Below are 71,294 nucleotides of genomic sequence, written 5' to 3'. Positions count from 1 at the left end.
TAAACACAAAATACACAATCATAACAGAATTACGATGGTGTGGACGCAACAAAACAGAAAGAAAAAGATAAATTCATTGGGTTGCCTCCCAACAAGAGCTATTGTTTAACGCCCTTAGCTAGGCATTGATAATTCAATGATGCTCACATAAAAGATAGCAATCGGACACGAAGAGAGCATCATGAAACATGTGACAAACATATCTAAGTCTAACATACTTCCTATGCATAGGCATTTTATAGGAAAACAGATTGTCAAGACAACCAATAGCTACCATATGCAAGGAAGAAGAAAGAGATAATATCAATCTCAACAAAACGAGAGGTAATTTGGTAACATGAAAGTTTCTACCAAGATATTTTCCTCTCTCATAAAAATTACATGTGGGATCATATTCAAATTCAACAATATAGCTATCACATAGGATATTATTTTCATGATCCACATGCATGCAAAGTTGACGCTCTTAAAAAATAGTGGGATTATCATCAACTAAAGTCATGACTTCTCCAATCCCACTTTCAATATTATTGCAAAAATCATAATCAACATGAGGCTTAAACAAATTTTCAAGATCATAAGAAAAATCATTACCCCAATCATGATCATTGCAACAAGTAGTGGACATAGAAAAACTAGCATCCCCAAGCTTAGGGTTTTGCATATTTTTAGCATGATTGTCATTAATAGAATTTATAATGAAACCATTGCAATCATGTTTTTCATCCAAGGAGCCCTTGTGAATCACTTCATAAATTTCTTCATCACGATTTTCAGATTCACGCATCTCAAACAAAACTCCATAGAGAAAGTCAAGTGCACTCAACTCACTAGCAAATGGTTCAACATAATTGGATCTCTTAAAGAGATTAGCAAGTGGATGAGGATCCATATCAATAGATTTTCAGCAAGCGAAGATGCAAGCATATTGAAGGCACATGGCAACACAAGCAAAGGAAAGGCAAATGAAAAGGGCAAATATTTTTGTATTTTTTTTTCAGAAGTGGGGGAGAGGAAAACGAGAGGCAAAAAAGTAAATGCAAGACATGAGTTTGCGACACTTACTTGGATGAGATCTTGACTTGATCCTCCCCGGCAATGGCGCCAGAAATCCTTCTGCTGCCTCTTGAGATTGCGTTGGTTTTTCCCTTGAAGAGGAAAGGGTGATGCAACACAGGAGCAGTAAGTATTTCCCTCAGTTTGAGAACCAAGGTATCAATCCAGTAGGAGAATCAAGGTCAAGTCCAGAGTACATGCGCAAACACAAAAGAGCTTGCACCCAACGCTATAAAGGGGTTGTCAATCCCTTCAAGTTTGATTGCAAAGTGAGATCTGAAGGCAGAAAGTGCAACGAAGTAAAAGTGTAGGCTGAAAATATGGTGTGAAGTAGACCCGGGGGCCATAGTGTTCACTAGAGGCTTCTCTCAAAATAGCAAATAATACGGTGGGTGAAAAAATTAGTGTTGAGCAATTGATAGAACCGCGCAAAGTCATGACGATATCTAAGGAAATGATCATACATATAGGCATCACGTCCGAGACAAGTAGACCTATACTTTCTGCATCTACTACTATCACTCCACACATCGAACGCTATCCAGCACGCATCTAATGTAATGAGTTCATGACGAACAGAGTAACGCCTTAAGCAAGATGACATGATGTAGAGGGATAAACTCAAACCAATGATGTAAATCCCATCCTTTTACCCTTGATGGCAACAACATGATGCGTGCCTGATACGTCCATTTTGCATCATGCTTTCATGTTGATGTTTATTGCTTTTTGGGCTGTTATATTACTTGTGGTACCATATTTATGCCTTTTCTCTCTTATTTTTCAAGGTTTATTTGAAGAGGGAGAATTCAGGCAGCTGGAATTATGGGCTGGAAAAGGAGCAAATCCCAGTCCACTATTCTGCACATCTCCAAATGCCGTGAAAAGTTACGTGGATTTTTTCTGGATTATATAAAAAAATACTAGGCGAAAGAACTACCAGAGGGGCCCACCAGGGCTCCACAAGCCCCCACTCCGCCACCACCCCCCTGGTGGTGCAGGGCAAGCTTGTGGGCTGCCTAACGGCCCACTAGCCCCCTCTTTTGCTATATGAACGGTTTTGGTGTGGAAAAAAAATCAATCGGGAGCTTTTTTGTGGTTTCGCCGCAGCCACGAGGTGGAACTTGAGCAGATCCAATCTAAGTGGGATGCTTGTCCAAGTAAGGGCAGTACCCAAGCGCCGGTCCACCCACATATCAAACTATCAAAGTAACAAGCGCGAATCATATGAACATGATGAAACTAGCATAACAAAAATTCCCGTGTGTCCTCGGGAGCGTTTTTCCTCCTATAAGACTTTGTTCAGGCTTGTCCCTTGCTACAAAAGGGATTGGGCCACTTGCTGCACCGTTTCTACTACTTGTTACTTGTTACTCTTTGCTTGCTACGTTTCACCTCGCTACACAATCACTTGTTACCGCTACTTTCAGTGCTTGCAGTTATTACCTTGCTGAAATCCGTTTATCAAAGCCTTCTGCTCCTCGTTGGGTTCAACACTCTTACTTATCGAAAGGACTATGATTGATCCCCTATACTTTTGGGTCATCAAGACTCTTTTCTGGCGCCGTTGCCGGGGAGTGAAGCGCCTTTGGTAAGTGGAGATTGGTAAGGAAACATTTATATACTGTGCTGAAATTTATTGTCACTTGTCACTATGGAAACTGTTACTTTGAGGAGTTTGTTCAGGGTATCTTCACCCCGAATGGAAGAACGAGGAGTTGCTCCTCAACATGAGGTACCTACTGAAAATATCTTTTATGAAATTCCTTCGGGTATGCTTGAGAAACTTCTGGCTAATCCTTTCACAGGAGATGGATCTTCACATCCAGACTTGCATCTGATCTTTGTAGATGAAGTTTGTGGTTTATTTAAGTTGCAGGTTTGCCCGAGGATGAGGTAAAGAAGAAAGACTTTCCTTTATCTTTGAAGGATAAGGCGTTGACATGGTATAGGCTATGTGATGATGCTGGATCATGGGGCTACAATCGGTTGAAATTGGAATTTCATCAAAAGTTCTATCCTATGCACTTAGTACATCGTGATCGGAACTTTATTTATAACTTTTGGCCTCGTGACAGGGAAAGCATAGCTCAAGCTTGGGGGAAGCTTAAATCAATGCTATATTCATGCCCCAATCATGAGCTCTCGAGAGAAATCATCACTCAAAACTTTTATGCTCAGCTTTCTCATGAAGATCGTACCATGCTTGACACTTCTTGTGCCGGTTCTTTTATGAAGAAGGATATTGATCATAAGTGGAATTTATTGGAGAGAATCAAACGCAACTCTGAAGATTGGGAGCTGGAGGAAGGTAAGGAGTCAGGTATGAATTTCCAGTTTGATTGCGTTAAATCTTTTGTTGAGACAAACACTTCTAGAGATTTCAGCGCTAAGTATGGACTTGACTCTGAGATAGTAGCTTCTCTATGTGAATCTTTTGCTGCTCATGTTAATCTTCCCAAAGAGAAGTGGTTTAAATATCATCCTCCTATAGAAAGCAACATAGCCAAAACCAATCTAGTTGAGGAGAAAGTCATTGTTGTTAGTGATCATGTTGTTCCTTGTGCTTACACTGAGAAACCACCATACCCTGCTAGGATAAAGGATTATTCTAAAGCTCCAACTATGATACGTAGGGGTTACATTAGACCACTTGCACCCCCTAAGGAGATTAGAGTTGAACCTAGTGTTGCTATTATCAAAGACCTCTTAGCCGAAGACATAGATGGGCATGTTATCAAATTCTGTGAGGACTCCGCTAGAATTGCTAAACCTCACGCAAAAGACAAACACGGACCTATAGTTGGTCTTCCCGTTGTTTCTCTTAAGATAGGAGATCAGTGTTACCATAGTTTATGGGATATGGGAGCTAGTGTTACTGCAATACCCCATTCTCTATATGATGAAATCAAAGATGAGATTGCACCTGCTGAGCTAGAACCCATTGATGTCACTATTACGCTAGCTAATAGAGACACTATCTGCCCCGTGGGAATTGTGAGAGACGTAGAAGTCCTGTGTGGTAAAACGAAGTATCCTACTGATTTACTCGTCCTTGGTACTGCACAAGATAGCTTTTGTCCCATCATATTTGGTAGACCCTTTCTCAACACTGTCAATGCTCACATTGATTGCATTAAGCAGACTGTCACGGTAAGTTTCGAGGGTGTGTCTCATGAATTTAACTTCTCCAAGTTTGGAAGACAACCCCATGAAAGAGAGTCCTCTGGTAGGGATGAAATCATTGCTCTTGCCTCTATTGTCGTACCTCCTACGGATCCTTTAGAGCAATATCTGCTTGAGCATGAAAATGATATGCATATGGAGGAGAGAGGTGAGATAGATAAAATTGTCTTAGAACAATATCCTATTGTCAGGAATGATCTGCCTGTTGAACTGCTTGGGGTTCCCCCCCACACCAAAGGGTGATCCTGTGTTCGAGCTTAAACAGTTGCCGGATACTCTTAAGTATGCCTATCTTGATGAGAAGGAGGTATATCATGTCATTATTAGTGCTCTCCTCTTAGAGCGTGAAGAGAAGAAGTTACTAAAAACTCTGAGGAAGCACCGCGCTGCTATTGGATATACTCTTGATGATCTTAAGGGTATTAGTCCTACTCTATGTCAGCACAAGATTAAAACCGATCCTGACTTTAAACCAGTTGCTGATCATCAAAGGAGATTAAATCCTAAGATGAAAGAGGTCATTAGAAAAGAAATATTAAAGCTTCTGGAAGCAGGAATCATTTATCCTGTTGCTCATAGTGATTGGGTAAGTCCAGTACATTGCGTACCTAAGAAGGGAGGTATCACCGTCGTTCCTAATGATAAGGATGAACTAATCCCACAAAGGATTATTACCAGCTATAGAATGGTCATAGACTTCCGAAAACTGAACAAGGCAACGAGGAAAGATCATTATCCTTTGTCGTTCATCGACCAAATGCTAGAAAGGCTATCAAAACACACACACTTCTGCTTTCTAGACGGTTATTCAGGTTTCTCGCAAATACCTGTTGCACAATCTGATCAATAGAAAACCACTTTCACCTGCCCTTTCGGTACCTTTGCCTATAGACGTATGCATTTTGGCTTATGTAATGCACCTGCCACCTTCCAAAGATGTATGATGGCTATATTCTCTGACTTTTGTGAAAAGATCGTCGAGGTTTTCATGGATGACTTCTCCATTTATGGGTCTTCCTTTGATGATTTCCTCAGCAACCTTGATCGAGTCTTACAGAGATGCGAAGAAACCAACCTCGTCTTGAATTGGGAGAAGTGCCATTTTATGGTTAATGAAGGTATCGTCTTAGGACACAAAATCTCTGAAAGAGGCATTGAAGTTGATAAGGCTAAGGTTGATGCAATTGAGAAAATGCCTTGCCCCACAGATATCAGAGGTATACGAAGTTTCCTAGGTCATGTTGGTTTCTATAGAAGGTTTATTAAAGACTTCTCTAAGATTTCTAGGCCTCTTACCAACCTCTTGCAGAAGGATGTTACTTTTTCTTTTGATGAGGATTGTGAGGAAGCTTTCAAAATATTTAAGAAGGCTTTGATAATCGTACCTATTGTTCAACCACGTGACTGGAACTTGCCCTTTGAAATCTTGTGTGACGCTAGTGATTATGCTGTTGGTGTTGTTCTAGGACAAAGAGTTGACAAGAAGTTGAATGCCATTCACTATGCTAGTAAAACTCTAGACAGTGCCCAAAGAAACTATGCCACTACGGAGAAGGAATTTTTAGCAGTCGTGTTTGCATGTGAAAAGTTCAGATCTTACATAGTTGACTCCAAAGTCACTATTCACTCTGATCATGCTGCTATTAAGTACCTTATGGAGAAGAAGGACGCTAAGCCTAGGCTGATCAGATGGGTTCTCCTGCTACAGGAATTTGATTTGCACGTCGTTGACCGAAAGGGTGCTAACAACCCTGCAGCAGATAACTTGTCTAGGCTAGAGAATGTCCTTGGTGACCCACTACCTATTGATGATAGCTTTCCTGATGAGCAACTAAATGTCATCTGCACTTCACATAGTGCACCGTGGTATGCCGATTATGCAAACTATATCGTAGCCAAATACATACCACCCAGTTTCACCTATCAACAAAATAAGAAATTATTCTTTGATTTGAGACACTACTTTTGGGATGATCCTCACCTTTATAAGGAAGGAGTAGATGGTGTTATTAGACGTTGTGTGCCTGAACATAAACAGGGACAGATCCTGCAGAAGTGTCATTCCGAAGCCTACGGAGGACACCATGCTGGAGATAGAACTGCCCATAAGGTATTGCAATCAGGTTTCTATTGGCCCACTCTCTTCAAGGATGCCCGTAAGTTTGTCTTGTCTTGTGACGAATGCCAAAGGATAGGGAACACCAGTAAGCGTCAGGAGATGCCTATGAACTATTCACTTGTCATTGAACCATTTGATGTCTGGGGCTTTGATTATACGGGACCCTTCCCGAGTTCCAATGGGTACACTCACATCTTAGTTGCTGTGGATTACGTTACTAAGTGGGTAGAAGCTATCCCCACTAAAAATGCTGATCACCACACCTCTATTAAGATGCTTAAAGAAGTCATATTCCCAAGATTTGGAGTCCCCAGATACTTGATGACTGATGGCGGTTCACACTTCATTCATGGTGTTTTCCGCAAGATGCTAGCTAAGTATGATGTCAACCATAGAGTTGCATCTCCTTATCATCCTCAGTCTAGTGGTCAAGTGGAGTTGAGTAATAGGGAGATCAAGTTGATCCTACAAAAGACAGTCAATAGATCTCGAAATAACTGGTATAGCAAACTTGACGATGCACTATGGGCTTATAGGACTACTTACAAGAATCCCATGGGCATGTCACCGTATAAAATGGTTTACGGTAAGGCATGTCATTTACCTCTTGAGCTAGAACATAAAGCTTATTGGGCAATCAAAGAGCTCAACTTTGATTTGAAACTTGCCGGTGAGAAGCGGTTGTTTGATATCAGCTCGTTAGATGAATGGAGAGCCCACACATATGAGAATGCCAAGTTGTTCAAGGAAAAGGTTAAGAGATGGCACGACAAACGAATACGGAAATGAGAGTTCAATGTAGGTGATTATGTCTTGCTATACAATTCTCGTCTGAGATTCTTTGCAGGCAAGCTTCTCTCTAAATGGGAAGGTCCCTATGTTGTCGAGGAAGTATATCGTTTCGGTGCCATCAAAATCAATAACACAGAAGGAAATTTCCCTAGAGTGGTAAATGGGCAAAGAATCAAGCATTACATCTCTGGTACTCCCATAAATGTTGAGACCAATATCATCAATGTCATAACTCCAGAGGAGTACATAAGGGATGTTTATCAACCTGTTTCAGACCTTGAAAACGAAGATGTATCTGTTTCGGCAAGAAATTGGACTCCGATACTTTTCCAATAGGAAATTTCTTCCGTTTTGGAATTTTTGGAAAAATCAAAAAATAAAAAGCAGTCCGGAGAGCGAACGAGGCGGCCACAAGCCCTGCCACCGCCCCTACCCCCTGGTGACGGAGGGCAAGCTTGTGGGCACCTCGTGTGCCTCCCGGACTCCGTTTTCTTGCGGAGGACTCCTTGTGGCCCAGAAAAAATCAATATATACTCGCCCGAAGGTTTTCATCTCCGTATTGCTTAGTTTTCCTGTGTTTTCGTTTCGAGCCTGATTCTGTGATAGATCTAGATCATCATGACATCCCCAAACGCTCCAAGGACAAGATCTTCGAGAAGGTCATTAATCCCTACCTCACGGAAGTGCTGAAACACCCTCAATATATCAAGATGAGCGAGGGGATGTTGCACATCCGTGATGTTGAGGGGCCTAAGAAGACCGGAAGCATGGAGACGAGGCTCGAAGCAATGGAGCAACAAGTCTTCAAGTGGCAAGGGATGGTGGAGCGTGGACTCAACGCCAACCACACGATGATCACGGAGTTCACTAGCAATCACAAGATGGATGCCATTGATATTGGGAAACACCTCTCCAGGCTCTACGATAGGGTTGACCAACTTCAGGGCCAGATCTATGACCTGCAGAATCAAAACTGTGAGTATGAGTACATATTTAAATCAATAAGGTTGGTTGCAGATTTGAGGATTCCGGCGACTCGTTCATCCTGCCATGATGGAGCACCTATGCCTTGGAAGACGGAGGATCAGACTACTCCGACAACAACACCACCATCACCACCAAAGGAAGACAACTAAGCATTGGTATGGGCAATCCCCTTGGCTTCTGCCAAGCTTGGGGGAGTTGCCCTGGTATCGTATCACCTTTATATCTTTTGCTTTTACCTTTGTTTTAGTTCTTTCCTTTTCAGTTTTTATTTCTTCTCTTAGAGGAATAAGTCTTTAGTTTTTAGTTTGAGTCTTTTGCTTTTGTCTCTCCCCCGATGTATTCGAGCTTACGAGCTATATAATAAAGAGTATCTTAGTCAAGGGCTTTGCTTTGTGCCATGATCAGAAGTATGAAAAGAACGATAGCATGAAAGATCATGAGACGATCTTATGGAAAGTGATAACTTCACTTATGGCACGTATGATGATTGAAACTTGTTGAGAATAAATCAACATAGACCTCAGTCATTGTTGCAATTAATAAAAAGTAATAAGGAAAGAGAGGTTCACATATAAATATATCATCTTAGACACTTTTTACAATTGTGAGAACTCACCAAACTATTACATGCCTAGGAGTAGATGTTGGACAAGGAAGACAACATAATGAATTGTGTTTGCTTGGTTCCAAACAATGTTATATGATTAGAGATCCCTTAGCATGTGACGATTGCTTCCACCTCATATTAGCCAAAACTCCCGCACCAAGTAGAGATACTACTTGTGCATCCATAAACCTCCAACCCAGTTTTGCCATGAGAGTGCACCATACCTACCTATGGATTGAATAAGATCCTTCAAGTAAGTTGTCTTCGGTGCAAGCAATAAAAAATTGCTCTCTAATATGTATGATCTACTAGTGTGTGGAAAATAAGCTTTGTACGAACCTGTGATGAGGAAGACATAAAAGCGACAGACTGCATAATAAAGTTCTTTATCACAGGAGGCAATATAAAGTGACGTTCCTCCGCACTAAGAGGACATGCATTCAAACCAGCGCATGACAACCTCTGCTTCCCTCTGCGAAGGTCCTATCTTGTACCTTTACTTTTTACCCTTGTAAGAGTCATGGTGATCATCACCAATTCCCTATTTTTGCCTTTGTCTTGGCTACCGTCACATGTTTGGGAAAGATCTATATTCATATATCAACTTGGAGTTGAGTACTTATGCTTTATTGTTGTTGACTTTACCCTTGAGGTAAATGGTTGGGAGGCAAAACTATAAGCCCCTATCTTCCTTTGTGTCGAGCTGAAACTTTGACACCATGAGTACCATGTGAGTTGTAACAATTGTGGAAAACAAAAGAGATGATTGAGTATGAGGGTTTGCCTTACAAGCTCTTATTTGACTCTTTCTGATGTTGTGATAAATTGCAATTGGTTCAATGACTATGGACTATTGTTGGTTACTTCTCGATAAGGTTTTTGCTTCATGCTTTGCTTTGTGAAGGAATTGTTACTTTCCCATAAGAATCTTTATGATGTATTGCTGTTCTATGTGTGATCATGATGCCCTCATGTCCGTATTATGTTTTATCGACACCTTCGTCCCTAAACATGTGGACATGTTTATGGAACTTGGTTTTCGCTTGAGGACAAGCGAGGTCTAAGCTTGGGGAAGTTGATACGTCCATTTTGCATCATGCTTTCATGTTGATGTTCATTTCTTTCTGGGCTATTATATTACTTGTGGTAGCATATTTATGCCTTTTCTCTCTTATTTTGCAAGGTTTATTTGAAGAGGGAGAATTCAGGCAGCTGGAATTCTGGGCTGAAAAAAGGAGCAAATCCTAGTCCACTATTCTGCACATCTCAAAATGCCCTGAAAAGTTACGTGAATTTTTTATGGATTATATAAAAAATACTGGGCGAAAAAACTACCGGAGGGGGGCCACCAGGGCTCCACAAGCCCCCACTCCGCCACCACCCCCCTGGTGGTGCACGGCAAGCTTGTGGGCTGCCTGACGGCCCACTATCCCCCCTCTTTTGCTATATGAAGGGTTTTGGTCTGGAAAAAATCAATCTGGAGCTTTTTCGTGGTTTCGTCGCCGCCACGAGGCGGAACTTGAGCAGATCCAATCTAGAGCTCCGACAGGACGATCCTGCCGAGGAAACTTCCCTCCCAGAGGGGGAAATCGTCCCCATCGTCATCACCAACACTCCTCTCTTCGGAGGGGAGGCATCTTCATCAGCACCATCTCCTCTCCAATCCCTAGTTCATCTCTTGTAACCAATCTTCGTCTCGCGACTCCGATTGGTACTTGTAAGGTTGCTAGTAGTGTTGATTACTCTTTGTAGTTGATGCTAGTTGGATTACTTGGTGGAAGAGTTTATGTTCAGATCATTGATGCTATTCATTACACCTCTGATCATGATTATGATTATGCCTTGTGAGTAGTTACTTTTGTTCCTGAGGACATGGGATAAGTCATGTTAATAATAGTCATGTGAATTTGATATTCGTTCGGTATTTTGATATGTTGTATGTTGTCCTTTCCTCTAGTGGTGTTATGTGAACGTCGACTACATAACACTTCACCATATTTGGGCCTAGAGGAAGGCATTGGGAAGTAGTAAGTAGATGATGGGATGCTGGAGTGACACAAGCTTAAACCCCAGTCTATGCGTTGCTTCGTGAGGGGCTGATTTGGATCCACTAGTTTAATGCTACGGTTAGACTTTGTCTTAATTCTTCTTTTGTAGTTGCGGATGCTTGCGAGAGAGGATAATCATAAGTGGGATGCTTGTCCAAGTAAGGGCAGTACCCAAGCGCCGGTCCACCCACATATCAAACTATCAAAGTAACGAACGCGAATCATATGAACATGATGAAACTAGCATGACAGAAATTCCCGTGTGTCCTCGGGAGCGTTTTTCCTCCTATAAGACTTTGTTCAGGCTTTTCCCTTGCTACAAAAGGGATTGGTCCACTTGCTGCACCGCTGCTACTACTTGTTACTTGTCACTCTTTTCTTGCTACATTTCACCTCGCTACATAATCACTTGTTACTGCTACTTTCAGTGCTTGCAGTTATTACCTTGCTGAAATCCGTTTATCAGAGCCTTCTGCTCCTCGTTGGGTTCGACACTCTTACTTATCGAAACGACTACGATTGATCCCCGATACTTGTGGGTCATCAGTGCCTCGCTACCCCTTCTATCACTGCGTGAGATCACCGCACCTTATGAACCCAAAACCAAGCACTTCTCCCATTGCAAGAATCATAGATCAAGTTGGCTAAACAAAACCCACAACTCGAAGAGAATTACAAGGATACGAAATCATGATATAAGAGATCAGAAGAAACTCAAATAAGATTCATAGATAATCTGATCATAAATCCACAATTCATCGGATCTCGACAAACACACCGTAAAGAAGATTACATCGGATAGATCTCCATGAAGATCATGGAGAACTTTGTATTGAAGATCCAAGAGAGAAAAGAAGCCATCTAGATACTAGCTATGGACCCGAAGGTCTATGGTGAACTACTCACACATCATCGGAGAGGTCATGGTGTTGATGAACAAGCCCTCCGTATCCAAATCCCCCCTCCGACAGGGAACCAGAATGTGCCTCAGATGGGATCTTGCGGAGACAGAAGCTTGCGGCGGCGGAAAGGTATTTTCGTGGATCTCTCGTGTAGTTTTGGAATTTTCCTGAATCTATAGGCGAAAGTGGTAGGGCAGATGAGCCACAAGGGGCAAACAAGCCTGCTAGGCGCGGCCCCCCTGGCCGCGCCTAGGGGGCTTGTGGGGTCCCCTGGTGGCCCTTGCCTTGGTTTTCAAGTCTCGTGCGTATCTTCTGTTCCGGAAAAAATCTTTTCAGAAGTTTTACTCCGTTTGGACACCGTTTAAAATCCTCCTCTGAAAAGGGTCAAAAACATGAAAAAACAAGAACTGACACTTGGCACTGAGTTAATAAGTTAGTCCCAAAAAAAGATATAAAAGGCATACAAACATCCAAAGTTTGACAAGATAATAGCATGGAACCATCAAAAATTATAGATACATTGGAGACATATCGGTGCTCTAAACGCATCTTCGAAGGTGTACATTGAGTTAGCATGGATCAAGACTGGGATTTGTCACTCCGTGTGACGGAGAGGTGTCTCGGGGACCACTCGGTAATACAACATCACATACAAGCCTTACAAGCAATGTGACTAAAGTGTTAGTCAAGGGATCTTGTATTACGGAACGAGTAAAGAGAATTGCCGATAACGAGATTGAAATAGGTATGGAGATACCGATGATCGAATCTCGGGCAAGTAATATACCAAGGACAAAGGGAATAGTATACGGGATTGTATGAATCCTTGACATAGAGGTTCAACCGATAAAGATCTTCGTAGAATATGTAGGATCCAATATGGACATCCAGGTCCCGCTATTGGATGTTGACCAGAGAGTGTCTCAGGTCATGTCTACATAGTTCTCGAACCCGCATGGTGCACACTTAAGGTTCGGTGACGTTTTGGTATAGTTGAGTTGTAGGTACTGGTGACCAAAGTTTTGTTCAGAGTCCCCGATGAGATCCCGAACGTCACAAGGAGTTTCGGAATGGTCCGGAAATGAAGATTGATATATAGGAAGTTGGTATTTGGATTCCAGAAGGATTTCGGGCATTACCGGGAGTGTACCGGGAGTGACGAATGGGTACCGGGAGTCCACCAGGTGGGCCACCACTCCCTAAGAGGGCAACGTGGACTTGATGGTGGCGCAACGGCCCTTGATGGCCTGACTAGTGATACGTCCATTTTGCATCATGCTTTCATGTTGATATTTATTGCTTCTTGGGCTGTTATATTACTTCTGGTACCATATTTACGCCTTTTCTCTCTTATTTTGCAAGGATTATTTGAAGAGGGAGAATTCAGGCAGCTGGAATTCTGGACTGGAAAAGGAGCAAATCCTAGTCCACTATTTTGCACATCTCCAAATGCCCTGAAAATTTACGTGGATTTTTTCTGGAATATATTAAAAATACTGGGCGAAAGAACTACCGGAGGGGGGCCACCAGGGCCCCACAAACCCCCACTCCGCCACCACCCCTGGTGGCGGTGGGCAAGCTTGTGGGCTGCCTGAAGGCCCACTAGCCCCCTCTTTTGCTATATGAAGCGTCCTGACCTGGAAAAAATCATACGGGAGCTTTTTCGTGGTTTCGCCGCCGCCACGAGGTGGAACTTGAGCAGATCCAATCTAGAGCTCCGGCAGGACGATCCTGCCGGGGAAATTTCCCTCTCGGATGGGGGAATTGTCGCCATCGTCATCACCAACACTCCTCTCGTCGGAGGGGAGGCATCTTCGTCAACATCTTCATCAGCACCATCTCCTCTCCAATCCCTAGTTCATCTCTTGTAATCAATCTTCGTCTCGCGACTCCGATTGGTACTTGTAAGGTTGCTAGTAGTGTTGATTACTCTTTGTAGTTGATGCTTGTTGGATTACTTGGTGGAAGAGTTTATGTTCAGATCCTTGATGCTATTCATTACACCTCTGGTCATGATTATGATTATGTCTTATGAGTAGTTACTTTTGTTCCTGAAGACATGGGATAAGTCATGTTGGTAATAGTCATGTGAATTTGATATCCGTTCGGTATTTTGATATGATGTATGTTGTTTTTCCTCTAGTGGTGTTATGTGAACGTCGACTACATAACACTTCACCATGTTTGGGCCTAGAGGAAGGCATTGGGAAGTAGTAAGTAGATGATGGGTTGCTGGAGTGACATAAGCTTAAACCCCAGTCTATGCGTTGCTTCGTGAGGGGCTAATTTGGATCCACTAGTTTAATGCTATGGTTAGACTTTGTCTTAATTTTTCTTTTGTAGTTGCGTATGCTTGCGAGAGAGGTTAATCATAAGTGGGATGCTTGTCCAAGTAAGGGTAGTACCCAAGCGCCGGTCCACCCACATATCAAACTATCAAAGTAACGAACGCGAATCATATGAACATGATGAAACTAGCATGACAGAAATTCCCGTGTGTCCTCGGGAGCGTTTTTTCTCCTATAAGACTTCGTTCAGGCTTGTCCCTTGCTACAAAAGGGATTGGGCCACTTGCTGCACCGTTGCTACTACTTGTTACTTGTTACTCTTTGCTTGCTATGTTTCACCTCGCTACACAATCACCTGTTACCGCTACTTTAAGTGCTTGCAGTTATTACCTTGCTGAAATCCGTTTATCAGAGCCTTCTGCTCCTCGTTGGGTTTGACACTCTTACTTATCGAAAGGACTACGATTGATCCCCTATACTTGTGGGTCATCAACTTGTCATCCAAAGAAAGCCCTTGAGGTAAAAAGTGGAAAAACCAAAAGAGGTGGACAACTTGGGGAGGAGTCCTGATCCAAGTAGGATTGGAGGAGGACTCCTCCTCTCCTATTCGGCCGAGCCCAAGGAAGGTTCCCTTGGTGCTCAAGTCTATCCCCTCCTTTCTCCTATATATACTAGAGGTTTGAGGGTTTTTGAGACACAATTTCAGCCACGTGCTACCCTCTCCTCAAATTTGTAGTTCTTCCTCTAGATCGGATTTCTTCGGTGCTTAGGCGAAGCCTTGCAGGAATAGATCACCACCATCACCGGAGCACCGTCACGCTGTCGTAGAACTCATCTACTTCCCCGTCTCTCTTGTTGGATCAAGAAGGCGGAGATCATCATCGAGCTGTATGTGTGCTGAACGCGGAGGTGACGTCCGTTCGGTGCTAGATAGGGACGGATCGTGGGACGGCGGCGATTTGGATCGCGTAGACGTTCCACTACATCAACCGTGTTTCTTAACACTTCCCACTTAGCGATCTACAAGGGTATGTAGATCCGATCTCCCTCTCATAAATGATCATCACCATGATAGGTCTCCAACATCTACATCAACCTCGTTGCCTCCGTGATGACGTGTGAGTAGTTCATCACAGACCTACGGGTCCATAATTGTTGGAAATCTCCCCTAGAGGCAATAATAAATTGGTTATTATTATATTTCCTTGTTCATGATAATCGTTTTTTATCCATGCTAGAATTGTATTGATTGGAAACTCAAATACATGTGTGGATACATAGACAACACACTGTCCCTAGTGAGCCTCTAGTTGACTAGCTCGCTGATCAAAGATGGTGAAGGTTTCCTAGCCATAGACAAGCGTTGTCGATTGATAACGGGATCACATCATTAGGAGAATGATGTGATGGACAAGACACAAACTATAAACGTAGCATATGATCGTGTCAGTTTATTGCTACTGTTTTCTGCATGTCAATGTATCTGTTCCTATGACCATGCGATCATGCAACTCCTGGACACCGTAGGAATACCTTGTGTATATCATATGTCGCAGCGTTACTGGGTGACTATAAAGGTGCTCTACAGGTATCTCCGAAGGTGTTTGTTAGGCTGGCATGGATTATGATTGGGGTTTATCACTCCGTGTGACAGAGAGGTATCTCGGGGCCCACTCGGTAATACAACATCACAACAAGCCTTGCAAGCAATGTGACTAAGGAGTTAGTCATGGGATCTTGTATTATAGAACGAGTAAATAGACTTGTCGGTAAGGAGATTGAACTAGGTATGGAGATACTGACGATTGAATCTCGGGCAAGTAACATACCGAAGGACAAAGGGAACAACATACGGGATTAACTGAATCCTTCACATAGAGGTTCAACCGATAGACATCTTCATAGAATATGTAGGAGCCAATATGGACATCCAGGTCCCGCTATTGGTTATTGTCCACAGAGTGTGTCAGGTCATGTCTGCATAGTTCTCGAACCCGCATGGTCTGCACACTTAAGGTTCGGTGACGTTTCCGTATAGTTGAGTTATATGTGTTGGTAACCGAAAGTTGTTCGGAGTCCCAGTTGATATCCCACACATCACAAGGAGCTACGGAATGGTCCAGAGGTAAAGATTGATATATAGGAAGTCCTGGTTTGGTCACCGAAAAAGTTTCGGGTACTTCAGTAGTGTACCGGGAGTGCCGGGAGGGTACCGGGGACCATCGGGAGGGGTGTCACGGCCCGAGGGACCTCATGGGATGTGGAAGGATACAAACCAGCCCCTGGTGGGCTGTCCTAAGCCCCCACTAAGGCCCATGAGGTTTGAGAAGGAAAAAACCCAAATGTGGAAGAGGAGGAAAGGGTTTCCAAGTGGAATGGAGGAATCCTACTCCTAGTAGGAATGTAGGATTGGAGTAGGACTCCTCCACCTCCAATCTCGGCCAAAACTTGAGGGTTTGAGGCTGCCTCCTCCCCTCCCTCCCTCCTGTATATACTATAGGAATTAGTGGCAGCCCTAACCCTAATTGCCACTTGCTCCCTCTACTTCTCTCTAGATCTGTTTCTCCTCTAGTCTAGTTCGGCGGTGCTTAGGCGAAGCCCTGCTGGATTAGTTCACCACCACCACCATCATGCCACCGCGATGGAGAACTCATCTACCTCTCCGCCCCTCTTGCTGGATCAAGAAGGCGGGGATCGTCATTGAGCTGTATATGTGTTGAACGCGGAGGTGTCGTCCGTTTGACACTAGATCGGGATGGATCGTGATGGGATCGCGGGACGGATCGTGATGAGATCGCGAGACGGGCTGTGATTTGGATCGCGAAGATGTTCCACACTTCCACTACATCAACCATGTTATATACGCTTTCGCTTAGCGATCTAGAAGGGTATGTAGATTCACTCTCCCCTATCGTAGATGATCATCACCATGGATAGGTATTGGGTGTGCGTAGGTGAAGGTGCATGCTATGCCCCTAATCGTCTTTTGGTGTTAATGACAACACATACATAGGAAACTAATCCTATTTGTTGAGTGTATCTCAGGATGGCAAGTACTTTAGTAGATTGAGAATTATGTGCCAAAGGTTGTCTTAAAAGATTGGGAATTTATATTTCGAGAAGGCTCGGGATTAAGAAAAGATGATGTAGACTAGTCTTTTGAGTTCACTGATATTGAGTATAGGGATCCCGCACTATTAAGAGGGGATCACAGGTTTTGCGATGAACTTGCTCATACCACATCTTTACTATCATACCCAATACCACATACTCTCCACTCTGTTCTCAATTCAAAACGGGTCTATTGCCTCGGACATCCGGCTCCCTCCGGACGTCCGAGGGCCGGACGACCGGCACGCTTCGGAAATCCGCAGCCCTTCACCAGAAGTTTGTGAGGCATATAACTTAGAAATCCGGCTCCCTCCGGACATCCGAGGGTCGGACGTCCGGCCAAGCCCCGGAAATCCGGAAGCCTGCGCGAGTAGAAGTTGAGTTCTATAACTCGGAAATCCGGCTCCCTCCGGACGTCCGAGCGCCGGACGTCCGACCCCCGTCGGAAATCCGGAACCTACCACCAGAAGAAGTTGAGTTGTATAACTCGGATTTCCGGTCCTCTCCGGACGTCCGGTCGTTGTTTAATTCAAAATAGTTGCAGTCGTGTCTACATGCCTCGTACGACTGACCCCTGTCAGACGTCCGACCCCTCGCGGACGCGCGGACTTCCGGCAACTGTCGGATGTCCGGACCCTGTGTGGCTTAAAGCACCTCCGACGGCTGGATTTCACTCCCCACTATATATACTCTTCTCCCACCTCGTGAAAGGGTGTTCAACACAGCTAGAATACACCCAAGAACACCTTTCCTCTCACTCATTCTTGTCTACACCAAATCCTAGATCCCAAGAGCATTTGTGAGTCCCTTTGAGTGTTGTTCCAATCAAAAGATAGATCGTCTCCCTCTCCTCCTTCGCAACAAAGTGATTTGTGATTTGAGCAAGTTTTGAGCAATCCCCGTGATCTTGTTACTCTTGGAGGTTAGAGACTCCTAGGCGGTAGGAGTCTTCGGAGAGGAATCAAACCAATGTGATATCCCCCGGAAGTTTGTGAAGGTTTGGAAGCCACCTCAAGGCTTACCACTAGTGGTTGAGAAACGCCTTCGTGGATTTATCTCAAAGGGAGAATAGGGTGAGCCTTCGTGGCGTTGGTGTGCCTTCGTGGTAACATCCGCCCCTCTAACGGCGACGTAGCTTCCCTCCAAGGAAGTGAACATCGGGATACATCCTTGTCTCTCTTGGAGTTTCGGTTATTCCTAACCCTAACTCTCTACTTGTGTTAATCCTTATTACATACTTGTATTTGATTATTGTTTACCGCTTGTCTTACTTCACTCTAAATAGCTTACTCTTTGTCATAGCAATTATTAGGCTTACACTCATATTCCGCACTTTTGCCTAAAATTGCTAAGTAATTATTAAAATTTGGATTTGTACCTATTCACCCCCCCTCTAGGTCCATCTCGATCCTTTTCAACCTCTTGAACATCAACTTGTTCTTGAGTGTCATCAGGGTGAGAGACATGTTCTCCCACTTCATCCTCAACAACTGGCATGATGTGTGTGCTTATATCTTGTGGAGGTACGGGCAGTGAACTGTCTTGTGGAGGTGCTTGTATACTGCCCGTACCTCCACAAGAGATAAGCACACACATCATGCCAGTTGTTGAGGATCAAGTGGGAGAACATGTCTCCCACCCTGATGACACTCAAGAACAAGTTGATCTTCAAGAGGTTGAAAACGATCGAGATGGACCTAGAGGGGGGGTGAATAGGTACAAATCCAAATTTTAATAATTACTTAGCAATTTTAGGCTAAAGTGCGGAATATGAGTGTAAGCCTAATAATTGCTATGACAAAGAGTAAGCTATTTGGAGTGAAGTAAGACAAGCGGTAAACAATAATCAAATACAAGTATGTAATAAGGATTAACACAAGTAGAGAGTTAGGGTTAGGAATAACCGAAACTCCGAGAGATACAAGGATGTATCCCGATGTTCACTTCCTTTGAGGGAAGCTACGTCACCGTTAGAGGCGCGGATGTTACCACGAAGGCACACCAACGCCACGAAGGCTCACCCTATTCTCCCTTTGAGATAACTCCACGAAGGCGTTTCTCAACCACTAGTGGTAAGCCTTGAGGTGGCTTCCAAACCTTCACAAACTTTTCGGGGGATATCACAATGGTTTGATTCCTCTCCGAAGACTCCTACCGCCTAGGAGTCTCCAACCTCCAAGAGTAACAAGATCACGGGGGTTGCTCAAAACTTGCTCAAATCACAAATCACTTTGGTGGGAAGGAGGAGAGGGAGACGATCTATCTTTTGATTGGAACAACACTCAAAAGGACTCACAAATGCTCTTGGGATCTAGGATTTGGTGTAGACAAGAGTAAGTGAGAGGAAAGGTGTTCTTGGGTGTATTCTAGTTGTGTTTAACACCCTTTCACGAGGTGGGAGAAGAGTATATATAGTGTGGAGTGAAATCCAGCCGTTGGAGGTGCTTAAGTCACACAGGGTCCGGACGTCCGACAGTTGCCGGATGTCCGGGAGTCCGCGAGGGGCCGGACGTCCGACAGGGGTCGGTCGTCCGAGGCATGTGGGCACGACTGGAACTCTTTTGAATTTATCAGTGACCGGACATCCGACACGGGTCGGTCGTCCGAGGCCTGTAGATACGACTGGACCTATTTTGAATTTATCAGCGTCCGGACGTCCGGAGTAGACCGGAAATCCGTGTTATACAGCTCAATTTCTACTGGTGGTAGTTTCCAAATTTCCGACGGGGGTCGGACGTCCGGCACTCGGACGTCCGGAGGGAGCCGGATTTCCGAGTTATAGAACACAAATTCTACTGGTGCAGGCTTCCGGATTTCCGGGGCTTGGCCGGACGTCCGACCCTCTGATGTCCGGAGGGAGCCGGATTTCCGAGTTATATGCCTCACAAACTTCTGGTGATTGGCTGCGGATTTCCGAAGCCTGCCGGTCGTCCGGCCCTCGGACGTCCGCACGGAGCCGGATGTCCGAGGCAATAGACCTGTTTTGAATTGAGAACAGAGTGGAGATTGTGTGGTGTTTGGTATGATAGTAAAGATGTGGTATGAGCAAGTTCATTGCAAAACCTGTGATCCCCTCTTAATAGTGCGGGATCCCGATACTCAATATCAGTAAACTCAAAAGACTAATCTACATCATCTCTTCTTAATCCCGGGCCTTCTCGAAATATAACTCCCCAATCTTTTTAGACAACCTTTGGCACATAATTCTCAATCTACTAAAGTACTTGCCATCCTGAGATACACTCAACAAATAGGATTAGTTTCCTATGTATGTGTTGTCATTAACACCAAAAGACGATTAGGGGCATAGCATGCACTTTCAATCTCCCCCTTTTTGGTAGTTGATGACAACATATACATAGGTCTCAAAAAGATTTAACATACATTATAGTCTAGGAGATATTTAGTACGGAGCTCCCCCCTTAAGATATGCATGATAAAAAAAATCAAGCTCCAATGGATCAACATGTAGAGATAATAGATCATCATAGGAATAGTGAATCAAGACATAATAGTCTATGATGATATCATAGCAATCCATAGCAAGTCACAACCATTCATAAGTAGCCATACATGAGTTTATCCATTACATTAAATCTCCAAAGACTAAAAACTACGATACATTACTCCCCCTTTGGCACCAAGTACCAAAAAGGGAGCCACCAACAGTACCAATCACGCTCAGAGCTCATCACCATCATCATCAGCATCATCAGCCAAACCACTGCCACCAGCCTCGTTAAGGAAATCAGACCACTCAGGACCAGAAGGGAAGCCAAAATCAGTAGGAGGAGGAGCAGGAGGGGCCTCATCATCACTCACATCAAGAGCGCCCGAGGCTCTCAGACGAGCCTTGAGGGCATTCTTGGAGGAGACTAAGCGGGAAACCACGTCATGGGTTTGACCACACTGGAAGGAGACGACCTTCATCAAAGCAGAATGTGCCTTGCCAAGGAATTTGGCAATGCGACCGAGAGGAGCGGAGCTAGATGAGGGGGTGGCGGCCCGTGCAGCAGTGCGGCGAGTGGATGTGGAGGAAGAAGGGGCTTTCTTGGGAGCATGGTCATCTGCCATGTGAGTGGGAATGACCCACGTGCGATTTATGTGAGTGACAGCCACAGAGAAATCAGCAACATGGTTAATAAGAGCCTGGATGAAAGGAGCGTGAGGAAAGGCTCGCTTGTACTGAAAGCTAGCAAGCCGAATCTCATGCCATAGGAAATGGGGCACATTGATTTTACCCTTGGGGTGCTCGAACAAGTGATACATGATATCGATACAATAGCCACTGCAAGAACCCTTATCACCCATCTTGGGATAGATGGTGCGGATGAGACACTGAAAAATAATGAAGTAAGGTGAGCGCCAGATGGATACCTGGTTAAGGTCCTTCATGCGCTCATCCGCATCAAGCTCACGTAGTGGCTTGGGAAGATTCCCACACACGTCAATAGACTTAGGCGCATGGTTAGGATCATCCCTATGTATTTTGAAACCGGAATTGGGGAAACCCAGTGCGGCAACAAATGTAGCATAAGAAGCTTTGAAGCGAACGTCAGAGGTGATCCAGCTGACAGTGTTGTCTGAGCCAAAATGGCATGTGGCATAGAACTGGTGAATGGCAGCAGCATTAAAGTCGCAATGAAAGGCAAACAGGGCGGCAAGCCCCGAATCCTCAATAAGCTCAATGGCACCCGGATATTTCGCCGGGTGCATGCGAATATGCTCAACATCAATAGAGTGATGAATAGATAACCCCTTAGGAACTATGACTGTGGTAAAGATGTCCGCCTGGACGTTTGTGCGGAAACGTGAGTCTGTAGAGTCACGTGCGACCTTGTATTGATCAATGTCGCGGCAGAAAGTGAGATATGAAGCTGCACCAAGTGTGGTGAAATTTGTGATAGCACGACCTAACGTGGCAGGAGGTTCTAGTGAGATGCGGCGAGCTTCACCTGCGGGCTGGGCAGGAGGAGGTTGTGGCATGTAGGACGCCCTGCGAGTCCCGGGCTTTGGCTTGGACCTTCGAGCGACGTGCTCGACAGGCAGGTCCTCGGCGGCAAGCTCCTCCTCGAAGTCGGGGTCAACACCATCAAACGACGAGGGAGACAGAGAACGCCGGGAAGTCCGTTTGAAGGGACGAAGTGGCTCATCCGAGTCCGACCCCGTGTTCATAGGGGCACGAGAGGATGAGCCGGCCATGGTCTTCCGAGCGGTGTGCTTGGTCTTGCCCATGGAGCTCCAACACCTACGCGGATGAAAAATCCCCAAATGAGGAACGAACATGGACATACATGGGAGAGAGAGAGAAAATCAAATCCAACGCGAAAGGAGACGGAGGAGTGACCTGAGGATGGATCCTGCGAAGAATACAGAGGAAGAAGTGGGGGATCCGCGGAGGAGATCGGCCCGATCTCGAGGTTGGAAGCGCAGGGCAGGAGCTCCTCGAGCTGGCGGCGGCGGCTGGGGGAAAAGGGGCGCTGAGGGTTAGGGCAAGAGCCCAGCCCCGCGCCCAGCTATATATATAGGCCCCGAGGCGTCGGACGTCCGGAGGTTATTTTGGCGTCGGACGACCGACACTGGTCGGACGACCGGAAGGGATTTTGCCGCCGGACGTCCGAGACCTATCGGACGTCCGAGAAGGAGGAGGAGAGAGAGACTAATTCTGGATTTTTTTGTCTTGATGATGAGATGATGACTTGCATGGTTTCGCACACAAAAAATACGAACATAGTTTCCTACAAGCATTACATGTATGAATTGATTTATGCGTACTTTGTAAGCTTAAAAACAGAAAATTAAGACTCACTCCCCCTAAATACATGCCCACATCAAGACACAAACATAATTTGAGTGTGTGTGTGTGTGCAAGGTTTCAAGAGATGTTGTCAAGCTCCAAGATACCAAGTTCACGCCTAAGTTGACAGAACCTAGCTACACTAAGTGACTAGGTGAAAATGTCCGCTAACTCCATGTCGGTACCCACATGGGTAATATCAATGTCACCCTTTTGCACATGGTCTCTCAAGAAATGATACCTAATATCAATATGTTTTGTGCGAGGGTGATCAATGGGGTTCTCGGAGATCTTGCTGGCACTTTCATTATCACAGAGAAGAGGAACGTGTCGATACGTGATACCATAATCCTTTAGTGTTTGCCTCATCCATAGCAGTTGGGTTACACAGCTTGCGGCTGCAATATATTCGGCCTCGGCTGTGGAGAGAGAAACACAGTTCTGCTTCTTCGAGGACCAACTTACCAAGGAGCATCCAAGAAACTGACATGCACCGGAAGTGGATTTCCGTCCCACTTTATCACCGTCCCAATCCACATCGGAATACCCAATAAGATCAAACTTTGCATCCTTAGGGTACCATAAGCCTAACTTTGGGGTGTGAACAAGGTATCTAAGAATATGCTTAACTGCCGTGTGATGGCTTTCCGTAGGGGAAGCTTGAAATCTAGCACATATTCCTACACTTAACATGATGTCCGGTCTAGATGCGCAAAGATAAAGCAGCGAACCAATCATGGAGCGGTAAGTAGATGGGTCAAAAGGAATACCGTTTGAGTCTTTATTTAGAACTACATCGGTGGCCATAGGTGTCTTCATTGGTTTAGCATTTGTCATATCAAATTTATCAAGAATGTCCTTGAGGTACTTAGTTTGAGACAAGAAAATCCCTTCTTGAAATTGTTGTATTTGAAAACCAAGAAAGAACTTCAAGTCCGTGTTGAGTGACATCTCAAAGGTCTTGGTCATGGAGGCCGCAAACTTCTTGCACAAATGGATGTTAGGAGAACCAAAAATGATGTCATCTACATAGATTTGGCATAAGATCAAATCACCATTTTCCCTCTTAGTAAAAAGACTGGGATCGATCACCCCCACCACAAAGCCATCATCGAGTAGGAACTTCTTAAGATGATCGTACCAAGCACGGGGTGCTTGTTTAAGACCATACAGAGCCTTGTGAAGTTTATATACATGGTCTTTGTGATGAGGGTCAACAAACCCAGGTGGTTGTGATACATATACCTCTTCTTGTAGAGGACCGTTAAGAAAAGCACTTTTCACATCCATTTTATGCAAAGTAAAACCATTGAAAGCAGCATAGGCCAATAAAATGCGAATGGACGTAAGACGAGCAACAGAGGCGAAAGTTTCACCAAAGTCCAAACCTTCAACTTGGGAGTACCCCTGTGCTACTAACCTTGCCTTGTTGCGTAGGGCAGTCCCGTTCTCATCTTCCTTGTTCTTGAAAATCCATTTAGTTCCAATGACATTATGTTCCTCAGTTGGTCGTTCTACCAATGACCATACTTCGTTGCGTGTAAAACTGTTTAGCTCCTCTTGCATAGCAAGTAGCCAGTAATTGTCACACAATGCATCCTGAACCATGTGTGGCACGGTACTAGAGACAAACAAAAAGTGAGCACAAAAATTTGTTAATTGTTTACGAGTCACTCTACCTTCTGGCACGCCTGTGAGGATTTGATCAATATCAACACGACCGGCCACACGTGGCATGATGGAGGTCAAGGTTTCACGAGGTTCGACTTCGTTTCCATCATCAACGTCCTCAACATATGGATCATTTAGGTGCGGAGGAAGATATTCCTCTTCGCGTTGCACCTGTTGAGGTTCATCATCAAGCATACCTATACTTTGGTCTACCTCTTGAAGATCAACTTGTTCTTGAGTGTCATCGGGGTGAGAGACATGTTCTCCCACTCGATCCTCAACAACTGGCATGATGTGTGTGCGAGTATCTTGTGGAGGTACGGGCAGTGAATTGTCTTGAGGATGAGAGATACTCTCATCATATTCATCATCATCATGGGGTCTTTGTTCCATGGGAAGAAGTGCACCTACACCCATATTTAAGGTATCTTGTGGGGAGTCTTCTTCACCTGCATCATCTAGATCAACTTGCTCCCCATGGGAGCGGTTAAATTCATCAAACGTCACGTCACAGGTTTCTATAACACATCCAGTGGATTTGTTGTAGACTCTGTAGGCGTGAGAGTTTGACCCATAGCCAAGAAAAATCCCTTCAGTTGGTTTGGATTGAAATTTTCCTAACCGTTCCCGTTTGTTGAGGATGAAACATTTGCATCCAAACACACGAAAGTACTTAACATTGGGCTTGTTCCCAGTTAGGAGCTCATATGGAGTCTTTTCCAATATTTATCGGAGGAAGAGCCGGTTTGATGCATGACATGTTGTGTTGACGGCCTGAGCCCAAAAACTATGTGGTGACTTTTATTCATCTAACATGGACCTTGCCATTTCCACAAGTGTCCGGTTCTTCCTCTCTGCCACACCATTTTGTTGAGGGGTGTAAGGTGCGGAGTACTGATGTTCAATTCCCTCATCACTAAGAAATTCTTCTAGGGTGTAGTTCTTGAACTCACAGCCATTATCACTTCTTACTGCCTTGATGTCCTTGTCAAACTTCCGCTGGGCTTGTTTGGCAAAGTCAATGAAAGTGATCTTCGTCTCGTCCTTGGACTTGAGAAAGAACACCCATGTATATCTTGAGTAATCATCAACAATGACTAGGCCATAATTTTTCCCTCCAAGACTTGCCCATGAAGGAGGCCCAAACAGATCCACATGAAGGAGCTCTAACGGCCTCGAAGTGGATACAATGTTCTTGGGTGGATGTCTTGTTTGATGTTGTTTCCCAGCTATGCATGCACTGCACACACGATCTTTCTTAAAAGATACATTTGTTAGTCCAAGGATGTGATTGCCGTTTAAGAGATTTTGAAGATTTTCATGACAACATGGGCGAGCCGGCGATGCCACAGCCATCCCATGTTGGCCTTGGCCATTAGACAAGTTGTATGGAAAGTGCTCTCTTTCGAGAAATCAACCGTGTAAAGGTTGCCATCCAACTCTCCAACAAAGGCCACTTCAAGAGTGTCTCTCTTAAAGACTTTCACATCCGTTAGTCCAAATAATGTGTCATAACCGAGGGAAGCCAATTGGCGAACTGAAAGTAAATGATATTGAAGAGATTGGACAAGCATGACATTTGCAATAGACATGTCATTAGTGATTGCCACCTTGCCCAACCCAATTACCTGCCCTTTCGACCCTCCACCAAATACAATGCTCATGTATGGTCGAATGGCTTGCATGAAGTCATAGAGCAAGTTACTATCTCCGGTCATATGATTGGTGCATCCACTGTCGATCACCCATTTGGCTCCTCCGGAGAAAATAGCCTGTAACGAATTAAGACTTGGTTTGAGGTACCCATTTTGTCATGGGGCCTTTCACATTAGTTATAAGAGTCTTAGGGACCCAAATAGCATAGAATCGAAATGCATTACGGGGACCAACGAATTTAGCATAGACCTCTCCTTCCTTTGATTTGCGGAGTACATAGGATGGAGGCATGAATTCGGTTGTCTTGTTGTGAGTAGACGAACCCCTAGTGGCCGATCCACTCACAACCTTACCTTTCTCCGTGTGTCCCTCTCGTACAAATATTTCTTTAAGCGGAGTGGTACACTTGAGAGGAGATGCACTGTTCTTGGCAGTGCTTGGGTTGAACCCAAGCCCTTCCTTGGCGAAACCTCCATTGTGTCGACTTAAGATCTCATTGAGAGTCTTTTGTCCTTGTGCACATGTCATGAGACCTCTGTCTAGCTGTGCCTTTAATGAACAGTTTTCCTCAAGTATAGATGTCAGTTCACTACTAGAGTTAGTAGTGCAGGTATCAACATTGATAATAGGTGAGGAGTAGGCCTTAGCTAGAGTGTCAAGATAAGTGACCTTAAGTGCCTCAAAGCTCTTTGTAAGAACAGAGAGTTTCTCTTCCTTGTCTTTGAGAGACAAGGATAGACGCTCACAGTCCTTAGAAAGGGAAGCATGAGAGTTCACAAGTCGGTCTTTATCATTTAGTAATTCTTTGCACACATATTCAGCCTTTTTCAAGGAGGCAGGATCATTAGCATGTTTATCAAGGTTTTCGCCTACTTTTGAACATAGTGCATCATTTTGTGCTTCCTCATAGAGGACTTTCTGCTCAAGGAGTTCATTTCTCTCCTTCTCCTCAGTGACGAGGGTTTCGAGTTCCTTGATGGTATTGGTGTGCTTACTCACCATTTCCATAAGTATGTGAAACATAGTGAGCTTCTTTCCTTTAAGAGAGCACATAAATTTGTTTATTTTAGCAAACATGGGATGATCTAAATCATTATCCTCATAGTGATCTTCCGCATCAAGATACTCATCAGAGGGAGTAGAAACTAGACTGAAGGAGTTTAACCGTGGAGTTACCTTAACCTTATCATGGGAGCTTTGGTCTTCCTCATCTCCCATGGCAGTCTTTGCCATCAAACACTTGTGAGCGTTGCCCTTGTAGTCCTTCATATAGTTGTAGTGAACAACATCACCACTTTTGTTGACTAGCCTCAAGGTGCTTTGTGTATCTTGAGCTACTCCGGCAACTCCCCCAACATCTTCTGGATCTGATTCTTCTTGTGCAACCATTGCTCTTCCATCTGTTCTCTTGAACTTGGAGTTCATAGGGTTTGGCAACTTCTTCTTTGCAAAGGTCTTTGGAAACCTAGGTTTGTCTTCTCTCTTCTCATAAGGGCAGTCATTGGATAAGTGGTTGGTTTCCGCACAGTTATAGCATTTCCTTACCTTCTTCTTTGGGAATCTTCCCTTGAACTTCCCTGCACTGAACTTCTTTACAAAGAGAGCAATGTCCTCATAAGATGGGCTTTCATCAGAGTCAACATCATCACCATCTTCGCAGTCATCATCACCCTCTTCTTCTTCACTTTCTTCTTCGTCACACTCATGCTTGGCTTTCAAGGCAAGATTGATCTTTGATGTTGAAGTGCCATGCATGGCTAGGTGCTTTGTTGCATTTGCCTTTGACTCTTCAAATAATTGGAAGGTGGATATGATGTCATCCGGAGTCATTTCTTTGAAACCATGATGCTGCCTCATGTCCCATACCATTTGATGGTGATACGGAGCAAGAGCGTGAAGTAACTTGTCCACAAGAAATCTCTTGGTCAGATTGAAGCCATCTTGCGTCTTGTCACAGTCACATGACTCAATGTCTGCGGCGAGAGTCATGAGCCGTTCTAGTAGTTGCTTGGGAGATTCACCCTTTTCCATACAGAAATTCTGTAATTGCCCCTTCGAATTTCATATTGAGCAAGCCGAAGAGTGGAGGTACCGGTCTTGGTCCTTATGATGTTGTCCCACAATTCCTTGGCACTTGTGATGTGAATGTATGGTCTTCGTAGCTTGTCATTCATTCCTTTTCGGATGGTCTTCGTTGCTTGTCATTCATTCCTTGTCTTCAATGCACATGATCGCAGTGTCATTGAGATGCTTGTCATAAGTTTCTCTAGGCGTGAGGCATCTTGGATCTACAGGATTGTACCCATGCTCAAGGATGTCCAGCATCTCACCATTGGTGTACCTAAGATGATCCTCCATACCAACTCTCCACAAAGCAAAATCGGAATTGTCATCAAGCAAGGGAGGTTTTCCTCCAGGATTGTACTTAGGTTTCTCAATTTGAGATCTAGCATAAAGCCATGGAACACTAGTTTGGTTCCTCTCCGGAGGTGGTTGGCCAAATGAAGTACCATGCACGTGGGGCCCTGAGGCCCTCGGGGACGTGGTTGTCCTCGTGGTTAGTGATGCTAGTCTCATTTGAATCATGGCCTCAAGAGAAGCATCATGCTCCTCTTTTTGCTTGGCAAGGGCCCATTCCAGGTCCTCAAAGGTGAAAGACTTGACTTCCGAGGAAGTCCCGTCCCTTTGCACTGGAGCTACCGTAGCTAGATCCACGTCCATCTCGCTCTAGGGCAGTTAAGCCACACAAATAGAGCACGAGGCTCTGATACCAATTGAAAAGGATCGAGATGGACCTAGAGGGGGGGTGAATAGGTACAAATCCAAATTTTAATAATTACTTAGCAATTTTAGGCTAAAGTGCGGAATATGAGTGCAAGCCTAATAATTGCTATGACAAAGAGTAAGCTATTTGGAGTGAAGTAAGACAAGCGGTAAACAATAATCAAATACAAGTATGTAATAAGGATTAACACAAGTAGAGAGTTAGGGTTAGGAATAACCGGAACTCTGAGAGAGACAAGGATGTATCCCAATGTTCACTTCCTTGGCGGGAAGCTACGTCACTGTTAGAGGGGCGGATGTTACCACGAAGGCACACCAACGCCACGAAGGCTCACCCTATTCTCCCTTTGAGATAACTCCACGAAGGCGTTTCTCAACCACTAGTGGTAAGCCTTGAGGTGGCTTCCAAACCTTCACAAACTTTTCGGGGGATATCACAATGGTTTGATTCCTCTCCGAAGACTCCTACCGCCTAGGAGTCTCCAACCTCCAAGAGTAACAAGATCACGGGGATTGCTCAAAACTTGCTCAAATCACAAATCACTTTGGTGGGAAGGAGGAGAGGGCGACGATCTATCTTTTGATTGGAACAACACTCAAAAGGACTCACAAATGCTCTTGGGATCTAGGATTTGGTGTAGACAAGAGTGAGTAAGAGGAAAGGTTTTCTTGGGTGTATTCTAGCTGTGTTCAACACCCTTTCACGAGGTGGGAGAAGAGTATATATAGTGTGGAGTGAAATCCAGCCGTTGGAGGTGCTTAAGTCACACAGGGTCCGGACGTCCGACAGTTGCCGGATGTCCGGGCGTCCGCGAGGGGCCGGACGTCCGACACGGGTCGGTCGTCCGAGGCCTGTGGGCACGACTGGAACTCTTTTGAATTTATCAGCGACCGGACGTCCGACAGGGGTCGGTCGTCCGAGGCCTGTAGATACGACTGAACCTATTTTGAATTTATCAGCGTCCGGACGTCCGGAGTAGACCGGAAATCCGTGTTATACAACTCAACTTCTACTGGTGGTAGTTTCCGGATTTCCGACGGGGGTCGGACGTCCGGTGCTCGGACGTCCGGAGGGAGCCGGATTTCCGAGTTATAGAACACAAATTCTACTGGTGCATGCTTCCGGATTTCCGGGGCTTGGCCGGACGTCCGGCCCTCGGATGTCCGGAGGGAGCCAGATTTCCGAGTTATATGCCTCACAAACTTCTGGTGATGGGGTGCGGATTTCCGAAGCCTGCCGGTCGTCCGGCCCTCGGACGTCCGGAGGGAGCCGGATGTCCGAGGCAATAGACCTGTTTTGAATTGAGAACAGAGTGGAGATTGTGTCGTGTTTGGTATGATAGTAAAGATGTGGTATGAGCAAGTTCATCGCAAAACCTGTGATCCCCTCTTAATAGTGCGAGATCCCTATACTCAATATCAGTAAACTCAAAAGACTAATCTACATCATCTCTTCTTAATCCCGAGCCTTCTCGAAATATAACTCCCCAATCTTTTTAGACAACCTTTGGCACATAATTCTCAATTTACTAAAGTACTTGCCATCCTGAGATACACTCAACAAATTGGATTTGTTTCCTATGTATGTGTTGTCATTAACACCAAAAGACGATTAGGGGCATAGCATGCACTTTCAGAGGTAGACCAAAGTATGGGTATGTTTGATGATGAACCTCAACAGGTGCAACGCAAAGAGGAATATCTTCCGCCGCACATAAATGATCCATATGTTGAGGACGTTGATGATGGAAACAAAGTCGAACCTCGTGAAACCTTGACCTTCATCATGCCACGTGTGGCCGGTCGTGTTGATATTGATCAAATCCTCACAGGCGTGTCGGAAGGTAGAGTGACTCGTAAACAATTAACAAACTTTTGTGCTCACTTTTCGTTTGTCTCTAGTACCGTGCCACACAGGGTTCAGGATGCATTGTGTGACAATGACTGGCTACTTGCTATGCAAGAGGAGCTAAACAGTTTTACACGCAACGAAGTATGGTCATTGGTAGAACGACCAACTGAGGAACATAATGTCATTGGAACTAAATGGATTTTCAAGAACAAGGAAGATGAGAACGGGACTGTCCTACGCAACAAGGCAAGGTTAGTAGCACAGGGGTACTCCCAAGTTGAAGGTTTGGACTTTGGTGAAACTTTCGCCCCTGTTGCTCGTCTTGAGTCCATTCACATTTTATTGGCCTATGCTGCTTTCAATGGTTTTACTTTGCATCAAATGGATGTGAAAAGTGCTTTTCTTAACGGTCCTCTACAAGAAGAGGTATATGTATCACAACCACCTGGGTTTGTTGACCCTCATCACAAAGACCATGTATATAAACTTCACAAGGCTCTGTATGGTCTTAAACAAGCACCCCGTGCTTGGTACGATCATCTTAAGAAGTTCCTACTCGATGATGGCTTTGTGGTGGGGGTGATCGATCCCAGTCTTTTTACTAAGAGGGAAAATGGTGATTTGATCTTATGCCAAATCTATGTAGATGACATCATTTTTGGTTCTCCTAACATCCATTTGTGCAAGAAGTTTGCGGCCTCCATGACCAAGACCTTTGAGATGTCACTCAACACGGACTTGAAGTTCTTTCTTGGTTTTCAAATACAACAATTTCAAGAAGGGATTTTCTTGTCTCAAACTAAGTACCTCAAGGACATTCTTGAAAAATTTGATATGACAAATGCTAAACTAATGAAGACACCCATGGCCACCGATGTAGTTCTAAATGAAGACACAAACGGTATTCCTTTTGACCCATCTACTTACCGCTCCATGATTGGTTCGTTGCTTTATCTTTGCGCATCTAGACCGGACATCATGTTAAGTGTAGGTATATGTGCTAGATTTCAAGCTTCCCCTAGGGAAAGCCATCACACGACGGTTAAGCATATTCTTAGATACCTTGTTCACACCCCAAAGTTAGGCTTATGGTACCCTAAGGATGCAAAGTTTGATCTTATTGGGTATTCCAATGCGGATTGGGCCGGTGATAAAGTGGGACGGAAATCCACTTCCGGTGCATGTCAGTTTCTTGGACGCTCCTTGGTAAGTTGGTCCTCGAAGAAGCAGAACTGTGTTTCTCTCTCCACGGCCGAGGCTGAATATATTGCAGCCGCAAGCTGTGCAACCCAACTGCTATGGATGAGGCAAACACTAACGGATTATGGTATCACGTATCGGCACGTTCCTCTTCTCTGTGATAATGAAAGTGCCATAAAGATCTCCGAGAACCCCATTGATCACCCTCGCACAAAACATATTGATATTAGGTATCATTTCTTGAGAGACCATGTGCAAAAGGGTGACATTGATATTACCCATGTGGGTACCGACATGGAGTTAGCGGACATTTTCACCTAGTCACTTAGTGTAGCTAGGTTCTGTCAACTTAGGCGTGAACTTGGTATCTTGGAGCTTGACAACATCTCTTGAAACCTTGCACACACACACACACTCAAATTATGTTTGTGTCTTGATGTGGGCATGTATTTAGCGGGAGTGAGTCTTAATTTTCTGTTTTTAAGCTTACAAAGTACGCATAAATCAATTCATACATGTAATGCTTGTAGGAAACTATGTTCGTATTTTTTGTGTGCGAAACCATGCAAGTCATCATCTCATCATCAAGACAAAAAAATCCAGAATTAGTCTCTCCCTCCTCCTCCTTCTCGGACGTCCGATAGGTCTCGGACGTCCGGCGGCAAAATCCCTTCCGGTCGTCCGACCAGTGTCGGTCGTCCGACGCCACAATCACCTTCGGACGTCCGACGCCTCGGGCCTATATATAGTTGGGCGCGGGGGCTGGGCTCTTGCCCTAACCCTCAGCGCCCCCTTTTCCTACCACAGCCGCCGCCGCCAGCTCGAGGAGCTCCTGCCTGCGCCGCCAAACTCGAGATCAGGGCGATCTCCTCCGCGGATCCTCCACTCCTTCCTCCGTATTCTTCGCGGGATCCGTCCTCAGGTCGCTCCTCCGCCTCCTTTCGCATTTGTTTTGATTCTCTCACTCTCTCCCATGTATCTCCATGTTCATTCCTCATTTGGGGATTTTTCATCCGCGTAGGTGTTTGTGCTCCATGGCAAGACCAAGCACACCGCTCGGAAGACCGTGGCCGGCTCATCCTCTCACGCCCCTATGAACACGGGGTCGGACTCGGATGAGCCACTTCGTCCCTTCAAATGGACTGCCCGGCGTTCTCCGTCTCCACAACTGCCCTCGTCGTCTGATGGTGATGACCCCGACTTCGAGGAGGAGCTTGCCGCCGAGGACCTTCCTGTCCAGCACGTCGATCGAAGGTCCAAGCCAAAGCCCGGGACTCGCAAGGCGTCCTACATGCCACAACCTCCTCCTGCCCAGCCTGCAGGTGAAGCTCGCCGCATCTCACTAGAACCTCCTACCACGTTAGGTCATGCTATCACGAACTTCACCACACTTGGCGCAACTTCATATCTTACTTTCCGCCGCGACATTGATCAATACGCTGTCGTACGTGACTCTACTGACTCACGTTTCCGCACAAACGTCCAGGCGAACATTTTTACCACAGTCATAGTTCCTAAGGGGTTATCTATTCATCACTCTATTGATGTTGAGCATATTCGCATGCACCCGGCGAAATATCCGGGTGCCAATGAGCTTATTCAGGCATCGGGGCTTGCCGCCCCGTTTGCCTTTCATTGTGACTTTAATGCTGCTACCATTCACCAGTTCTATGCCACATGCCATTTTGGCCCAGACCACACTGTCAGCTGGATCACCTCTGACGTTCGCTTCACAGCTTCTTATGATACATTTGTTGCCGCACTGGGTTTCCCCAATTCCGGTTTCAAAATACATAGGGATGATCCTAACCATGCGCCTAAGTCTATTGACGCGTGTGGGAATCTTCTCAAGCCACTACGTGAGCTTGATGCGGATGAACGCATGAAGGACCTTAACCAGGTATCCATCTGGCGGTCACCTTATTTCATCATTTTTCAGTGTCTCATCCGCACCATCTATCCCAAGATGGGTGATAAGGGTTCTTGCAGTGGCTATTGTATCGACATCATGTCTCACTTGTTCGAGCACCCCAAGGGCAAAATCAATGTGCCTCATTTTCTATGGCATGAGATTCAGCTTGCTAGATTTCAGTACAAGCGAGCCTTTCCTCACGCCTCTTTCATCCAGGCTCTTATTAACCATGTTGCTGATTTCTCTGTGGCTGTCACTCACACACATCGCAAGTGGGTCATTCCCGCTCACATGGCGGATGACTATGCTCCCAAGAAATCCCCCTCATCGTCCACATCCACTCGCCGCACTGCTGCACAGGCCGCCAACCCCTCATCTAGCTCCGCTCCTCTCGGTCGCATTGCCAAATTCCTTGGCAAGGCACATTCTGCTTTGATGAAGGCCGTTTCTTTCCAGTGTGGTCAAACCCATGATGTGGTTTCTTGCTTACTCTCCTCCAAGAATGCCCTCAAGGCTCGTCTGAAAGCCTCCAGCGCTCTTGATGTGAGTGATGATGAGGCCCCTCCTGCTGCTCCTCCTACTGATTTTGGCTTCCCTTCTGGTCCTGAGTGGTATGATTTCCTTGATGAGGCTGGTGGCAGTGGCTTGGCTGATGATGCTGATGATGAGCTCTGAGCGTGATTGGTACTGTTGATGGCTCCCTTTTTGGTACTTGGTGCCAAAGGGGGAGTAATGTATCGTAGTTTTTAGTCTTTGGAGATTTAATGTAATGGAAACTCATGTATGGCTACTTATGAATGGTTGTGACTTGCTATGGATTGCTATGATATCATCATAGACTATTATGTCTTGATTCACTATTCCTATGATGATCTATTATCTCTACATGTTGATCCATTGGAGCTTCGATTTTTTATTATCATGCATATACAAAGGGGGAGCTCCGTACTAAATATCTCCTAGACTATAATGTATGTTAAATCTTTTTGAGACCTATGTATATGTTGTCATCAACTACCAAAAAGGGGGAGATTGAAAGTGCATGTTATGCCCCTAATCGTCTTTTGGTGTTAATGACAACACATACATAGGAAACTAATCCTATTTGTTGAGTGTATCTCAGGATGGCAAGTACTTTAGTAGATTGAGAATTATGTGCCAAAGGTTGCATGAAAAGATTGGGGATTTATATTTCGAGAAGGCTCGGGATTAAGAAAAGATGATGTAGACTAGTCTTTTGAGTTTACTGATATTGAGTATAGGGATCCCGCACTATTAAGAGGGGATCACAGGTTTTGCGATGAACTTGCTCATACCACATCTTTACTATCATACCCAATACCACATACTCTCCACTCTGTTCTCAATTCAAAACAGGTCTATTGCCTCGGACATCCGGCTCCCTCCGGACGTCCGAGGGCCGGACGACCGGCAGGCTTCGAAAATCCGCAGCCCTTCACGAGAAGTTTGTGAGGCATATAACTCGGAAATCCGGCTCCCTCCGGACATCCGAGGGCCGGACATCCGGCCAAGCCCCGGTAATCCGGAAGCCTGCACGAGTAGAAGTTGAGTTCTATAACTCGGAAATCCGGCTCCCTCCGGACGTCCGATCGCCGGACGTCCGACCCCCGTCGGAAATCCGGAACCTACCACCAGAAGAAGTTGAGTTGTATAACTAGGATTTCCGGTCCTCTCCGGACGTCCGGTCGCTGTTTAATTCAAAATAGTTCCAGTCGTGTCTACAGGCCTCGGACGACCGACCCCTCGCGGACGTCCGACCCCTCGCGGACGCCCGGACTTCCGGCAACTGTCGGATGTCCGGACCCTGTGTGACTTAAAGCACCTGCAACGGCTGGATTTCACTCCCCACTATATATAATCTTCTCCCACCTCGTGAAAGGGTGTTGAACACAGCTAGAATACACCCATGAACACCTTTCCTCTCACTCACTCTTGTCTACACCAAATCCTAGATCCCAAGAGCATTTGTGAGTCCCTTTGAGTGTTGTTCCAATCAAAAGATAGATCGCCTCCCTCTCCTCCTTCCCACCAAAGTGATTTGTGATTTGAGCAAGTTTTGAGCAATCCCCGTGATCTTGTTACTCTTGGAGGTTGGAGACTCCTAGGCGGTAGGAGTCTTCGGAGAGGAATCAAACCATTGTGATATCCCCCGGAAAGTTTGTGAAGGTTTGGAAGCCACCTCAAGGCTTACCACTAGTGGTCGAGAAACGCCTTCGTGGAGTTATCTAAAAGGGAGAATAGGGTGAGCCTTCGTGGCGTTGGTGTGCCTTCGTGGTAACATCTGCCCCTCTAACGGTGACGTAGCTTCCCTCCAAGGAAGTGAACATCGGGATACATCCTTGTCTCTCTTGGTGTTTCGGTTATTCCTAACCCTAACTCTCTACTTGTGTTAATCCTTATTACATGCTTGTATTTGATTATTGTTTACCGCTTGTCTTACTTCACTCTAAATAGCTTACTCTTTGTCATAGCAATTATTAGGCTTACACTCATATTCCGCACTTTTTCCTAAAATTGCTAAGTAATTATTAAAATTTGGATTTGTACCTATTCACCCCCCCTCTAGGTCCATCTCGATCCTTTTCAGTAGGAATTTTTTGTTTCCCATGCAACGTCCCCCAACAATATCTGGTAGCTAGATTGCTTCTTCTTTATCTTTGATCTTCAATACCATGTTCTCTATGATTCTCGCAGTTATCTATCCGATGTAATCTTTTTATATAGTGTGTTTGTTTGGATCCAATGAATTGTGAGTTTATGATCAGATCATTCACTGGAAGTAATTGAGTCTTCTATGAATTATATTATGCATGATTGTTATAGCTTCGTATTTCTCTCCGGTCTTTCCACTTGGTTTGGCCAACTAGATGGATTTATGTTTAGTCGGAGTGGTGCGTTGTAGTGGGCTCAACCTTGCGGTGCTCTATATCCTAGGGACAGAAGGGGACAAGATACATATTTGTATTCTTGCTACTAAGGATAAAACGATGATGTTTATTCATATTTATTGGGTTTAGTTTGTCTACGTCATGTCACCTTGCTCCGAGCATTACTCTGTTTTCATGAACTTAATACCTAGAGGTAGGCATAGAAACACTCTGGGAGTGGAGTAATAGAAGTAGATGCAGGTAGGAGTCGTTCAGCTTGTTTATGGACATGATGCCTATATACATGATCATTGACGTGAATAACATCATAACTATGTGCTTTTATATCAATTTCCCAACAGTAATTTGTCTACCCATCGTATGCTTTGCTTTCGAGAGAGAAGACTCTTGTGAAAACTATGCCACTCGTGTCTACTTAATCAATTTGCTAAAAACCTAAATACCTTGCTGTCTTTTATTACTTTTTATTTACTTTTACTTCTACGTATCTATCACTATCAAAATTAATCCTTGCAAGTAACGAGTCCAAGGGGATTGACAACCCTCTTGCCCGCGTTGGGTGCAAGCGTTTGGTATTGTGTGTGTAGGTTCTGACGACGAGAATTTGCATTAATTCTCCTATTGGTTCGATAAACCTTGGTTCTCAACTGAGGGAAATACTTACATCTACTATATTGCTTCACCCTTCCTCTTTTGAGAAAACCCCAACTCGACTCACAAATAGCACCTATGTCTACTTAATCATATTGCTAAAAAGCTAAACACCTTGTTGCAATTTTATTACTTTGTTTTTTACTTTTCCTTTTATACATCTATCACTATCAGAATTAATCCTTGCAAGTAACGAGTTCAAGGGGATTGACAACCCTCTTGCCCGCGTTGGGTGCAAGTGTTTGCTTTTGTGTGTGTAGTTGCCGAAGACGGGAATTTGCGGGGTTCTTCCATTGATTCGATAACCTTGGTTCTCATTGAGGTTAATACTTATCGACTATTATATTGCTTCGCTCTTCCTATTCCAGGAAAACCCATGCGCAACTCACAAGTAGCAGGCGCCTTCATATCTGCCACATATTTGGGTTGGATATGAGGGTTACCAGCCAGCCCACGCGTTTGAGGCCTGATTAAGCCGCCCGTCTGAGTCATTTTTTGTGACCGATTATTGACCAGACGGCCTGCTCGGGTGTTTTAGAGGCCCGTTCGTAGATGCTTCAAGCCATCCACGTAGGGGCTTGCGATAATCATGCGACCTCAAGAACGCTGATTGGGAAGGCCTTTCTCCATGGATTGTATTGGCCCCATGCCTCACAGGACGCCGAGGACATCATACAGAGGTCCGCTCTCCGAGCGGTTTGCGCAAAAAATCCCAAATGCTAGCCACACCCCTCAAGATGATCCCTTGGACACGGCCTTTCACTGTATGGGGTCTGGCATGGAAGGGCCACTCCTCGCGACACCCGACGCCTTCAAGTTCCCAGTTGTGGCAATCAACATGTTCACAAAGTGGGTCTAACCAAAGCCCATCAGCAATGCTGAGGTCGACACATCGGTCAAATTTATATTAGGCATGATCCATTGATTTGGCGTGCCACACAACATAATCACCGAGAACGGCTTAAACTTCACTAGTAGCCAAACAAAAGACGATGATCATTTTTTAAGGGTAAGATGGTGACCATGATTGGGGCGGAGGTGCGTGCCAGACATCAAGTGACATGACCCACCCAACTCTAGAGCAATTTCCTTACGTTATAGCTCACCCATGGGTTGTTGATTGCTGGCTAGAGCAATTCCTTTGAGTGTGACCCACTCAACTTTTTGGTGTAAGCTCCGCCAACGGTGATGATTAACGCATGGACATATTCTAAACAATTCCAATATATGGAAAGGATACCACATATTACTTCCTTCGTCTAGATATGTATATAAAGTTGGTGGGCCAATTTGTCGTAATCAATAAGTGTGTGTGCATCATTAGTTTGTCGTAATCTATAAGTGCGTGCATGACTAATTTGTCGTGACCAAAAAGTGTTTACGTGATTTAAACCCTCGTTGTCATGCCAACTGAATGTCCAATTAACACGTGAATACCCCCCCTCCCCTCACGCACTGGATCCTAGCTACTATCCTCGATCATGAAAAGTATCACGGAAGACAAGAGGCACCGTGTGAGGCCACGCCCGAGAGAGAAACAAACACAAAGGGGGGGGGGAGTTGAGACACATGCGTTACAAACCCTTAATTACTTGGATGAACCATGTTTTGGGTAACATCTACTTCCTCTGTCCTAAATAAGTGTTTGAAACTTAATACAATTTTATACTAGAGCTAGTACAAAGTTGATACACTTATTTTAAAACGAAGGGAGTATAAATTAAGTGGACTTTTGAGCGGCCATATATATACCCAAACGGAGGGAGCAGCACTAAACACTGATATCTTCAAATCTAAACTTCATCGTGTCGACCGAAACAAAACATCTTTTGTTGAGATGACCGAACAAAACATTGATTCAAAGACCTGCTCAAATCTGGCCCTCTTTCCCCCACAAAACGCAAACCCATTTTATTGCTCCACCCCTCCCAAATCAGGTGCGCACCATCAAATCAAAGGCGTCTCGAGGCAAATGAAGCGCAGCAGAACCACAAGCGATGGCGGGGGACGAAAATTTCGGCTCTCGCAAAAAGATTTACCGCGAGCGCCGAGCCGCGGCGGTAAAACACTAGTATGAAAAGCGCAGAACCGAGCGGGCGGGAACCATGTCCTGTAAACAATGTCCACGAGCCGCAGGCTCACTGACGCCCCGGCCCACGGCGCGCGAGCGCGACCATGGCTCACCTGGACCCGCCCCCGCCGCGCGACTCAAATTTTCACCGCACGCGATTCACCCCCCCACGACCGGGATACCCCCTTCCCAAAATCCGCAGAGGCCCCCCACCCCCGCGCCGAACCACGCAGACTCACTGACGCGCGGGCCCGCGAGAGTCCAAGGACCCACCTGCAGCCACACGCGGGGCGGTTCCTCCGGCGGCGAGCGTCACGGCGTTGGTTCGGCTTCAAATACCCGACCCCACCCCCTTCCCCGGTTCCTTCCCCTGCACTCATCACAACACCGCTTCCGAAATCCTCCAAGCTCTGGTTCGAAGCACCGGCGTGGGGCAGGGTTCCTCTCGAGGTGCTAGGGTTTTTCCGACAGCGGCGATGGCGGAGGGGGTCGCGGAGGAGGGCCGCCGGGGCGAGGAGCCGGTGCCGGTGACCCCGGCGGCGGCGGCGGCGGAGGAGGAGGAGGAGGGGTCCCAGGGGCTCGGGGACCGCCGGCTGCTGCGGTCGCGGTACCTCGCCGTCAAGAGCCAGATCAACGGTAAGGGTGGCCACCAGCGCGCCCGCGCCGGTGGTGGCGTTGGTTCCGCGTTGCTGTTTCTGGGTGCCGTTGTGGAGTTCGGTTTGGGGGTCTACTAACGTGCCGTGTTCCGTGCAGACGACAAGGATGAGATTGCGGGCGCGGATTCCGTCAGGTTCCAGTCCGTCATCTCGCAGGTGGAGACCCTGCACCAGCATGGTGAGGCAGGCTCGCTCGCCATTTTTTTTGAATTTCGCTTCACTAGTTTCGACGATGCGTAATGCGTGCTTTGATGAATTTTCATGCCTTTTTAGTTTTTAAGCCGTGCGCGGGCTCTCCTAATCACAAAACTGTGCTGCATCTGTGCTACTCTGTGTTTGCCCCACTCATAAACATGGACAGATTTTTGCCTTAGGAAACGCACATTTGGCATGTAAATTCAATAAATCGACAACGCAGAAGAAAATAATGCAAGTTATATTTTCTTGTCAGCTGTATGCTCTGTTACTACTCTGTTTCACTTCTGCTCTCGGCTAATGCTATTTACTAAAATCTGATCGATTGTGCCTTCCTGCTGCAGTTATAAACCCCAGGGAGCAGATAGCTGATGCAGAGGCGTTGCTGGACATTGCCAGCAGTTTGGCAGCATCTGTAAGGTCCCAGTCAGCACTAGGAATCACGCCTTCCTATTTAGTTGCTGCACTCCTCAACAAGTTTGGGACGCAAGGGGATGCCGATGGTGAGGGTGCCTCGTTGAGATGGGGTCATGTTGGGCTTGCCGCGTCTCATGTCTTCATGGCTGTGCCTGGATGCTGCACCATGTAATGCATATGATTATTGATGTTTTTTTCCATTGATGCCTGCCTTATACACAAATTTCAATTGGCTAACAATGTATGGCTACTATTCTGACAGGTTTGGTCCCATGACAACAGAAGTGATGCCACGGAGGAAACATATCACCAGAAAGAGGACTGCAAAACCGTGTAGAAATGATCGCCCTGAGCAGGTGGGTATATCATCTAGATGCTTTAATGAACAAAGTCATGTATGTCTTTTACTGTTTGGTGCTTGAAACATGGAAGTTAACAGTCTAGCAGTTTGTGGAGATTAAATTGCTGCACTTCCATGTTTACTGCAGAAGTATACTCTGTTTGGAGTGCTTAAGATGGGGTTTACTATCGTAAACTCCTATATATCCACATTGATGTATAAGTGAATTGAAGAATTGAGAATTGTTTGGACATGTTTTCTTCAACTTATTTGTTTTGTTCTCCTTTCCATTGCAATATGCAATTGTAGTGTAATTGCATCGCAAAAGTTAGTGGACTTGTACTATTTTTTATTTTGCGAAGACAAGTGCCAGGTTCATACTTCATTGGCTATTTATCCTAATTAATTTTTACTGTGAATATATAAAAACCTAGTAACCAGTTTTGTAATTAAATCTGATTCGTTTACTTCGTTTAGCTCATCTAATTAAATCTGTTTGCTGGTCTAATTATCAATTTCATTTAGCTCATCATTTGTAAATGGATGTTTACCTCATTGTTTTGTAAAATGGATGTTTGCCAATCTCCATTTTGTATTCTGTTATCCGAAGATCAGTTTTGGCAAGATCAACTTCTAATAACATGTTGATTTAACCTGCCTCATTATGCAGCTCGCTGATCCAGAGACAACAACGACTGATACAGACAAGAACATGGCTGCTCTGTTTAATGTTCTGAGGAGGAAGAAAAAAGTAAGGCTTGAAAACCTTGTTTTGAACAGAATTTCCTTTGCCCAAACGGTGGAGAACATATTTGCCTTGTCATTCCTGGTTAAAGATGGCAGAGTGGAAATTGATGTGAATGATGATGGACATCATATCGTGTGTAAGGGCTTTATCACTTTATTGCTCTTTTGTTGATGTCGTCTTGTATATCCTGTTTTGTATCTGATACTATTTCATCAACTGCAACAGGCCCAAGAAATGCACCTGCTGCTAGTGCAGTTGGCTCAGGAGAAGTGGTATACAACCATTTTGTCTTCAGATACGATTTTAAAGACTGGCAGGTACCATCTCCATCATTGAATTGCCATTTTCACAATTAAATGCTGAGCATGTACTGTTTATATCATCTTTTAGGGAGGTTGTGTAAGATCTTACATTTTTCACTAGTTCATTGTTATTAGTTTATTACTCCCTCCGTAAACAAATATAAAAGCGTTTAGATCACTAAACACTCTTATATTTCTTTACAGAGGGAGTACAAGTCTTTACAGTTTATGAAACACATGAGACCAGTACGTAAAACAAATGGATGGCATTATGGTGTCAACTAAATGCTCATACTTTTTATGGAAGCTGTGCAATACCATACAGTTTTCACCATTATCACACAAACCAAACATATTCTTCTGTACTTGGGTGAATGCTGGGAAGGTCAATTTATACATGGCTAATCCGTGTACTTGCGATGTACTCCAATCTAATCAATCTGTTTTACATTTGCTCGTAGCTCATGAAAGGGATCGTCCCGGAGGGGGAAGAACTGATGCTGCACAGACCTCCTTCTGTCAGCACGTCTGGAGGAAATACCCAGGCGGAGACACCTTCTCGCAGCACGCCTGGAGGAAATCACCAGGTGGATGTGCATGAACTCAGCACGCCTGGTGGCAATGAGGATCCAGCGACGCCTGCACATGGCACGTCCTGGGGAAACAACGAGCCTGAGATGCATGCGCACACAACTTCAATCAGGAAGCACTGCAGGAACCGGGGCCTGGTCATGCAAGCGCGGCAAGACGAGGTGACGGCTATGGACACTCAGGAAGCCACGGAGGATAAGCAGCAGGCGGATGCGCAAGATGAGGCGGTCGGCACTGTCAAGCGGGAGGCCATGGCGATGGAGGACAGGGAGATGGCCAAGGGCAGGCAGGAGATTGTCCAGACGTACAAGCGCAAGCGGTCTGATCGCCATCCACCCGCCGGCGGCCACCGTGCACATGCGTCCTGGGGTTCCTTTGGTGTAGGTAAAGAGTTTACCCGGCTGACCTAGCTCTAGCTTTACCCGGCTGACCTAGCAATAGCTTTTGGGAGGAGGACTTTTGTAGGGGTGGGCAAGTCCAGATGTATGATTTGGATAATGTGAAAAGTAGTCTTGAGTTAGAGAAATGTTGATCGGCGCCATGAGTCTGCATTGTTGGTTTACCGCTGCAGTGCTCTTGTTTCGAAGCAACAGTCTTGAGCTACCTGGTTCCTGAACTGAATGTTGTAGGCATCCAGTCCCTGGCAACTGTTAGGGTAATCGATCAAGCGTTTGCTTTTGACTCATCGTCCATTGATTGCTACAGTCACAGGGCGCAGGTTCTTGCATCTGTTCAGAAATATGAGTGTTCTTCCGCCAGGCGGCTGAAGCACTTGACCTTGGAGGTGATGAAGGGCGACGTTGGCTTTGAATCTGATTGCAGCGGTGAGCATGTCAGATCTCACAAGTCTTCTTAACGAGACTGGATGGTGACTGGAGGCTGTGGCCACATGATGCTCCGGATCAACAATCTTGATTTTTTTGCAAAACCAGCACCAAATTTATAATAAATTCGAAATGAATGGTAGCGTTTCTAAAAATAACAAAAGTACCACCCGGTCGGCCTGTGGGTGGCAGATGGGCCACCTGTTGGCCTAGGGTTGGCCGAAGAGGATCCGTCGGCCTCCAGGAGGCCGAAGAGTGTCAGAGGCGTAAAACGTGATTAAGATGTCCTCAAATGAAAAGGTTACCAACATGAAAAGGAAAGGAAATAAGCACAAAAGGAAAAAAACAAAAAAAAGGAACAGGGCCGGCTCAGTCGGACGACCTTCCTGTGCGACCGAGGGACTCCCTGCCGCAAAAGGCCCAGGTAGGAGCTCCCCTTCTCCGCTTCTTCCTGGCCTGCTGCGCAACAATGGTTTCCAAGGAGTTCTTGATGGTTCTGGCATAGCCAGGTTAACAAGTCTGGCTGCCCTTGATCTTGGATCGGCTGGTCTCAGTGGCAAGATTCCAGATTCTGTCGGCCAGCTGAAAAGACTGGAGCTACTCTACTTTGACAACAACAATTTGTCTGGTGAGCTGCCATCGGCCCTAGGTAACTGCTCAAATCTCAGATACATTACCCTCAGAAACAACAGTTTTACCGGGGACCTTACCAAAGTCAACTTCACCATGTTGGATCTGAGGGTAGCTGAATTTTCAATGAACGGCTTCACTGGTACAATTCCTCAAAGTATCTACTCATGCAGCAACCTCGCTGATGATTGGAACCAACTTCAATGGTGAAGCCATACCACAGGATGAAACAATTGATGGTTTTGAGAATCTTCACTCACCATAGATGCTTGCCCATTGGTCGGAAAAATTCCTTTTTGGATATCAAAGCTTGCAAAATTGGAGATGCTAGATTTATCATTAAATCAACTCACTGGGACAATACTGTCCTGGATTGATGGACTGGGCATCCTCATCTTCCTAGTCATATCAAGCAACAAACTTACAGGGAATATACCAGTTGCATTGACAAAGTTGCCGATGCTACTATCAGAGAGAAATGCTGCCAAGTTGGGCACAGAGTTCCTTGAGTTGCCTGTATTTTGGAGTCCATCACGACAATACAGGATGCTCAGTGCTTTTCCCAGCAAACTGTGTCTGCACAACAATAATTTCACTGGTATAATTCCCCCTGAGATTGGTCAGCTAAAAATGCTCGACATCCTCAATCTAAGCACCAACAGCTTCACTGGTGAAATACCACAAGGAATCTGTAACCTCACAAACCTGCAAATACTTGACCTGTCGAACAACCAGCTCACAGGAGCAATACCATCTGCATTCAGTCATCTTCACTTCCTTTCTAGATTCGATGTTTCAAACAACAAGCTAGAAGGGGATGTTCCAACTGGAGGACAGTTTGATTCTTTTTCAAATGCTACCTACAGTGGGAATCCAAATCTATGCGGCCCTATGATCAACCATGATTGCAATTCAAGAGCATTTACAAAATCTACCCCAGGGCGGCACAACTTGCGCCTTGCATTAGTTATTGGAATCACAGCGGGGGGACTCGTTGCTCTTGTTTTGCTTGCATGCTTCCTTATTGCACGGCTAGTGTATGATGATCACACTGAAATGTATAAGTTCTCAACCGACGCCGTACTGAAGATATGGTGCTCTGAACCAAGCATTGTGTTTTTCTTCCCTCCTGTACTGGACGATGCTCCGGATCAACAATCTATCATAGTTCATAACAAGATTGGATGGTGACTAGAGGGTGTGGCTAGATGATGCTCCGGATCAACAATCTTATTGTATCCAAAAAGAATGTAATAGTCAATCTAAGCAATAAAGCTGAGTTCCGTTCATTGCAAACAAAGAAGGGGAAAAACCCCGTAAAAAATACTGCAAGTTTTGCTTAATCTAAAATACCATGGATGTTCAAAGGGTGTTCCTTTCCAGGGACTTTTTGATGTAGGGACTAAAAAAAATCCCTTTTAGTCCCATGTGAAAGAAACAGGAGGAACTTTTAGAGACTAAAAGGGGTATTTTGAAACTAAAGGAAGAAGTCCCTATGAGAGGGACTTTTTGGGACTTTTTCCAACAATGCCCCTACTTTTAACATGTCATTTAATAACTTCTGGTATATTACTAGGGGTAACATGGTCTTTTTACATGTCATTTAATGACCTCTAGTCCATGTTTAGTCCTTGAAAAGAAACGGGTAGGGACTAAAGACTTTTTAGTTGGGACTAAAAAAAAGTCTTAGGACTTTTTAAAGAAACAGGGCCTCGACTGCCGGAGAACATCACATGAAACATACTCAAGTTTAGCTTGATCTTCTATAACTTGCTGGAAATAGAATCGCCAAATTTGCCATATTAAAACGCCTTAGAAACAGTACAAAAATTGGAAGCAGAGCAGAGCGAAAAAAAGACGGCAATACACTTAAGCCTACAATAAAAAACCTCAAAAGCAAATCCATTCTCGGATATCTATCGGTTACAGCGAGCTGATCACACTCAAGCCATGGGGCCATGACAGTACCTCCCAACCAACAACAGGCTTATGCAACTCAATCAATATGACCATGGGTGAACGGCTTCGGAGCTCAGACTTGCTAATCACTATTAATCATGAAAAGCCATGAAAAAAAAGCATCTCTCAAGCCGCAGCCGACTTGCGCAGTTCACTCTCACCATGGGCAAAGTGGCATCTGTCTCCAAATGTGCAAGAGCCTTTGTTGAAGTTGTCACACAGCTTGGTCTTGAAGTTGCTTCCCCCACCACCCGCAGGACCCCTCCCTGCGTTCTTTGCTTGAGGAGGGGCGTTGCCACCAATGCGAAGAATTAGCTCCTTCACCATTGCACTGGCATGGTTGACCTGATCAAACGATCCCTCGAGCTCAATGTTTTTATGGTTGGGGTCTGCCTCATTATCCCGGATGGCCAGCTTGGCCCCAGTCATTCGGGATATGTGCTTTGTGTTGACTCCACCCTTCCCAATAATGGCGCCAGCAAGGGATGCATCAACACTGATCTTGGCTGTGGCCGAAGCGCCAAAGGTTGAGGGAGGAACCATGTCAGGGCCAGGCATCGGTGGGGGCTGGAAGTGACCATTGGGTCTTGGTCCCATTGGAGGTGCCATTGAGTTGTTCAACAGCATGGGCTTGCCAAGCTCCCTCTCTCCATGAGCAAAATGACACTTGTTCCCCCATTTACAACCTTCTGCTGTGTTGAACTTGTTACACAAGCGAGTCTTCATGCTGGGTGGTGGCCCATCAGGAACACCAGGTCCCATGGGCATTCTTCCTGGAGGAGCTGAAACAGCTGGACCACCCAAGTTGGTCATCTTTGAAACAGCCTGGTGACCTCCAGGGAAGTTATGGAGAAAATGGCAACTCGAACCAAAGGGACAACCAGCAGTGCTGCACAGAGAGAGTATCACATAAGCAAAAGCAAATTTACAAACAATCTACAAAATGTAACATGGCTAATAATCCATTTAGTTGAATAGCACACCAGTGTTAGTAACTAATAACAGAGGCATCTGGCATGACAAAAGTAAATCACATCCATGCTTTTGCAGGTGCTATTGCCATATAAATGCTACCAATCATTATTAACAAGTAATGTACAGACGAAACTAAGATCACCGCATAAGTATGGTATCAATAGAAACTACTTTTGATGTGATCACTACAACGGGGACAACCGTAGATGCTTCATTACATGTCAACAGTCATTTTTTATTGTGTAAACATTAAAAATAGAGTAACAACTTAAGCATAATTACCACAATATAGTAACAAGTTAAGGATATAGTGGCAAATTAAAAGGCATAAAAGGAATGAATTTCTTAGAATGATAAGATAGCTTAACATTTTTAGTAGGTTAAATACCATTATATATTGGAAGTTATAGAATATATAAAATAGAAATATTTTTGCAGGTAGAATATCAAGTTCAACATATGGCATTGGGTAGTCAAAACACGAGTTGCATGCTGTCACATCCATGACATATACTGGATGCAATGGATGACCTAGATGTTATAATTTCACGATGAGCACTCAATTGCTCCCCCATTAACATGTTCAATCTTCTTATCTTGGTTTCTGCTGGTGAATCTGTGCCATTGTGTTACTGACTGATTTTCCATCTGAAAGCAAGTTACATATCCGTATAATTCTTGTTGCATGCTTCCAATTTTCACAACGATATACACAACGGCTGTACCAATTTTACTCCACATGATATTCTTATAAGCTTGGATTAGATGAGGAACCTGTAGTACAACCTTGCTTGATCCATTTGTTAGCATCAATAACAGTTTTTAGCAAACATAGGAGAATTTTAATGGAAAAATAACAGCAAATTGCATAATAATAATAATAATAATAATAATAATAATAATAGATGTTACCAGGTGGGAGTTGATTTTAGGTTGGATTATAACCTGAAAAATTTGGTGCATGGCTTCGATTTGCTTCCTACACCCGTTTGAACCGACTCCGATTCTGCTACACCAAATTTATTACTTCCACCAGTTAATACCGTGTTGATTTTACTAAAATCTTGGCACTTGTAATAAAACATATATATTAATTTAATACTGGCACAGAGCATGTATTGTAAAAAAAAAAAACTCAATGCTGGAATTAACTCTGGTACCCAAGCAGAGCTATGCCAACGACTTAAATTATCCGTATATTTCTGCTTTGGGCACCGGATGCCAACGTCAGCGTGGCTTGTAATTAACACAACAGAACATTTAAGAAAGGATCCTGCTAATAATTTGCCCCAACCCCCTCCCACCGGGGAAAAAAGCAAACGAATCACATCTCCAGATCTTTGGAAGCAAAAAAACAAAAACAAATCCCTGCAACTGCAAGAAGCTATACGGCAGCACCCTTCAATATAGACCGCTGAAAATTCCAGACCCGCTACAAGCTCCTAACAGCCCCCAATCCCCCCGTCGCAACCACCGACCAGAACCCGGCTTCTCGGCACCCACGCAACGAAGCGAACCAGCGGTTCCCAGATCCGGCCAAGGAACGGGAACAGAAACCCTAAGGAACCCCATCCAGGCAGAGCAGGGGCCATGAGACCGGAAAGCAGGAAGGGCAAGGACGAGGCTGCTCACCTCTGGCGCGCTTGGTGGCGGCGCCGCCGTTGGTGCCTTCCGGCACGGCCCTCTTGCGGCCCGCGTCCATGGAGAGCTCGGGGGAAGGGCGAGGCGGAGTCGGCGTCGGCGGCGGCGCGTGAAACCCTAGGCTAGGGTTTCTCTCTCGCGGGCGGGGGAGGCGTCGGTAGAGAGAGGGAGAGGGGAGCACGGGGCCTCACAGACCGGAGAAGATGGGGTGTCGCGCTGGGGCAGAGGTTTAGTTAGGCACGTGGCGTTTTTAACGGTGCGCTCTGGTAAGAGGGATCCACGAGTCTGGGCAGGATTCTGTTCCTGGCTGGAGATCGAAGCTGGAGCCAGTTTTTGTCTTTTTTTTTTTTTAAGGCCTTGTTCGGTTCCTTTATATTTAAAAGGGTTTGAAGAGGATTGAGAAAAATTAAATCCCCTACAATTTAAATTTTACCTAAATTTTCTTCAATCCTCTTCAATCCCTTCTGATAAGGATTAACCGAACAAGGCTTAAGGTGTATTTGGTTGATGAATCAGATGGAATGTTCCATTCCGTCGAAATGCAACGGTTCCGTCTATATGTATGGTTCAAACAATGAGATGGAATGAAATTGTTGCATCTCAATGTTTAGTTGGTGAAATGGAATGAAGTAAGCGAAACTAAATTTTTGTTTGCTTCTCTAACAATATATGCAATCATACATTTACTAACAAATTTAGGCATGCACAAATTTACAATTGCAAAAGGCAAGAACAAGCATGTGCAAATAGATAACAAAAATTATCAATAATGTCAACAACCATGTATAAATTGGTAAGAACAATTGCAAAAGGAAAAAAAAACACAGTTGTCTGACCATTGGATCTGGTGCCCCTCTTCACAGCCTTGACCTCACAACCGTCGGTGCCACCCGCGTCGTCCGCCTCCTTGGCTGTCAACCGAGCGCTAGACGTCGGAGCTCCTCTTCCCGACCGTGAGCCCCCGCATCCGTCGTCCCCTGCTAGCTCCGTTGTCGTTTGTCATCCTGGTCGCCGGCGTGATTCAGAGAGAGGAGCGAACGGTCGTCGGAGCGCATGAATGAGAGGAGCGAGCGACCGGCGGCGCGATTGAAGGAGGGGAGTGGCTGCGCCGCGGATGAAGGAGGGGAGCGGCCGACGGCGCGATTGAAGGAGGGGAGTGGGTGCGCCGCGGATGAAGGAGGGGAGCGGCCGGCGGCGGATCCAGGGAGGAGTAACCGGCGGGGCGAATCCAAGGAGGAGCAACCGGCGGCGCGGATTTTGGAAGGAAGCCAAGGTTCGTGTGAGAGAAGGAGAAGTGAGAGGCTTCGTGCTAGAGAGAAGTGTGCGAGCGGTTCCGCGTGGTACGCTCGATTTGGAGGAACCGCACGAGACGGTATAAATAGGGAATATGTCGTTCCTGAAATCAGGTGGTTCTCGCTCCTTTGACTATCCAAAAGCATGAATGGACCTTGGGGACGGAACCGACCCGTGTCGTTCCACTTAATGACAGGAACCGAACACACCCTAAATATACTATATCTCGGAGTACTAAAATTTGCTAACCACTAGATCCACGATCCAACGGTCCAGGGTGCCCTCGTGGCATGCAAGCTGGAGCCAACTTTTGTCTCATTCCTTCCTTATAAGGAGTCTTTTCATTGTTGCACTCGTTGTGCAGGCAGATGTACTTGTCCGTGTGAACCTTGTAGATGTGCAAGCCCTTCACCCCACTTTGTCGCAGCACCTTCACTAACGAACGACGAATCGACATCGTGTGTGTTTGAGCAAACCATGGTGGCACTCTCGATTGGATCAGATGAATTATCAACTGGACGTCGGGTGTGTACCTTGGAGACTGGGGCTTTGGTGGCATCACGCTTGTTATCCCAGCATATAATGTAGGCGTCTTGCTCCCGCCGAGGATGTGCCCATTGGAGGTGATGTACAACATGTATACCCCCCGCGAAAACGGCGATGCGAGGTGCATACACCTGATGAGAGGAAATTGAAGGGGATGTCTAGGGAAGAAGAAGAATCAACGGAGGAGAAGCCTGTGGACAACCGTATTTGTTGAGGATAAGATTGGGCGTGACAACGGTGAATGGGCCCTCACATGGACACGCGTAGCGCAACAGAAGATGTAGATGAAACTCACTTATTAGTTGGGTGAGAAGAAACATTACCTTTATTCTTAAGCCTCTTCAATCTACATGATTGTTTAGCGTTTTGGTTTGTAGAAACAGAATCTTACTACCGTGTTGATATGAATCAATCCTTTGTATTTCATAGGAATAAAATATTAACCTAGGCTCTATGCAAAAGAGTTCTCATCCTATAAATCAAATGACATCTCTTTCCTAGAGGAATCAAAGGAGGCCTTAGTCTAATCCTCTTCTATAATCTAGTTAACTCTCCTTTTATAAAAATAACCCACCTTTGAGTCACATAAACTTTGACGGGAGGAAAATTCATCCACATATCGCTACGAGTCGCCCAATCTCTCCTTTGGCGCCCTCAGACGACCACGTTGGTGCGATTATGGACCCCGACTACCCTCTGTAGGATCCACGGGGAACGGAAAAACCAACGTCCGTCCTGCCACGCCGCCAACAAGGTAAGTTATGTTGCCCATTGCAACCGACAGTGTGGTGCCTCCTCTCGAGATCACTGTTAGCCAACAACATCCACTCGCCTTATGTTGCCACCGACCTTCCTCTCATGTTGTCAAACGCCCCGTAGAAAGACCGCCACAATGTTGCCAAAACAAAGGGCGTCAGGCCACCGCATAAGAAGGCAAACATCGCTTTATATGGTGCCTTCCAACCCCACCTCGTCCAAAAACGCTCTCCTTCCCCGGCTTCAGATGTGTTATGCTTGCGTCGACGTTGTTAAGCTCTCGAGTGAGCAACACCCATATTACTCATGTTGAATCTTCATCATTTCCTTTTACTAACACCCTTTACAAGTTCATGAATTTCGACCACAAGTGAGTCCTTCGGCATCTCCAACGATGTTGGTGATTGGTTGCCACTCGACTCACTAGCCATGACACAGTCGCCACCACCTCAGCTACCGTTGTTGTCTAGCCTCCTTGGTCGCCCCCCTCCCGCCTCTCGCTCGTCGATGAACACAACCCAAGGATAATTTGGAAAACATGAGTACAATTTAGAGGAATGTTAGTTCCCACACTTCTAGTACCTAGAAATTAGTGTTAGTTAACTTTGTAGAGGCGATATAGGGAGTTACATCTTGGAGCAAGGGGTAGAGATGCTCTTACCACCCCCTCACAAATCCTTCATCGTAGTCTCGATCAAACCATCCTTCTTTTTCTCTCATTCCGTGTGACTATCCCTCATAGGTTGCTCGTGTGACCCATTATCAAGAAGTGCATTTTACAATTTATTCTACTATTTTTTTCGGCACATTACTAAATTTGTTGACCCTACGCTATCCATTTGAAAAGCTTGGTTCAACTCCTTCAATATCGTTTCCTCGTTTTTGGGATCATCTTTTACCCCCCCCCCCCCCCCCCCTTCACAACTCATCTTCATCAATCGTTCACACGTTGTAGGCCTCGACAAGGAATGTCAGATACCTACATTTATTTGATAATCAAAAGAGAATGATTAAAATTGTGTAGTGCATGTCATGAACACCTTATGGAAATAGGAGAATTTTCCCTTTTGAATATAAAACATGCTTTGAATATTGGCATGGCTTTCAAATGTAGATACCTACATTTTTTTTAAAGGAGGCTTTGAATATTGGCATGGCTTTCAAATGTAACTTTCGCCATCAGTCTCTACTACAAAATAATCATAAAATCGTTATTTCGCAATGGTATTTCTCGATACAAATCCAAGCATAGGATTTTCATATGTTTGAATATTAATGCAAAAAAGATCTAAAACTGAGTTTGAATAATGACCAGCACCATTCAAATCATATCGCACATGCAAGTACTTGGATATGACATTTCTATATAGTGTCCAAATTGGATGCTCAGGTTTTAGATGAAAGTTAGCTAAAAAAGGAACCAACATGCCGAAGGAAACAGCACCTCACACAAAAAGGGTATAAAATTGAAGGATGTCAGAATCTGTTTAGTTGTCTAATGTTGGGGCATCATGATGAGCATGAAACCAAACAACCATTGAATCTTTCGAGCAGAACACAGTGACCAAACTAGAGTATAGATATTTTCAGACACAACATTGCAAATCACCACAAATAAAATCACCCGACCCACATCCTAGTGTACACAACGCCTAACCACCACGCCTCTGACCACAACATGTAAGTTGCATGCAAACATTTAACCCACCAAATCGAATTTCAGAGGTCAGGTATGGACCAACAATGAATCTACCACACGACACACAAACCGTGCTTAATGCATCAACTTCAGACCGGTTTCTCGGCATCCATTTACGGAAGAACCGAATAATCTTGAATCACCCATGGCAAATGCATGAGATAACTGAAGATGAAAGGTGTATGGAAATGGAGGAAATGACTGGGATCGTATAAGTGCTGGTGTGACCATAATTTGTCACCGTTCCGCTTGTAGAGCACCAATGGACGACAAGACAGGAAAATGATGATGCTAAGAGTGCCTTGACCACCTTCCATCATTGGTCCAATGGAAGACCCGGGGCTTGTACTTTGGAAATGCGTCTTCCCAGTCTGGGTTCTCGATCAAGTATTTCCATATCCTACAACAAGAAAGTACAAAGCAAGAATAAACCATCTATCATTCTTCTCTAGAAAAAAGATGTCATTGTTTCATTCATGAAGGTGATCTTAGGTAATCATGAGGCATAATTAAATAAACAGAAAGATTCCACACACACACAGATCAGTAATCGCTAACACATGATAGAAATGGTTCATGCAATGCAGTTTCTAATTTGTAGGATAGAAGGAACACACACCTTCTCTCAGTTTCCACAAAATGAGGTGGTTCTGCAGCTGGAGAGGTGGAGCACTGAAGCAGGACTTCGGAGTCTGAAAGCTGATTAAGTGAGGATGCCATTTCCGCCCAATCTGGCATCCTATACAAGCAGGACAAGAGATGGGTATATCACACGGAACAGTTAGGTAACTAGCAAAGTAAAGAGGCACACGTACTTACATTGGCAATGATGTATGCTCTTAATATTTCTCAAACTATTATGCAAGATGTACTCAATAGTTTATATGCATGAGAACAAAAGACCCAGTATTAAAATAGCAAGAAGGAAGAAATTTCATTTTTGTTCCTGTTAGAGGTGTTCATGATGGAAGCTGGGCCAGGATCAAAGCATAAAAATGTGATTTTATTTGTTTATTTCTGCAAACAATTATAAATTTATTGGGTGTTACAATATGATAGTGGGTCGAATCTTGGGAAAACACGGCCTGCCCATGAATGGTAATAATTCCTACACATGGTGCAATTCACTGATGAACAAAAAGTGGTAAAACCACTGTACAACATTTCATGCATAGTTGAGCATATATGAAGTATGATGACAACAAGTCAGGCAACAATTTAAAATTGTCCTACTGCATAAATGAAAACCTCCATCACTTCTTTCCAATTGGTAGTTACTTCACGCATGAAAATTTTGAATATCAGACTGAACCAAGAAGCAACCTGTGTGACGCCACTTAGGGTGTGTTTGGTAGCATGCACAAGGGTGCATGAGACTAAAAAGTTCCCTCCCCAACCCACTTTTAGATGTTTGGTAGGTTGTATGGGCTCTCCTGAGCATAGTCCACTTGATGCAAAAAACGTCCAGAACGAGGCTGAGGAGAGCACCCGCGCAGAGGCGAGCTGGGCTGAGCTTAGCTCTGTTCGACCCACTGCCCCGAGCCCCCGACCCACGCAGCGCTCCCCTCCCCCTCGTCCTCCTCCTCCCGACCTAGCCCCCTCCTCCCGACCTAGCCGCCAGAAGGGAGCCGGCCCCCTCCCCCTCCCGACCTAGCCGCCAGAAGGGTGCGCCACCGGCCCCTCCCCGCCGTCCCGCCGGCCCGCCGTCGCCTCCCCAGCACAGGTAGCCACCCTCCTCTTCCCCCTCCCCTCCGCGAGGCCGAAGCCGCCGGCTCGCCGGCCTGCCGTCGCCTCCACCATCCACCCCTCCCCCTCCCCCTCCGCCAGGCTGAGGCCGCCGGCTTGCCGGCCCGCTGGCGCCTCCACCCCTCCCCCTGGCTTTCCTGAACAGAAGCTGCCATAGTTGTATTTGAGTCATTCTCTTTTATTAAAAGCAAAGTTCAAATGCAGATATGGCCTGGCTCAGATACATGCTACCAAACACAGTCTTGGCATAACATGTCTCGTTTGATGCAGCCTACCAAACACAATCTCAGTTCAACATGCGTCAATACATACACTGCTACCAAACAACTGCAGTTGCATGTACTGAGCATGTTTATACTCAACATGTCTCAAATGGGAACAACTAGCATAGGATGGGAACTGCTTCCAAACACACCCTTAATGCCTATGTCCATACAGGGAGAAGCTAGCCAAAACACTCGATAGGTTCTTCATCATCAATTCATCATGATATACTACATGAATTCAACACAAATTTGTCTTCGATAGCAATAATTTACTAAAGGTTTTGCCAAATTTCGTTGGGGTCAGTTGACCCCAATGCTACAGTGCCAACTCCGTCCATGTGTGCGTAGATTAACGCTCAGGGACAGAAGGTCAATACTTAAGTACGAGGAGGATGAATATGTAGCTACAGACATCTTAAATTTATTGTGTACAATACATAATGAAATGGATGGGAATATAAGAGACGGACCAGCAGGCAGGGGCAATTCGATAAATATCAGCGTGTGTGTCGTAAGTCTCCAGTAACTTTCCTCGCCAACTTGGATCATAAGAAGAAACACTCACACGAATTCTTCTGACTATTTCATCAGGACACCTTGAAGTCATGTCAAAGCATGCAGGAGTAACAACACCAGATGATGTTTGCATCTGAAGACAGCAGGAGTGTTTGTTTGTAAGAAAACTTACTCTGAAGTGGGTATGTTTCAAATTAACGCTTTAAAAATAGAATTTCTCTCTTTCTTTTTTTCCTTCTCCTTTTAGATTAACCTTCAAGCGTTCCTTGTGCCAGAGCTTACAAGGTTCTTTTTTTACAAATGTGGTGTTCATGGGCACCAAAAACTAATGATTGATACTCTAGTAGATTCAGGGGAGAGGAAATCACTTACCACAAATCCACCAACTATGGGTCGTGCATTCCCGTAAGAATCAGTCATAGTGTTGATTCCAAGGACACAGAAAGAGCGGAGGTGGAACCGTTGCTGGGATTTATGCAGTACTTCAACTATCTTGCAACAAAGTGGATGGGAGTACCCTTCCTGTACGTTGTGCATTCCTCCGGAAGAATGGACTACCTGTGGGGCAAATTATGGTGATTAGATGCTTCTTCATGTACATTGTGTCAAACAAGAAATAAAGGGCAGCTCGGTGCACGTAGTTCCCGCTTGGGCAGGGTCAAGAAATCTAGAAGAAATTTAACCACCCAATAAGTTTTGAATTCAACCTTTGTAGAAGCATCATCGAAGCCACCAATCAGATGAAGCTGTAAGAAAATGCTAGTGAGAACATTCCCAAGGGTGCTTAACTGCTTATTGTATTCTTTTTGTTGTTTTTTTTTGGGGGGGGGGGACCTACATCAAATGGTTCGTCATCAGCACCAAGTAATTCTAGCATCTGTTTGAACCCTCCTTCTACAATCTTTGGAAAGTCCATATGGCTAATGGAAGTCCTGAAATCAATTAATGGAATATCAGAAGAATCAGCAAATGCTTTTCCGAGTTGTGAAAATACATGAGTTTAGAGTTTCACGAGAAACCAAAGTCTTACAGGATCATATAAAACGCTCGCTTCTTTTTCACTTACATTCCAGTCTTGTTGTTGCGAATTGCAACACCCACACATGTAGTCATCTCATCTGTGCCCACTAACTACAGATGCAAAAGAACTGATTAATTCACCAATCACAGTATTCGAACGGTCCACGCATAACTATGCTTTAATCTCTCTATAAGAACTAAAGGCAAAGCGAGCGGAATGTAGCAGAAAGTAATGGCGCGCTTTAACAGGATGCCAGTTTATAGGGCCACAAACAAAGAACCAACCAGGCAATCAGGTATAGGTACAACTGGAAATCCTACATGTCGGAATTCAGAGTTACACTCCAATAGCCGTCTAATGATCATAAACCAATCCAAACAAATCTAGTATAAATTGATTTGAATAAAGTGATCACACATCTAAACTACCAAAGTGAGCTCCTGCCCAATCCCCATTTACAAGGAGGCAACACGGGTACGGTTTCCGTCACGGGAAACGAAAAGTCGTCTTTGAGGCAGCAAAACATGGAGCGGCGCAACTGATTCGAACGACGCGGATCGGACCAAGGATCCCCAATCTCTGCTCGATCGAAGACCTGAGCACAGAGCACGCACCTCGACGCGCGCCGGATCCACCGTGGCGAACTCCCGCTGGAACACGTACACGTGCCTGGGGCCCTCCGGCCCAGACGGGACCCGCTTCTCCGGCGCGGCCCTGAGCCGCTCGGACGCGGCGCGCAGCCCGGGGTTCCCCATGAGCGCCGCCACAAGCTCGCTCCCGCTGCTCCCCTGCAGGAACCGGGAGCCTTTAGGATCGTCACAAAGAGGAGAAAGAGAGAGCACACGCGTGCGGGCGTGATGTACGCACCGCGGGGGAGGAGCAGGGGACGGGTTCGCCGTCGACCAGGAGCATTATCGCCGTCGGAGTTTGTGGGGGTGACTGACCGAGGGAAGAGGTCGTGGAGCCGACGAAGGAAATGGCCGGCAGCACGTGTTTTTTTTTATGTGAGCATCCATTCCAGCTGCATACCGTTCAGTCGTTCACCGAGGCGGCCCACGACGGCCCACGATCATCGCGGATCCTGGTCCAGCACGAGTCCATGGGCCGGAAGCAGCCGTCGCTTCAGCCCAGCCAGCAGCCGTCGCTACGCAGCACACTTCCACCACTGCTTCCGCCGCATCCCAAGTCGCCGCCCTCCCGATCCCCCTCCCCTTCCTCTGCTCCGGACACCCCATCTCCGTCGAGCCGGACGACCAATCCACCTCTACGGGCGGCGGCGGCGGCGTAGCAAGGTCAGTGAGGAATGGTGCCGCCCGGGGCGCGGCGGTGGGCGTACGTGCGGATCATGGCCGGCACCATCCTCGGCGGCGGCCTCGGCTTCTACGTCATGCACCGCATCGAGACCTCCTACAAGGTACGCCGGCTCCCGTCCCACCAGCCTACAGCGATTTGGCCGAAGCCGCGGTGCTCACCCCCGCTCTCTTCTTGTCGTGCGCTGCGCCCGCAGGCAAAAATGGAGGAGAGGCTGCGGAGGTACGAGGCGCACTTGCTCGCCAAGGAGAAGGAGGCGCAGGAGCTGCAGGACGAGGGCCGCCGCGAGGACCAGGCGCAGCTCCTGCCGGACTCGTGATCCCCTTTCCTCCCCTTGCGCCGGCTCGCCTTCCCGAGATGTTAGGTCAGTGCTACTTGTACGTACCATGCATCTTTGATAGGAGTAGCTGTGTACTTGTATGGTATGAATTGCATGATAAATTTCGGGGCCTGATGCCAAAATTCAGAGCTGTCTGTATTGCCTGTTAGTACCTTGGACTATCCAGATTTAAGCTTTAGCACTTTAGTTTGCCTGTGGTTATCTGATCCAGCCGAAAGCCAAGTGTAAACGCGTTTATGCCTTGCTACCATCTAGCTATTTCACTGGTATCATTGTTGTCGCAACCTGCCTAGTGCTTCAGTTCTTTCGGGTTCAGGTATACGATGTGGAACAAGTCGTCGAGGCTTGTTATAGGTTTGGCTTAATCTACTAGTGTCGGCATTGCCATTACCACACTGGTGGATTAGGCACATAGAAAATGAACAAAGTTGGTCATGTATGACAGTGCTGATAGCTCTGGCAGTTGGCATGGCCGCATGATTGAAACATCAAAATCTAGGGATGTGTCAAGAAGGACCATTGGTATGCTGAAGTTTTAGGACCCCATTTGGGTCCAACTAATGAAAATAAATGAATTGTTCAAGTTAAGAATTCAAGCTTCTGTATAATGCGTGGAAAGCTGAAAATTGTCAGAACTCCGTCCAGGCTTACCATGGTAACTGAATTTGTTTTTTAATGTGACCAGAGGTACTGCATTAATGGTAATGGAAATTATGCCGTTGTTACCCTACAAAGGTTATCTCAAGCTGTCAGCTGCCTCACAATAGCACTTCTTCATGAACGTAATGGTGAAACCGTAAAATACAAACATATTTCAAGTAACACATAAAACAAGAGAAGTTTCTAAAGTTCTTTGTCATGACATCCAATTTGGTTATCCCTCTGCAATATACTATATCACTAATCGTCCTAGGATTGGAGGCCTCACAATCAATTGAGGTCTCCAATTGAAATTTGGTCATCCGATTTTGATCTGGTCAACAATTTCTCAAACCCTTTCATTTAATTCTTTATACAATGCACTATGCTTCCTGATTTTTAAATCTTCACAATTAATTGAGGCCTCAATTTAGACTTTGGTCACCTGATTTTGACTGGGTTAACAATTTCTCAAGGAGCTTTCATATTTAATTATTTTAATTATCTATGCTCCCTAATTTTAAAGCCTTTTCATTCAATTGAATATTTGATCGGACCAACGATTTTTCAAATCAATCAGCAGCAACTGGCCTATAAAAACATATCAACCCCTCACAGACTCCTATCACCAATAAAAAAGCGTCATCATGTGATACTATAGCACGAATATAGTACATGCACCAACGATGAAAAATTATCCCCACATAAAAATGGGTTGATTAGCGGATAACATAGAATCACACCGCGAAAAACCTACCAAATAACTGCATTATGAACAAACGTAAAACACACTCCATCGTCTCCCTCACCGGCCAAACTAAATACTCCATCAGTTTTTAAATATAAGGGTTATTAGTTTTTTGAAAGTCAAATTTCTTTAATTTTGACCAAGTTGAGAGCCAAAAATATCGACATCCATAATATTAAACAAAAAATATGAAAATTCATTTCATGATGAATCTAATAACACCGATTTAATATTATGAATTTTGATATATTTCTCTATAAGTTTGATCAAATTTAAAGGGTTTTGACTTTTAAAAAAAGTAATACACCGTATATTTTGAAATATAGAGTGAGTAAAGAAATTTAAGAATCTCAACAAATTCAACGGCGCAGCAAAGCGCGCCCAACTCTTCTAGTATTAGATGGTATCCAGAGGCATATAACAGAACCACAAAAGAACTCCAACTTGACCCCACCAGCACACTTCTAAAATTAAATTGCTCATAAAAGCACCCTAAAGACTACAATTTTTACTCATTGTTGAAGTTCTCATAAAAGGTTTTGATGAAAAATAGTTCTCAGGAAAAAAACTCTATCGACTGACGCTAAAAAAACCAATTGAAATACCAAAAGGTTTGTACATATGACTCTTTTCTGTTTCAGCAATATTTCTTGCCACGACTCATCCCAAAGTCAAGTACACGTGATAGCTTTTTTCATATATCCGGAACATGCACACCAGTATTTAGTCTACTCGTACTCTATTGATGCATGTCTATTTGCAGAACATAATCTGACATGTTGGAGATCTGTCATCATGAACTTGGTAGGAGTTCATTCCCCTTCTTTGAACTCTTCAGGAGTTTATTTTATAGTAGTACTTGTGGAAGAATTTGCCATGCTGAACTGACTAGTATTCATTCTGCATATGTGCTCTTGGGTAGCATAGCCCAAGCACACTCAGTTGGATGTGAACTGACTACTGTTCATTCATATCTATTTGCAGAACATAATCTAGCAGCACACAACATCCACACCGCTCCCCAGAAGTATTATCTGCCATGTATTTCTGGCGTCTAAGCATGAACAGTTTGTTTATGGGTTTTTCTTCCCTTTTGTGTGTGTTGATTGTAGATGTATGAGTATGCTTCGATGGCAGTTTCCAAATAATGCTTCGGACGTTTTGAATAGGAAGGAAATGGTTCTGTATGTAGAAGAAAAATGCACAAATCATTTTGTCGGCCTCTCTCGACTTTTTACCCCATCCTGCATGGCCTTTTGATAGAATATCGCTCGTTTTTAATTATAAAATATCATTACAAATATTTTCCTGGATACCGTCTGGAGTTACATTGTATTAGATAGAATTACCGGGGCACAGAATTGTGCTAATGTATGGGTCGCGTCATTTGAGGCACGACTAACTAAAAGACGATTTTCTATATGTCATGCTTTAAGTTGCCAAGGGGTCTATGTGAAAGTCAGTTCTTTTGGGGCAGCAGAGAGGGCACATAAAACCACATTGGGTTTCTTGAAGATCCATGACTCAATCGAAGAAGTGTGGCGGCTTGGGGTTTAGGGACCTTGAGCTCTTGAACTTAGCTTTGTTGACTGGGCAGTCATGGTGTCTTCTCATTGTGACTGAATCTCTTTGTGTCTGGTTGCTCAAGGTCGTCTACTATCCTCGATGCTGAACCGGGATCTCACCCACCTCAAATGTGGAGGTTTGTCAGGGTAGAGATACAGTCTCACATGGCCTCATTAGGTGCATTGGTGATGGCACGACCACGAGGGTATGGATGAAAAATTGGTTCTCGAGAGACGCATCGATGAGACCAGTTGCTTGCCTGGCTAGTGATCCTACTATCTTTGTCACTAACCTGATTGACAACTTCGGCTATGTGGAGAGATGATAAGTTGCAGCAATATTTTCTTCCCTGGTGCTCAGGAGATAAAGGACACCCCCCTTTGCACAACTCCATTGACCCTGGGCATGGCAATTTGAAAAGAAAGGAGAGTTTTTTGTTAGATCAGCTTATCGCATGTTGGTCGGTATAAGAAATTGCAAGTCAAATTCTTGGAGTAAAAGCACCCACTTATAAGTCTAGGTTTAACATATTTCTTTTTCATAAGTTATTTAATAGCAGCATGATCAGTATGAATAGTTACTTTAGAATCAACGATGTAAGGTCTAAACTTATGACATGCAAACACAACTACTAAGAATTCTTTTTCAGTAGTAGCATAATTTCTTTGGGCATTATCTAGGCTCTTTTACTAGCATAATGAATAACATCCAATTTTTTGTCTACTCTTTGCTCCAGAACAACACGAACAACATAATCACTAGCATCATACATGATTTCAAAAGGTAAGTTACAATGAGGTGGTTGAGCAATAGGTGCAGAAATTAAGGCTTTTTTAAGTATTTTGAAGGCTTCTACACATTCATCATCAGAAACAAAAGGAATATCTTTTTAAAGAAGATTCGTTAATGGCCTAGAAATCTTTAATGAAATGCTATAGAAACTAGCATGATCAAGAAAACCTCTTATACCTTTGATATATTTTTGGGCATGGCATTTTCTCTATTGCATCAATTTTGGCCTTGTCCACCTCAATACATCGTTCAAAAATTGTATACCGAAGTACTATACCTTCATTCACCATAAAGTGGCACTTTTTTAATTCAAGATAAGATTAGTTTCTTCACATCTTTGCAAAACTCGATCAAGGTTGCTCAATCAATCATCAAAAGAAGTCACGTAAACGGAAAAATCATCCATGAAAACCTTAACAGTTTTTCAGAAAAGTCAGAGAATATAGGAGTCATACATCTTTGAAAGGTAGCAGGTGCACTGCATAAACAAAATGGCATACGCCTATAAGCATAGGTTCCAAAAGGGCAAGTAAAGTTAGTTTTCTCTTGGTCCTCTTTTGACACATGTATTTGAGAGAATCTGGAATATCCATCAAGGAAGCAAAACCGTGTGTGCTTAGATAATCTTTCTAACATTTGATCAACAAAAGGCAAGGGGTAATGATCTTTTCTAGTAGCTTTTTTTTAATTTCCTGAAATCAATTACCATCATATAACCAGTTACTGTTCTTTTTGGTATAAGTTCATTTTTATCATTAGGAACAACAATTATACCACCTTTCTTAGGAACACAATGAACATGACTTACCCATCTACTATGAGCAATAGGATTAATTATACATGCCTCCAGAAGATTTAATATTTCATTTTTTACCACCTCTTTCGTCTTAGGATTGAGACGACGTTGATGATCAACGACAGGTTTAGCATCTGGTTTCATATTAATTTTGTGCTCACACAGAATGGGGCTTATGCCCTTAAGATCATCAAGAGTATATCCAATAGCAGCCATGTGCTTCTTTAGAGTTTTGAGTAATCTCTTTTCCTCATGCTCTGGAAGTTTAGCACTGATAATAACATGATATATCTTCTTTTCATCAAGATAAGCATATTTCAAAGTATCAGGTAATGCCTTAAGCTCAAACACGGGATCTCCCTTGGGTGGAGGGGGATCCCCTAAAATATTAACTGGTAGGTTGTGCTTAAGGGTAGGTTGTTGATCAAACAATATCTTATCTATTTCATTCAGATGCATATCATTTTCATGTTCTAGCAAATATTGTTCTAGCAGATCAGTAGGAGGTACAACAATAGAAGCAAGACCAACTATTCCATCATTATTAGGCAATTCTTTTTCATGCGGCTATTTACTTAACTTGGAGAAATTAAACTCATGAGACATATTACCAAAGCTCGCTTTGACCTTCTAAGTAGCACAATTAATTTCAGCATTAACAGTATTCAGGAAAGGTCTATCAAATATAATGGGAAAAAGTTATCTTGTCCTGAACCAAGTACTAGAAAATCAGTGGGGCACTTGACTTTTACACACAAGACTTCAACATCTCTAACAATCCCAAGTGGTAAAATAGTATCACTGTTTGCAAGTTTAATAGTGACATCAATATCTTCAATCTCAAATGTGCTATGTCATGCATAATTTCTTGATATAATGTGAAAGGTATAGCACTAACACTAGCACCTATATCACACAAAACATGATAGCAATGATCTCCAATTTTAACTGAAATGACACGCATGCCTACAACTGGTTTACTTTTATCGAGCTCATCTCACTTGTTTCTATCAAGTTTTGTAATTCTGGCAGCTTCATCACAGAGGTAAATAACCTGTCCATCAATATTATCAACTAGGAGATCTTTAACTATATCAACATTAGGCTCAGTATTTATTTGTTCAGAAGATTTTGGTGTCCTAACATAACTTTTATTAACCATAGTTGTAGCCTTACCATGTTCCCTAATCCTAACAGGAAAATGAGGTTTCTCAATGTAAGCAGTAGGAACAATTGGATCAACATGGCTAACAATTTAATTCTTCCTTCTTAACTTTAATAGGTTCCTCAGGTAATTTTTCAATGGGAGGATGATATTTAAACCACTTCTCCTTGGGAAGATCAATATAGGTAGCAAAAGATTCATAGAAAGTAGCTACTATCTCAGAGTCAAGACCATATTTATTGTTGAACTCATTGAAAGGAGAAGTTTCCATAAAAGATTCAACGCTGTCAAAATTAAGCTTTATACCTCACTCTTTACCTTCATCGAGTTCCCAATCTTCAGAGTTGCGTTTAATATTTTCCAGAAGATCCCATCTGAATTTAATCGTCTCCTTCATATAGGAACCATCGTCACAAGAATCAAGTAATGTTTGATCATCATGAGAAAGTTGAGCATAAATTTTTTGTATAATCAATTCTATTGAGAGCTCATGGTTGGTGCAAGTGTGCATCATAGATTTAAGCCTCCCCCAAGCTTGAGCGATAGTTTCTCCTTCACCAGGCCATTAATTATAAATAAAGTTTCGACCATGATGAATTAGATGCATAGGATAAAACTTCTGATGAAATTCCAGCTTTAAGTGATTCCGATCCCATGACCCAATATCATCCAATAGTTTGTACCACATTAATGCTTTCCCCTCAAAAGATAAAAGGAAAATTTTCTTCTTAATTTTGTCTCCGGGTAGATCTGAAAGCTTAAACAATCCATAAATCGCATCGACATATATCAAATGATAATCATGATGAGTTGAACCATTATAAGGATTAGCCAACAATTTCTCTACCATACCCGAAGGAATCTTATGATAAATGTTTTTAGTAGGTTTAGTACGTTGAGGAACAACTTCCTCAACTTTCGTTCGAGGCAAAGATGCCCCGAACAAGCCACTCAAAAGGTGGCCATTCATAGTGACAAGCAACAGTAAATTTCAGCTCATACCGAATTTTTTTCCTTACCAAAGGAACTTCGCTCCCCGACAACGGTGCCAGAAAAGAGTCTTGATGACCCATAAGTATAGAGGATCAATCGCAGTCCTTTCGATAATTAAGAGTGTCGAACCCAATGAGGAACAGAAGGAAATGACAAGCGGTTTTCAGCAAGGAATTATCTGCAAGTGCTGTAAGTAACATCGATAGATAGTTTTGTAGCAGGATAATTCGTAATAACTGACAAGTAACAATAGTAGCAAAGGTGTAGCAAGGTATCCCAATCCTTTTTGTAGCAAAGGACAGGCCTGATAGTACTATTATATTAAGCAAGTGCTCCCGATGACACAATGACACATGTGAATTTCTGTCTAGTCATATTCATCATATTGAGTTGATTCACGTTCGCTACTTTGATAATTTGATATGTGGATGGACATATGCTAAGGTGTTGTTCTTACTTGAACAAACAACCAACTTATGATTAGCCTCTCTCGCAAGCATCCACAACTATGAAAGAAGAATTAAGATAAATCTAACCATAGCATTAAACATGTGGATCCAAATCAGCTCCTCATGAAGCAAACGCATAAACTGGGGTTTAAGCTTCTGTCACTCTCACAACCCATCATCTACTTGTTAATCCACAGTGACTTCCCTTAGGCCCATAACATGATGAAGTTTCATGCACTCGCTGTTCACATGACACCACGAAGAGAAGTAACAACATACATATCATCAAAATATCAAACAGATACCAACTTTATATCATTACTTATAACAAGACTTCTCCCATGTCCTTAGGAACAATAGTTACTACTCACACCTCATCAACATGTTCAAGATCAGAAGTGTAGTAATAATAACTAGATCATTGATGACGCGCGTTGCTACGCCCGTCAATTTCTCCATGAAAATGGTTTGAAAAATAGAAAATATATGGTGACATGGAACATGGAAGTTCAATATAAACAGACTTGTGTTGAATTTAAGTACAAACATCAAACGGAGTTTTCATGGCAATAATATACACAACCCTCACGAGAAAAGGTAAATATGCGCGTTCTAATCTGCTAGGATTTTTAGTTGCATTAAGCACAAGACAATAGTAATACGATAAATACACGGTCTTCCCAAGAATTGAAAGCTTAAACATGAATGCCATCTTGTATAATCTTGGTTTCTCTTAAGAATTTTCCTCTCTTGATTGTTATGGTAGCTCGGTTGTCCTTGCCCATCATAACCCACATCATTTTTCTTGATTTTCCTACATGATGTTATGTATTAATTCATGGTTTGCTAAACATTTGAGGTCCTAACAGATAAGTAATGTGTAGTGAGGATGAGGATAATAGTGACGTCATACCTCCTGGAAGAATGCTGGATATGTGAGTATGGAAGTTACCATTCCTTGGTTCGAGGAGACAAAGGTGAGTATGAAACTTATGATTCCTTCGTTGAGGAGCCAAAGGTCTTGTCAATAGCGCATATGTAGTAATCCATTGCATGCTTCGTAGTGCAAAAAATCTTCTCAATCGGCCAGAAATCATAGAGTTTAGCACATTATTTCCTCATGAACCCCCCAACCTTTAACACATGCTATTCAAGATTTGAGCACTTACCGCAAATTCTTGAATTTTAATGTTCATATTGGAATAATGTCCATGTCACTGCCTCGTGATTACTTTTAATATTTCCACATCCTGCTATTTGAAATTGGACTTAGTAGCCATAGAATTATGTCAAAATGAGAATTCTCTAGATCTACAAGCATGGATGCACATACAAGATTGGATCTCTATTTAAGACAAAAAATGTGCATCTAGCAAAATAAGCAAACCTTGTGGTGCACATTCTTTTTGGTTTGCATACCCTTCCATTCCTAGGAACTTCACTAAACCCGGTCTTTTTGGAAACAAACACTAAACTGAATCAATAACCACACCATGAAACATACATATTCCATTGACACATAATATGTGGAGTGATTATTGGAAGACACATAATCTATTAGGTTATTCTCCCACATAATAGCAAATATAAGAAAACTAATCTCACATAATACCATTTATTGAAAATGTATCTTCTCGGTACATTAGCCGACCTTTAAAGTGACACAAGAAGAATAAAGAACCTCACAATTTTCTATCTTACTGAACGTGCACAAGAAATATAATCAGAAGAGGCAATAAGGTAGGGCGGCTAAAATGGCAAGCTTATCATCTAAAGGTATTCTTAGTTTCTAACAACAAAGTATCTTTAGGTGTCACCCAACCCATCACATCACCAAGGAAACATGACCGGCGCATATATAATCAATTGACAACTGATTTGTAAAGTGATTATTGGAACACAAACAATCTATTAAGTTATTCTCCCACAGAGTAATAGCAAAAATAAGAAGAGTAATCTCACATAAGACCCTTGATTGAAAATGTATTTGTTTGGTACATCATCTGACCTGTAAAGAGATGCAAGAAGGTTGAAAAACTCAGCAATTTTCTATCTTATTGAACCCGCACAACAAATATAATCGAAAGAGGCTACCAGGTAGGCCGGATAAAAAGGAAAGCTTATCGTTTAAAAGCATTCCTAGTTTCTAGCTACCAACAACAATAATTATACCAGTGAGTAAAACTTGTGAATGATACTTTTTCAACATATCTTTACCCGTCACCCGACCCATCACCTCGCCAAGGAAACTTGACCTGCAAAGCTGCAAATACATGGAAAAAATGGATATTTTCCTAAAAACAAAATGTTTCACGTGCAAAAGACCCAGTTAATAATCTGCTGGTATGCCAATATACAAAGCCTAATCAAACATCCAAAGCCTAATCAAACATCCAGCATTGATCTTTATAAAGATGCTCGGACACAATAAAAAAGTATTTCTGCCTCGAGCCATAAAGAGGTAAGTGCATGGACACAACAAATAATTATGCAGTGCGTGACCCTACAGTCGCCCTGACCTCCCCTAGAGCTGCCCCCGCCCCCCCCTACCCTACAGTCGCCCCGACCTCCCCTACAGCCCCCCCGCCTCCCCCGTGCGGCGGCGGCGCCCCCCACCGGGGAGCCCCGCCCTCCTCCTACAGCCGCCCACCTCCTCTCCCCTCCGCTGCCGTCGCCCAGAGTGTCACAGGGCAAAGCCCTTGTGGCGTGGCGGCGGCGGCGGTTTTCTCCTCAGATCTCGATCTGGTTGGGAGGCGGCGCTCCTTTCCGGCCAGATCGGCGGCGGCATGGCTGTGGTGCGGCGGCGACGTAGGAGGACGACACCAACAACGACGGATCTTGCCTTGACTCAGTCGGGCTGATTCGGTGTGCTACCGATCTCAATTGCCGTCAGCGGTGCATTGCTCACGGACTTGATCTACAACACGAGGATGTCTGGGGCGTCGGCCCTAGACTTGGTGGTGGTGGCATTCTTCTTCGTCGGAGGTGGTCGGTGAGCTGGCCGTGCATGGAGTGGGGACGGGCGGCTGCCGGTGAAATCCGTGATCCGACTTCGGTCGTGGCGGGTGACGACGGCGCCTACGCGTCGTTACCTTCTTGAAGGCGTCACCTTTGCAGTCTCCGTCTTCCCACTCGCAGTCTAGTCGGTGTCGGGCTGCTTTGGCACCGTGGTGGTGCTTCGGCCGGTCAGGCGGTGGCGGCTGGATCCTTTGATCTAGTCTCCAGCAGAGAAGGCGTCGACCCGTGCACAAGAAGTTGGATGGAGTTCTTCGAACAGATCTGGGTGAAAATTTGCTCTTGGCTAGATGCCAAGGCCGGTGATGGCGACGCTCTACGACACCGTTCCCTTCTTGAAGGCATCGCCGAGGAGAAGTTCTAGACCACTATCTGCTACCTCCAGGGGAAACCCTACATCGATAGATCAGAAGACGGCGGCACGCTTGTGTCATCTCCCCCTTGGGGGCGTCATTCTTGGAGGTGTACGTGGATTTGGGGGACCAGTGGATGTTTTCTTCGGTGGAGCGGTGCTTCATCCTGCGCATTGAAGGCGACGGATCTTGATGGCATGGCGCCCTGGTGATTAGGCGTCTGATGTGCGAGGATGGACTCGCGCAGGAGGGTGACGCTGTGTGGCGTCGTGGTGGCGTCGACGACAGCTAGACCGGGCAAGGTGGATGCGTCAGTATAGTTCTGAAGATGGATCAGTTGGCGGCGGCGACCTCTGAGTGTGCGCCGGGCCGGTGGGTGCCCCATACCCGGCAGGTGGCTTGGTTGGAGCATCAAGTCTTAGATGTTAGGTTTGGCTGCAAGGTCTGTTTGGTATTAGGCCCAGACTATCAACATCCCTTCATCAATTGTATAGAAGTAGCGACATATGTTGTCTAGACGGTGGCTTCAGTCTTACTGATGTATTACTTTGTAAGATCTTTGTGAATAATTAATAAAATGATTGCATGCATCGCTCAGATGCAGAGGTCGGGGGTCTTCCTCCTTTTCTAAAAACAAATTATGCAGTGTGTGTATCTCGGAATTTGTACACACATGATTCAACACTACAATCCCAAGATATACCAAAGTCTACAAGTTTTGGTTCAGTGTGCACATGATGGGTGGATAGTACCAATGTATTAGGATGATCTCAATATGGGAAAGAAGCACACAGAAACATATAAAATCTTTAAATATAAACGTTGAGCCCAGGCAATTAATTGTGGAGGCGAAAACACTTCCATCATATAGTTTTTTAGGATCTCATAAAGAAAAGAATAAAAATGAAAGGAATGTTGAAAAGGAACAATTCAAGTCTAACATATCGGAAGTTATATTCGGCGCCTTCGTCGGGGCACCTCTAGAGCCACCATTAAACGAAAAATTGAGGGGGGAGGGGGAGGGGTGAAGTTACGTAATTAATTTGATCCCTGGAATAATGAAAAAAAAATGCACTTACCAATTAACAGCATGGTGTTTCCACACATGTGTTCCTAAGATCTTTTGTCCATAACTTGATTTCCATAACCATCAGTACCTACTTTAATTAAGTATAGATATGGGAAAATGGTGCAGTCAATAAAAGAGCACTGCTACACGTACTATTGTTTCAGTATGATTTTCATACGACACAAGATTACAACCATCCATCCATATCTGCTCAACGGGCTGAAGCCATCAATCATATATGAAAATCATATGACAAACTGGTACGCGCAGTACTCCAGTCAATAACCAAACTCACATGATATTCAATTTTTAAGTGGAAAATACCATTGGTAACAGAAATTAGATATTCAATTTACTTATTAGATGCACCGTGCCTAACAGAAAATTAGATATTGCTTTCCAATTTCCATAAATAAAATAAAAAATTATGAGAAATAAAAGCTAGAAGCATCGATAAGAGAAGAGAATATAAACATCAAAGAATGTTATGCGTAACTGGTAGTACTACTGACGTAGAGCAGGGAGCACATGTCCACCTTGTTCTTGTTGTGAGGGACAGGAGCCAGTGGTGCGAGAAGTGGCAGATGATCCAGTCCGTCTTCCTTCCACCAACGAGGAACATGGCCAACGGGGCGGGCAGGCGGCGAAGTCGTCAAAGGCCCTTTGAGTGACACGTCAGCAGTAGACTCGCCCGCCTCTGGAATACCGTTCATTGTGTGGAGACGAACACGATTGCATGCTCCCTTGCTACCACTCCGCCAACATCTTGGAGAGCTCGAAGAATGCGAGCCTACACCTGAAATCCATCGCCGGGAAGGCCACCACCGCTAGGAAGCCGGCGATTCAGGATGTAAGTGGACGGTTCGCTGGACGTTGTGGGACTTGCCCGCACTGGCCATCACTTTTTACGTGGGATTAAATGGTAGTCCATTTTATAGTTTATGTGGGACTTGTGATGTTCATATACTGTCCAACTACTACACCATGATACTTCCCCTGTCACTGTTATCTCATCTTTTTCATCCCCCTAGCACCACCAGTACTACTACTGCTAGCTCACAAGCCGCAACACTACAAACCTGGATTGGGGTAGCCGCCGCCATGGACTGCTTCCGGGAGCGGCACCAGCCCACCGTCAGCGTCCTGCCCACCTTCACGGCCTCCTACGACCCGCAACAGCAGCATCAGCATCAGCAGGCGGGTGGGGGGTTCGACTGCTGATGACCCACAAGTATAGGGGATCAATCGTAGTCCTTTCGATAAGTAAGAGTGTCGAACCCAACGAGGAGCAGAAGGCTCTGATAAGCGGATTTCAGCAAGGTAATAAGTGCAAGCACT

General features: G+C 44.6%; 4 protein-coding genes and 1 pseudogene across 7 annotated transcripts; 3 read left to right on the top strand and 2 right to left on the bottom strand.

Moving 5' to 3' along the window:
- Positions 1–40,060: 40,060 nt before the first annotated feature.
- Positions 40,061–43,389, top strand: LOC123412774 (non-structural maintenance of chromosomes element 4 homolog A-like). The gene is made up of 7 exons (XM_045105710.1): positions 40,061–40,235; positions 40,353–40,433; positions 40,795–41,035; positions 41,130–41,223; positions 41,878–42,091; positions 42,181–42,272; positions 42,719–43,389. The coding sequence occupies exons 1-7, from the start codon at positions 40,076–40,078 to the stop codon at positions 43,256–43,258; spliced, it is 1,422 nt and encodes a 473-aa protein (XP_044961645.1). The 5' UTR covers positions 40,061–40,075; the 3' UTR covers positions 43,259–43,389.
- A 565-nt stretch (positions 43,390–43,954) lies between these two features.
- On the top strand, positions 43,955–45,619 carry LOC123409281 (annotated as a pseudogene).
- A 453-nt stretch (positions 45,620–46,072) lies between these two features.
- LOC123412773 (zinc finger CCCH domain-containing protein 44-like) lies at positions 46,073–49,103 on the bottom strand. Of its 3 annotated transcripts, none has more exons than XM_045105707.1 (3): positions 48,869–49,103; positions 48,182–48,245; positions 46,073–47,150 (listed from the first exon to the last, which is right to left on the bottom strand). In XM_045105707.1, exons 1-3 carry the CDS (start codon positions 48,936–48,938, stop codon positions 46,388–46,390), a joined length of 897 nt encoding a protein of 298 aa, XP_044961642.1. In that variant the 5' UTR covers positions 48,939–49,103; the 3' UTR covers positions 46,073–46,387. The 3 variants fall into 3 exon arrangements, with proteins under 3 accessions (XP_044961642.1, XP_044961643.1, XP_044961644.1); XM_045105708.1 differs by having other exon boundaries at positions 48,182–48,242; positions 48,869–49,102; XM_045105709.1 differs by lacking the exon at positions 48,182–48,245 and having other exon boundaries at positions 48,869–48,990.
- Positions 49,104–53,016: 3,913 nt separating this feature from the next.
- Positions 53,017–57,706, bottom strand: LOC123407102 (protein N-terminal asparagine amidohydrolase). Its single transcript, XM_045100149.1, has 9 exons — positions 57,588–57,706; positions 57,335–57,508; positions 56,766–56,830; positions 56,538–56,631; positions 56,407–56,445; positions 56,072–56,257; positions 55,654–55,832; positions 53,791–53,910; positions 53,017–53,571 (listed from the first exon to the last, which is right to left on the bottom strand). Exons 1-9 carry the CDS (start codon positions 57,630–57,632, stop codon positions 53,463–53,465), a joined length of 1,011 nt encoding a protein of 336 aa, XP_044956084.1. The 5' UTR covers positions 57,633–57,706; the 3' UTR covers positions 53,017–53,462.
- A 156-nt stretch (positions 57,707–57,862) lies between these two features.
- LOC123407103 lies at positions 57,863–61,071 on the top strand. 2 transcript variants are annotated; one of them, XR_006612544.1, is made up of 4 exons: positions 57,863–58,134; positions 58,228–58,395; positions 60,522–60,562; positions 60,743–61,071. XR_006612544.1 is itself a non-coding variant. In XM_045100150.1 (3 exons), exons 1-2 carry the CDS (start codon positions 58,024–58,026, stop codon positions 58,348–58,350), a joined length of 234 nt encoding a protein of 77 aa, XP_044956085.1. In that variant the 5' UTR covers positions 57,866–58,023; the 3' UTR covers positions 58,351–58,395; positions 60,743–61,071. The 2 variants fall into 2 exon arrangements, 1 of the variants encoding a protein (XP_044956085.1); XM_045100150.1 differs by lacking the exon at positions 60,522–60,562 and having other exon boundaries at positions 57,866–58,134.
- Positions 61,072–71,294: the final 10,223 nt, after the last annotated feature.

The sequence above is a fragment of the Hordeum vulgare genome, chromosome 7H (assembly GCF_904849725.1).
Source record: "Hordeum vulgare subsp. vulgare chromosome 7H, MorexV3_pseudomolecules_assembly, whole genome shotgun sequence".
NCBI lineage: Eukaryota > Viridiplantae > Streptophyta > Magnoliopsida > Poales > Poaceae > Hordeum > Hordeum vulgare.
The sequence above is the reverse complement of the archived record's forward strand: the minus strand, read 5'-3'. Positions and strand labels throughout refer to the sequence as shown.

Bases quoted from the DNA above. Each gene is read 5' to 3' on its own strand.
- LOC123412774 (XM_045105710.1), top strand. From the start codon at position 40,076: ATGGCGGAGGGGGTCGCGGAGGAGGGCCGCCGGGGCGAGGAGCCGGTG. The intron at 40,434-40,794 runs GTGAGGCAGGCT...TTCCTGCTGCAG, and splicing joins GGAGACCCTGCACCAGCATG to TTATAAACCCCAGGGAGCAG. The intron at 42,273-42,718 runs GTACCATCTCCA...ATTTGCTCGTAG, and splicing joins ACGATTTTAAAGACTGGCAG to CTCATGAAAGGGATCGTCCC.
- LOC123407103 (XM_045100150.1), top strand. From the start codon at position 58,024: ATGGTGCCGCCCGGGGCGCGGCGGTGGGCGTACGTGCGGATCATGGCC. The intron at 58,135-58,227 runs GTACGCCGGCTC...CTGCGCCCGCAG, and splicing joins GCATCGAGACCTCCTACAAG to GCAAAAATGGAGGAGAGGCT.
- LOC123412773 (XM_045105707.1), bottom strand. From the start codon at position 48,938: ATGGACGCGGGCCGCAAGAGGGCCGTGCCGGAAGGCACCAACGGCGGC. The intron at 48,246-48,868 runs GTGAGCAGCCTC...AATTTGGTGTAG, and splicing joins CGCCACCAAGCGCGCCAGAG to CAGAATCGGAGTCGGTTCAA. The intron at 47,151-48,181 runs GTTATAATCCAA...CTCTCTGTGCAG, and splicing joins CCATGCACCAAATTTTTCAG to CACTGCTGGTTGTCCCTTTG.
- LOC123407102 (XM_045100149.1), bottom strand. From the start codon at position 57,632: ATGCTCCTGGTCGACGGCGAACCCGTCCCCTGCTCCTCCCCCGCG. The intron at 56,632-56,765 runs GTAAGTGAAAAA...AATTGATTTCAG, and splicing joins CGCAACAACAAGACTGGAAT to GACTTCCATTAGCCATATGG. The intron at 53,572-53,790 runs GTGTGTGTTCCT...TTCTTGTTGTAG, and splicing joins TTTGTGGAAACTGAGAGAAG to GATATGGAAATACTTGATCG.